This window comes from Bufo bufo, chromosome 2 (genome assembly GCF_905171765.1).
Source record: "Bufo bufo chromosome 2, aBufBuf1.1, whole genome shotgun sequence".
Taxonomy (NCBI): Eukaryota; Metazoa; Chordata; class Amphibia; order Anura; family Bufonidae; genus Bufo; species Bufo bufo.
In genome coordinates this window covers 619,329,386-619,401,474 of record NC_053390.1, presented here as the reverse complement: position 1 = coordinate 619,401,474, position 72,089 = coordinate 619,329,386, and positions in this window count along the sequence as shown.

Here is a 72,089-nt window from a genome sequence, read left to right as displayed (position 1 = left end):
CTGAGTATTTCACAATCTGCTCAGTTACTGGGATTTTCACGCACAACCATTTCTAGGGTTTACAAAGAATGGTGTGAAAAGGGAAAAACATCCAGTATGCGGCAGTCCTGTGGGCAAAAATGCCTTGTGGATGCTAGAGGTCAGAGGAGAATGGACCGACGGATTCAAGCTGATAGAAGAGCAACGTTGACTGAAATAACCACTCGTTACAACCGAGGTATGCAGCAAAGCATTTGTGAAGCCACAACACGCACAACCTTGAGGCGGATGGGCTACAACAGCAGAAGACCCCACCGGGTACCACTCATCTCCACTACAAATAGGAAAAAGAGGCTACAATTTGCACGAGCTCACCAAAATTGGACTGTTGAAGACTGGAAAAATGTTGCCTGGTCTGATGAGTCTCGATTTCTGTTGAGACATTCAAATGGTAGAGTCCGAATTTGGCGTAAACAGAATGAGAACATGTATCCATCATGCCTTGTTACCACTGTGCAGGCTGGTGGTGGTGGTGTAATGGTGTGGGGGATGTTTTCTGGGCACACTTTAGGCCCCTTAGTGCCAATTGGGCATCGTTTAAATGCCACGGGCTACCTGAGCATTGTTTCTGACCATGTCCATCCCTTCATGACCACCATGTACCCATCCTCTGTTGGCTACTTCCAGCAGGATAATGCACCATGTCACAAAGCTCGAATCATTTCAAATTGGTTTATTGAACATGACAATGAGTTCACTGTACTAAAATGGCCCCCACAGTCACCAGATCTCAACCCAATAGAGCATCTTTGGGATGTGGTGGAACGGGAGCTTCGTGCCCTGGATGTGCATCCCTCAAATCTCCATCAACTGCAAGATGCTATCCTATCAATATGGGCCAACATTTCTAAAGAATGCTATCAGCACCTTGTTGAATCAATGCCACGTAGAATTAAGGCAGTTCTGAAGGCAAAAGGGGGTCCAACACTGTATTAGTATGGTGTTCCTAATAATTCTTTAGGTGAGTATAGAATAAAGGAAGGATAATCCAGCTTCATCTTAAACGTGGCAGCTTTATTGATCAACGTAGTGCATTAAAATCCATACAGACAGTTCATGTCAACGCGTTTCGAATCCTCTTAATACTGATCCTTAATCATGACCACAAGAAGACTGTGTTCACACAGGATTTTTATACATAGTGGATAGCTGTAGGCATAGTCAGGTGGCTGGAATTACCCTGGCCACACCCTTCTCTGGTCATCAAAACATTACATTTTATAAAAATAGCTAAAAAATAACAGCTAAAGATTAAACAAATATATATACACTCACTTAATGAATTATTAGGAACACCTGTTCTATTTCTCATTAATGCAGTTATCTAGTCAACCAATCACATGGCAGTTGCTTCAATGCATTTAGGGGTGTGGTCCTGGTCAAGACAATCTCTGAACTCCAAACTGAATGTCAGAATGGGAAAGAAAGGTGATTTAAGCAATTTTGAGCGTGGCATGGTTGTTGGTGCCAGACGGGCCAGTCTGAGTATTTCACAATCTGCTCAGTTACTGGGATTTTCACGCACAACCATTTCTAGGGTTTACAAAGAATGGTGTGAAAAGGGAAAAACATCCAGTATGCGGCAATCCTGTGGGCAAAAATGCCTTGTGGATGCTAGAGGTCAGAGGAGAATGCGGCGACTGATTAAAGCTGATAGAAGAGCAACGTTGACTGATATAACCACTCGTTACAACCGAGGTATGCAGCAAAGCATTTGTGAAGCCACAACACGCACAACCTTGAGGCGGATGGGCTACAACAGCAGAAGACCCCACCGGGTACCACTCATCTCCACTAAAAATAGGAAAAAGAGGCTTCAATTTGCACGACTTACCAAAATTGGACTGTTGAAGACTGGAAAAACGTTGCCTGGTCTGATGAGTCTCGATTTCTGTTGAGACATTCAAATGGTAGAGTCCGAATTTGGCGTAAACAGAATGAGAACATGTATCCATCCTCTGATGGCTACTTCCAGCAGGATAATGCACCATGTCACAAAGCTCGAATCATTTCAAATTGGTTTCTTGAACATGACAATGAGTTCACTGAACTCTACTAAAATGGCCCCCACAGTCACCAGATCTCAACCCAATAGAGCATCTTTGGGATGTGGTGGAATGGGAGCTTGGTGCCCTGGATGTGCATCCCTCAAATCTCCATCAACTGCAAGATGCTATCCTATCAATATGGGCCAACATTTCTAAAAAATGCTATCAGCACCTTGTTGAATCAATGCCATGTAGAATTAAGGCAGTTCTGAAGGCAAAAGGGGGTCCAACACCGTATTAGTATGGTGTTCCTAATAATTCTTTAGGTGAGTGTATATGCTAGGTCAATAATGAAGAATCAAGTTATGTCTTCGATTTAGACATTTTGGCATACTAGATTACATACAAAAGATCCAGTATGATTCCCAATTTAGAAGCTTTCTTCTGTAGTCTTCACCCCGCTTGGGGGAATTAACCCTCTCTAATCCCTGAATTTGCATGCCTGCGATGTCGCCTCCATGTATTGCCACATAATGTGCACTGACTGCAGAGACATTTCTAGTTCTAACATAGGGAATGTCCAAAATATGTCTGCAGATCCTGGTTTTTAACCTGTTGGTGGTACATCCAACATATTGGAGGCGGCATAGCGAACATGTGATGCAATATACAACAAACGTATTGCAGTTGATGTATTGTTTTAGATTGTATAATCTTTGATTGGCATGTGAAAAAATGTGGCTACCTGTTGACTTTACAACATGTACAAATCTTATGTCCACATTTAAAGTTTCCTCTATATGTTAACCAAGTAGGTGGACTTTGTTTAATGTCCAGAAAAAGTGAGGGACTGACTTTTTGAGCTATTGTTGGTGCTCTACGTGCTATACACTTAATGCCAGAACATACTATATCTTTTCACTGATCATCATATTCTAAAATAGAGAGATGTTTTTTGACAATTTGGCATATTTTTGAATATTCCAGGCTGTAGCCTGTCACAAAAGCCGGGGCAGAAGAATAACTCGATCTATGAGTTTTTCTATTTTTATTTTAATTTTTACTCAAATAAATCAATTCTGCTTTGGTTTTTGTAAGGGCTGCCTCCTTAGCCATGTTCAAAGAATGTTCTTGATATCCCCTATTTGATAGTCTACTTGCAACACTATGCATTTCCCTGCCACATGTCACTTCATCAGAACAATTGCGACAAACACGTATAAATTCCCCTTTGGGTATATTTTTTATAACGTGTTGAGTATGGCAAGATGTGGCAAGGAGGGTAGTGTTACCTGATGTTTCCTTCCGGTAAGTGCATGTATCAACCGTGGAGCTCTCAGTTTTACCCACAAGTACAAGATCCAGGAAGCGGATACTGTAGTTACTGTGATTTAAAACAACATTAAGGTTGCAAACATTGCAATTGAGTTAATCCCCAAAAAGCGGTACGGCCGCCACATCGCCCGGCCACACAAATAGTAGGTCGTCAATGTAACGGCCGTACCACCGGATCGAGGAGCCCCATACATTACCATCAGAAAATAAATATTGGTGCTCACACCAGGCCATATATACATTTGCTATTGATGGGGAAAATTTTGCACCCATTGACACTCCAGTGCGTTGGAGATATACCATATTTTTCGCCCTATAAGACGCACCGGTCCATAAGACACACCTAGATTTTTGAGGAGGAAAATAAGAAAAAAAATATTTTTAACCGAAAGGTGTGCTTTTGGTGGGTTTTGAACTAATGGTGGTCTGTGCATGACACTATTATGGGGGATCTGTGGATGATGCACTGTTATGGATGGGATCTGTGGATAACGCACTGTTATGGAGGGGATCTGTGGATGAATCACTGTTATGGAGGGGATCTGTGGATAATGCACTGTTATGGGGGATCTGTGGATGGCACACTGTTATGGAGGGGATCTGTGGATGGCACTGTTATGGAGGGATCTGTGGATGGCACTGTAAAGGGGGGATCTGTGGATGGCACTGTTATGGGGGGGTGATCTATGGATGGCACTGTTATGGAGGGGGATCTGTGGATGGCATTGTTATGGGGTGGATATGTGGATAGCACTGTTATGGGGGTGGATCTGTGGATGGCACTGTTATGGGGGGTGGATCTGTGGATGGCACTGCTATATATGTGTCACCCACAGATCCCCCACCCCATAACAGTGCCATCCACATATCCCCCACCCCATAATAGTGGCATCCACAGATGCCCTAATATACCATAACTAAGCCTGTGGGGGCGGTGCTGTCACTGTACTCCGGCCCCGCCGCTCACTCACTGCTTTATTGCTTAAACCTTTTATAATAATAACTTTAATTGACGTTCCAATCCCCAGCCCCATATGTACTACCGTACTTACTAAATATCCTGTAGCAGGCAGAGCAGGGCAGCCGGCCGGAACTCACTGATGTCACGTGACGTGCCAAGGCCGTCTACTTTATGAAAGGCATGTCTGCAATGTAAAATAGCAGCATTCGCCCCATAAGACGCAGGGGCATTTCCCCCCCACTTTTGGGGGGAAAAAGTGCGTCTTATGGGGCGAAAAATACGGTATATATAAAATTTCATCGCATTATCTTGAGACAAAAGCCATTGAATAGCAATTGAAGGTGTTTGCTTAGATTAGATAACACAACTCAGAAATCTCAGAAAACAGGAGTGTTAACTCTACTCTATCCGTATATATATATATATATATTGACAATATACAGTCCTGATCAAAAGTTTAAGACCGCTTGAAAAATGGCAAAAAAATCATATTTTATGTTGTTGGATCTTAACAAGGTTCCAAGTAGAGCTTCAACATGCAACAAGAAGAAATGAGAGTGAGACAAAACATTTTTTGAGCATTCAATTAATTGAAAATAACGATTAAACTGAAACAGGCTGTTTTTCAGCTGATCCAAATTTTAGGACCACATGCCTTTAAAAGGCCAAATCTGTGCAAAGATGTGGATTCATTGTCATTTTCTGTCAGGTAGTCACACGTTGTGATGGCAAAGGCAAAAAAACTCTCCCTTTTTGAACGTGGTCGGGTTGTTGAACTGCATAAGCAGGGTCTCTCACAGTGCGCCATCGCTGCTGAGGTGGGACGCAGTAAGACAGTCATTGGAATTTCTTAAATGGTCCTAAAGGGATATGGAACAAAAAAATCAAGTGGAAGACCCCAAAAAATTTCACCAGCACTGAGCCGGAGGATCCAATTGGCTGTCCGTCAAGACACTGGACGATCCTCGACCCAAATTAAGGCCCTTACTGGTGCTGACTGCAGCCCCATAACCATCAGACGGCATTTTAGACTGAAGGGCTTCAAAAACAAAAAACGTCTTCAAAGACCAAGTGACTTGCAGGTCCGAGTACTGGGTCATTTTTCAAGATGGACCTCTTACAGGAGAATAACTTTACTCTTTTAGCCCATCCTGCGTGTTCCCCTGATCTAAATATAATTGAGAACCTTTGGGGATGGATGGCAAGGGAAGTTTACATAAATGGACAACAGTTCCAGACAGTAGATGGCCTTCGTGCGGCCGTCTTCACCACTTATAGAAATGTTCCCACTCACCTCATGGAAACGCTTGCAGCAAGCATGCTGAAACAAATTTTTGAAGTGATAAACAATAACAGCGGAGATACTCATTACTGAGTTCATGTTTGGAAGTTGGATTTCTGTTTTGGGGGGGTTTCATTTTTTTTTGGAGGTGTGGTCCTAAACTTTTGATCAGCTGAAAAACAGCCTGTTTCAGTTTATTCGTTGTTTTCATTAAATTGAATGCTCAAAATGTTTTGTCTCACTCCCATTTCTTCTTGTTGCATGTTGAAGCTCTACTTGGAACCTTGTTAAGATCTAGCCATGCTAAATAGGATTTTTTGTCATTTTTCAAGTGGTCTTAAATTTTGATCAGGACTGTATGAGGAACAAAGCACATGCACAAAGAATGAAGCATGCACACCAGTTTAAGACAATTCTAATATTCGATAGTTGATAAAGTCAAAGGGTGAATAAGTGTTCCTTTATGGTAGTCCTCAGCAGGATCAGGACAGACGGCAGCAGCAGGTAATTGTTAAGGATATAGTATAAGGCCTACACCTAGCTAGAACAAACGTAGCAGGAGCAGGACAGACTGCAGCAGGTAAATGGTAATGCTGTAGTGTAAAGCATACACATAGCTGGGCCTTACTCAGCAGGAACAGAACAGACAGCAGCAGGAAAATAGTAACACTGTAATATAGGGCATATACATAGTTGTGCATAACTCATTAATATCAGGACAGAGAGCAGCAGCTTGAAAATGGTAATGCTGCACTGTCAGGCCTACACATATTTGGGTGTAAATCAGCAGGAACAGCACAGACAGCAGCAGGGAAATGGTAGTGCTATAGTATAAGACTTACACATAGCTGGCCCTAACTCAGTAAAATCAGGACAGGCAGCAGCAGATTGAAAATGGTAACGCTGTATTGTCAGGCATACACATATTTCGGCGTAGATCAGCAGGAACAGAACAGAAAGCAGCAGGGAAATGGTAACGCTATAGTATAAGGCATACACATAGCAGGCCCTAACTCAGCAGGAACAGAACATACAGCAGCAGGGAAATGGTAAGACTGTAGGACAAGGCAGACCCATAACTCATCACGTTAAGGACAGACAACAGCAGCAGATAAAAGTAACGGTGCAGTATAAGGCCCCTACACATAACTTAACATGATCAAGAAAGCAGCAGGTACATGTTAATGGTCGAGTAAAAAAGAAAGATATCTAATCACCAGTCCGCAAAAATGTTGCGCTGCAGGTCCGAAGAGTGTTGTGGGGTCAATCAAACTTTCATGGAGTATATATATATATATATATATATATATATATATAAGGTTCGGACCACGCGTGTCATAAACAGATCACGGAATATATAGATAAGTTCTTACAAAAATATGTACCACTAGCGCCGTCATTCCTGAAGGATAGTGGTAGGGTGGTTAAAATGATAAAAGAACTACAAGGGGTTGGGGAGAATACGTGGATGGCTACCATCGACGTATCCTCCCTGTACACCATTATACCAAAAAAATTAGGACTACAAGCAATACAAGAAACTCTGTATAATGACCCTGACATGACCAATATACAAGCGGACTTTATAGTACGCTGTGTGGAATTCTGCCTACAGCACAACTATTTTTGGTTCAAGGGCGAATATTATTTGCAGAAGGTCGGAACGGCGATGGGGGCGAAATTCGCCCCCAGTTTTGCAAATATTTTTATGTCCATGTGGGAAAAACAATATATTGCCCCCGAGGTGAACCGACCTAAAAAAAGTGGGACATTAAAAACCTGGAAAAGGTATATAGACGACTGCCTGGTGATATGGGAAGGAGAAAAAAATCAGCTGGAAGCCTTTATTATAGGATTAGAAAATAAGGAATGGAACTTAAGTTTCACCAGTACTGTCAGTGCGGTTTCGGTTGACTTTTTGGACCTGACCATATATGTGGAAGAGAGACAGCACAAAACTAAGACCTTTTTTAAACCCACAGATGTCAATGGGTATATAGATCTAACCAGCTGCCATTATGCCCCCTGGCTTCAAAATATACCCAAGGGACAGGTCCAGAGAATCCACCGCAACTGCACTGACACAGCTATTTTTAAAGAGCAAAGTAAAATAATAAAAGAACGCTTCCTAGAAAAAGGATATGAGAATGAGAATCTGGAGAGATGTATAAAAGATACAATAAAACAACGAGAGGAGACCCCAATTAACCCAAAAATACCCAGAAAAGACAACCGACTTTCGTTTTTCGTTCATAACCCAGTTCACACAATGTTCTGGGGAACTAAAAAACGCAATTAAAAAAAAATGGTCCATCTTGAAAAATGACCCAGTACTCGGACCTGCAATTCCTGAACAACCACTTGTCATCTATAAAAGAGCACCCAATTTGCAAAACAAACTAGTACATAGTGCCAACCGACCAGAAGATAAAAATAAAAAGAAAAAGAAAAAAAAGAAAAAACTGTTTCAATTGGTGTGGTTTTTGCATTGCCTTTAAAAATAGAAAAAAAAACAGAAAGATCACAAAATAGTACCACAGTAAATAGCACTGCAAAAGGCAAACAATTGGAAGTAGTGGGAGAGATGACATGCCACAGCAAAGGGGTCGTATATGTACTGGAGTGCCCCTGTGGCCTCCAGTATGTAGGACGGACCATTAGACCCCTCAAGGTCCGAGTGCGGGAGCATAGAAGAAATATCAAAAAGGGGCTTGAAATTCATGGTGTTTCGGCTCATTATAAAAAATGTCACCAAAAAAACCCAGAGGGATTAAAGTTCATGGGGGTTGAATTAGTACAAAACCACTGGAGGGGAGGAAGTTTTCTAGAGAAAATTAATAAAAAAGAAAGTAGGTGGATATATGAATTACGCACGCTACAACCAGGGGGTCTGAATGTAGATTTTGACCTGCAAGCCGTTCTAAATTAGACTAATAAATTGATAGAACATTTATCCCCATGTGAATTGGGACCTAAAGATCTGCGTTTTTTTCCCTTGAGAACTAGGAGATACAAGTATAGGGTTAAAGTGAAGGAAAAAGAGAAGGTGTCTGGAGTAGCACATCAGGTGCTTGATTAACTCTAGCCTACCAAATAAAAAGAAGGGGGAGGGAGAGATGAATTGTGCCCCTGACGAAGCTTTAGGAGCGAAACCTGGGTCGGGCAAAGACTAAGACGCTGGGATTTTTAATGCGAATTTTAAAGTGCATGTTTGTAAGTATGTACTAATAAACATTTTAAAAACAGTCACCGGAGCTTCACTATGGTAGGAGCCACTTGTATCCACAGAAACTTTTAGGAAAAGAAATTGGGAATATTAGCAGACTCATCTGGTGTGTACTGGAACCAAGTCCGTGGTTGAACCCTGTTTTGGCCGTGTATGAACGTGGATCTTCGCCGCAAAAAATCTAATTAGCCACGGAGGATATTGCATGCACGCTTTTTGTTGGTGGAGTGCCGTGTAAGTACAACCTGTGCACTGCAGGGCAAAACAACCATACGGATTTACACTATTTTAGTTTTTTCAGTTGCAGGATATCCACAAATAGGACATTTGCAGCCCTCGGTTTTTTTCTAAAAGGAGAAGGAGAAAAGAAAAAAACTGTTTGTATACCGTCTGTTTATGACATGCGCGGTCCGAACCTTATATATATATATGTTAATGGTCGAGTCTAAGGCCTACACATAGCTCGGCCTAACTCAGCAGGAACAGACAGAAGCAGGTTCTTTATTTGCAGCAGGAATGTGTTCCCAGGAATGGGCCCCCACCAGACCTGGGCAACAACAAAAATAAACTTAGACACATCATACAACAGCAGGTTCGTCATCTAGAGCAGGAATATGCTCCCATAAATACAAAAAGCAATATTTTCCTTTGACAAAATTGTTTATTGATTGTATTTTAAGTTTGTACAGCCCTTAATAAATTAGTACGACATTAGCTCCACATGCTGCCGGCACCGATCTGGTCTTAGTTTCCATACCGTAACATCGAGTCTAGTAAAGAACACTGAGGTAACGCAGCCTGCCTTCCCGTGTGCTGATTTATCCAAGCCAGAGGTCAGCAGGACTGGTGTGGTTTAGCAGCGGCTCTGTCATCCTCCTTTTGTCTGTGAAGAGGCATGGTTACAGCTGATCGCATGACCCATACATGTTCAACGCCACACACACGCCGTGCTCCAGCCATTGGCAGCACCCAGCTGTCCTCTGCCTGTCATAGCACAGAAGCTAGTGAGGAAACAGCTTGCCTCGGCCTGCCGCCGGGATCAGTTCCCCTCCCCTCAGTGATGACTGGCGGGGTCCTCAGCCACTGCCTCCAGTGCGCAGCCCGAATCATCGATCACAGGTCATGCTGCAGAATTTGCCTTTAGCTGTGAGGCTTGGCAACACACAGGAGGTAGTGTCACACAGCCCAGGGCAGACTTCACCAGGAAGGGGCTGACAGGCAACGGGGAGCACCTACACTGTCATCCAGCAAAGTGGAGTTTGGAGTCTGTTTTAAAGGCACCATGTGTTCTCGAGTTACATCGAACAGCCGGTAAACTCACCCCACAAAATGAATGCAGCTTTGCCTCATCTTTCCTCACTGGTTTCTGTGCTCTGATGGGTAGAGCACCGCTGGGTGCTGCCGATGGCTGGAGCCTGGCGTGTGTGTAGCGCTGATCATGTATAGGTCGTGCGAGCGTCGGTAACCATGACTCTTCACAGATAAACGGAGGATGAGAGAACCCCTGCTAAACCCCACCAGTCCTGCTGCCCTCTGGCTTGAAGGAATCAGCATACGGCGTGGCAGGCTGCGTTACTGCAGTGTTCTTCTCCAGACTCAATGTGCCGATATGGAAACTGAGAGCAGATCGGTGTGGGCAGCGTGTGGAGCACCGTGTGCCAATTTGTATCTGAAAGGTCTATTTTCCAGGATGATTTATGTATGGAGGGCATTGTCCAGAGATCACACAGAGGACTAAGGGTTACACTATACTAGTGCTGAAAAGTTATTCGACACAAAAAGCCAATGTGGTCAAGTTCCCTTGACATTTAAGATCTACTGTTCCTACTAATGTTTATGCACTACTGTTCTAGTGCCTGTTATTCTAACGGGCTTAATGTGTAGTATATATATAAATTTCAGAAAATTGTTAAATGAATGAATACATCAATAAGAGGTTTAATAAATTAATGAAAAAAAATATAAATAAAATCATTGATTGGAAAAAATAAAAATTGTTTGCCAAAAAAATACGTAAAGAAATTCTATAATAGAGAAATATATAAAGTCATCAATAAATAAATAAACAAATATATTAAAAAAGCATCCATAAATAAATAAATAAATACATAAATAAATTTATCAATACAGAAATATATAAATACATTTATAAATAAATAAATATATTTAAAAATTCATCCATAAATAAATAAATATATAAATAAATTCATCAAGAAAAATATATATATAAGTTAAAAAACAACAAAGTTTGGAAGGGAGAGCCAAAGAGAGGGATTGACAAAGGACCCTTCAGAGCCCAGCACCAAAGGCGATTGCCAAGAAGTCGCTGCCGATCCATGACTCGCTCACTTTGATAAATGTCAGCCTGTCCACGGAGTCAGTGGACAGACTGGTCCGCTTGTCGGTGACCGGCCAACCTGCTGCGCTAAATGTCCGCTCAGACAGTACGCTGGAGGTGGGGCAAGACAGTACTTCTAGTGGATTAATAAGCGAGCTCACGGCAGGTGTCCAGCCTGGCAACTCCATGGGGTCGTCGGTGCTCATGCTGTCGGAAGCACCGACGGATCCCATGTAGTCTGCCACCATGGGGTCCAGCTGCTGGTGGTGACTGCTGCTGCAGCTGCTGCCGCCACTGGATTGCACAGACTAGTAGAACAACCTCATCTCACCCATAAGATCACCTACTCAGCTGGAGCTGCTTGGGCCAGCCACCTGCTGGGTGAGATGGGTGGGGAGAACTGGCTGCCTGGGACAATCACATCTTGGTCCTCCTGCTGCTGCTGCTCCCTGTTGGAGCCGCCCCACCCCCAGACTAACGGTTGCCCTAGCACCGGCTCTTCTCCTGACCAGGCCCAGACTCCTGGACGTCAGCAAACTCCTCAACAAATTCTTCCTCCTCCTCGTCCTGGGCCTCGTGGAGCATTGTTGCCTATTCTTGCTCCACCAAGGCACTCTTCCCAGCATTGAGCAGGCAATCTAGTGTCCTGTCCAGCAGGAACACTATGGGGAGCACGTCATTGAGACCGACATGCTCCCTGCTGACCATCTTGGTTGCCTGCTCGAATGGGGCCAACACGTGACAGACCTGGTGTAACTGCCCCAACTCCGCATTGGTGATGTAGGGGAGTGAGATGTGATGGCTGGGATGTGCCTTGGTCGAGGCATTCTTTCACCGCCCATCGCTGCTCCCACAACCTCTCCAGCATGTGGAGGGTGGAGTTCCACCGCGTCACGCTGTCAACAATCAGCCTGTGAGGTGGCTGTTGTCCTGCTGCAGTTTGGACAGGTACTCTGTGGTGGTTAGGGAACGTTGGAAGTGGCTGGCAATCCTACGTACACGTTGCACAATGTCGCTCAACCTTGGGTATGTGCGTAGGAACTTCTGTACCACAAGGTTGAGGACATGTGCCATGCAGGGCATGTGTGTTAGACTGCCAGCTTTGAGGGCGGCGAGAAGGTTGCTGTCATTGTCATAGACAACCATGCCTGCCTGGAGCCTCTGGGGTGTCAGCCACTTGTGGACCTGAGCCTGGAGGGCAGCCAGAACATCAGGTCCAGTGTGTCTACGTCCCCTAAGCTCACAAGCTGGAGCACGGCCTGGCAGCAGACGTGCCCCACACTTGCGTAGCTACGGAGATGCTTGCTGGGGGGCTCAGCAGCAGTTCTCCCCCGTACACCCCGGGGCGGCACCACAAACTGAGATGCCGCCACATCTGATGATCCCTCCCCGGCGCCTCGTAGGGACACCCATTGGGCTGTAAAACTGATGTATTGTCCCTGCCCATGTCTGCTGGTCCAGGCATCCATTGTCAGATACACCCTGTCGCTGACAATGTGCTGGTGTAGGGCAAGGACATTGGTCTTGGCAAAGAAATGGCGGCTGGGGACATGCCATCTGGGTTGGGCCTGCTCCAACATCTGCCGGAATGGATTGCAGTCCACAATATTGAAGTGCAGCAGATGTTGGGCGATAACCCTTGCCAGGAGCCTATTGAGTGAACGCACGCATCGGTCCCCAGGGGCGAAGGGCGCGGTGCGTTCAAATGCATTGGCAACCGACGGCTGAAGTCGGATGGCAGTGGAGGCGATAGAGGAGGGTGCAGAGGAGGCAGAGGTCTGGCTGCTGGTACCAGTATCTCTAGGAGAGGGAGTAGGGGAGTGGGAATGCATTGTTGGGAGGGGGTGGGGTGGCTGCAGGACAGTGGCAGAAGCTGCTGTCCCCTTCGGACTGCTGCTGGAGCTGCTGTGACCACCCTGCATCTGTTCACACTCCCGCCAGTGGTTGACTCTCAGGTGCTGGGTAAGGTCAGTGGTACCCAGTCGAGCAACAGACCTCCCTCTCCTCACCCTGGCATAGCACAGCTGACAGATGGCAATTGTCCCATCGTCTGCTGCCAGGGTGAAGCAAGCTCAAACAGGCAACTTATGCACCGACCTCCTGTCAGATGGGGTGGTGCTGGCATGCGCCTGTTCGGGCTCGGTGTGCACAGGCGGAGGCAGCACCTGCTGCTGCTGCGCCGCCTCCTGCCGCCATTACCAGTGGAGCCCCTGCCACTGGGCTCTCTGGTGACCTGGCACACCATTTGCCTTAGGTGCCTACCTTCCTCATCAGTGCTGCTGTCACCTGACAAGTGAGATGGCACCCATTCCAGGTCACCCTCCTCTTCATCCCCTCTAATGTCAGACTAAAGGTCGACCAGTGGTTGACTGAGGGTAACAGCAGACATGGAGCCCCTGAGCTGGCTCCGCTGTCCCCTCGCTGATAACTGGGTCTGACTTCCAAAAGGTACTGAGCATCCAGACCAAGCTCTAGCTCACTCTCCTGCATTACCACCCCCAAGATGTCCCTCTCACTGTCACTGTCAAACAGCATCAGGGTTGATTCTTGTGGGCTGGGGGCTGGTCCTGCAGGGGGGGGAGAGCTGCTGCTGCTCAGAGCCGGGGCGGAGGACTCCGTGCCACTAGCTTGTGTCATGAATGACAACACTGTCCCGGCGTCTTGAGATAAAATGGCTGCCACGCCAAAATATATCACGGATTAGGCAGACGCCCCTGCCACCTGTGACTGCCCTTCCGTGGGAAAAGGAGCGGCCCCGTGCTGGCAGCGGTCCAGCACTGGAACCAACTCCCCTACCGCGGCTGCCGGCACGCCCACGTGCACTCATGATGTGTTTTTATATACAAAAAATATATATAAGGAAAATAATGAGTGAATTTGGGCAAACTTTATTGGGTTGGGGATAATGGGGCAAAAAGGGTAAAATAAAATATTCACAAAAACCTGAAACACAGAAAAATATTTATTTATTTTTATTTTTTTTAAAGACAAAGGACGCTAACTCTAATCACTACCCACACGAAACCCTAAAACCCTAAAACACAGAAACAAACTTTTTTTTTTTTTTACAGACGTAACAGACAGCAAAAGCCTACACTATACTATATCTCTATCTAACCTACACTACACCCTGCACTGGACCCTATCAGCTACACTATTCACTCACTAACCTACACTGACTATCTAACACTAACTATCTGGATTATATATATGAGCTACCTAACTAATGTACCTAACATCCTACACTGGAACCTATTAGCTACACTATTCACTCACTAACCTACACTGACTATCTACCACTAACTATCTGGATTATATATACGAGCTAACTATATAATGTCCCTAACACCCTACACTGGAAACTATCAGCTACACTATTCACTCATTAACCAACACTATCTTACACTATCTGGATTATATATATGAGGTATCAGAAGTCACAGGAATTCAGCACAGCACAAAGATCACACTCCTCTCTCTCACAACTGCATTAAACATCACAAAATGGCTGTGGGGATGTTATCTTATATAGTAAGGGGGTAGACAACTTTCCTATTGGTTGCTAGGGAAATTGGTAATCTCTTGCAGCCTTCTCATTGGCCCACAAGCTAGAAGCAGAGAGGGATCATGTGTACTGTGGAAAAAAACAACGAATATTCGAATTTACGAATATATAGCGCTATATTCTAAATATTCGAGAATTCTCGAAATGCTGATATTCGTGATTAAAATTCACTATTCGAATATTCACGCTCAACACTACTGACTTTATGTTATGCTGCCTTTCCCGTGACCCTCGCGTTATTTGCGTTTTGGCCAACACTGATTGCTGGTTGTTCACCCTTCTCGACCCCCGCTACAAAGAGAACTTCTCATCTCTCAGTCCTTGTGAAAAAATTGCTCCAAAAATTTTCAGCTGATAACGCTGGCGGCAGAGTACGTAGTTCCTTGGGCTACCAAGGAGGGGAGACGAGGGGAAAACACAGCAGTTCCAACAGAGGCAGGGCAACACTCTCCAAGGCCTGGGACAGTTTTATGACACCCTCGCACCCTCACCCTCGCAGCCTAGTGTCACAAGGAGGAAAAAGTTTCGGAAGATGGTGAAGGAGTACGTAGCAGACCGTGTTAGCGTCCTCAGTGATCCCTCTGTGCCTTACAAGCTGGACACGTGGCACGAACTGGCGCTCTATGCCTTGGAGGTGCTGGCCTGACCTGACGCCAGCATTTTGTCAGAGCGGGCATTTAGTGCTGCTGGGGGCATAATAACTGATAAGCACATCCGCCTGTCAACTGAAAATGCTGACAGGTTGACTCTTAGCAAAATTAACAAGGCCTGGATTGCCCCTGACTTCTCTACTCCACCAGAGGAAAGTGGCTGAACATAAAGGCACTTTAAATGTGGCTTTTATGGTGTATTGAATACACTGTATTCCCATGCACCCCTTCCACCACAAAAAAGGGTATACGGTTCAATCTTCCTTTTTCATCCTCCTCCATCTTATCAACATGCTTATTAGGCTGCCCTCGCTCCTAATGTTTTAGAGGGTCAGATCAGCAGCAGACCCTCACCCCTAATATTTTAGAGGGTCACTAGCAGGCCCTCGCCCATAATGTTTTAGATAGTCAGATCAGCAGCAGGCCCTTGCCCCTAATGTTTTAGAGGTTGAGCTCAGCAGCACACCCTCACCCCTAATGTTTTAGATGGTCCCCAGCAGGCCTTTGCTCCTAATAGTTTTGAGGGTCACCAGCAGGCCATCAATCATACATTTTTAAGGGTGTGTATGACGCCCTCCTTATGTGTAACAAAGAGTGTATTGGAGTGCTGGTTCCTTGTTATTTTTGGCAGCCCTTTCTCTTAGTGCATAGGCTTTATGAGTATAGGAGTCCCACTACCTGAACAATTGTACCACAATGTAAATGAGGCCCTTCTTTATGTGATATACAGGTTGTATCGGAGTGCTTCTTCCATTTTTGGCAGCACTTAACTTTATATACAAGTAAATATACAGAAAAGAATGTTTCCTAACAATTTTTCCTCTAAAATCAATTTTATCTTCGGTTTTGTGCCTATTATTGTCAGTCTGTAAATGTGGCGTACTACTCGGAAAACATCGTTCCCAGCAGCAACCTGGTAGTCCAAGATGCATCCAGACATCCTCCCCATGCTGTTTCCGAACCATTTCAGTGTTGTTTCCATCAATTTCTGACCTTTTCTTGTGAACCAGACACCCTCCCCTCTTCAGAACAGGGGGTACCTGGTTTAATGCTCGGGTTCTCCCATTGACTTTTATTGTGCTCGGGTGCTCTGCAGAGCACCCGGGCATCCTAAAGTGTTCTACATGAGCACCCGAGCACTTTGGTGCTTGATCAACACTAGTAGAAACAAAAAATAATAATAAACACCCAGCTGGGATGGCTGTTGGAATTGGTTCTGCAATTACAGTATATAGCTTACTTTTAAATTCTGCACTTTAGAGTCTATTCTATTCTAGCTAGAACTAAATTATTTATTCACTCACTATTGGAGAATTCACCTGTTATAATACTTAAAGGGGTTATCCCACGAGTAATGTAAAAAATGAAAATCAGACAACCTCTTTCTAACAAAGCTAAAACCAGCCCTGTATCTCACATGGATCCAGAGATTTTCACATTCATTGCTCTGCTAGATTTATATCAAGCTAAAAGCTCAAGGGGAGTGTATTTTCTGCCGCAGCTAATAGGATGTGTCCATGCTCTCCCTATCACAGCTCAGGAAGCAGTTAAAGGAATGAACTGAGCATGTGGGCCATCACAGTGATCAGTTCAAAGAAATAAGAAAAAAATATAACTGCAGGTGGCGCTATACAGATACATTTTAGTGAATAACTCAGTGGTTATGCTAAATTTTTTATTACATGCAATTACAAAAGGATTCAGACCCTGGGGCTTGCTTTAAAACTGTAAAATATGGTTCTCACTCTCACTCACTCTATTGCTCTGCTCTTTATCTGTTACTGTACCCTTTAACATTATCTTTATGAACTAAATTGGAATAAAATACGACAACCTTGGTTTGACACTGACGTCAGGAGAGATGTTTCTCAGTTGCTAATAACACACACACACACAGGCAATCACTGAGAAACACTCTAATTTTATTATGCTATAGCTTGGCCTCATATAGGCAGTAGAAAAGTTTAACAACAACAGTGTTAAACCAATCATAAAAGATAAACATTGGTGCTCATACAGATACTACCGGAACATCCTTTTATGGGTATGTAATACGTCACATATAAGAATGTACGCAGTTGTGCCAAATGACCCTGAATGAGACAGAACATTTGTTCTAGTTCTGGGAGATTCCCAGAATCTGTCCTGAGTAGAGTTGAGCGAACACCTGGATGTTCGGGTTTGAGAAGTTCGGCCGAACTTCCCGGAAATGTTCGGGTTCGGGATCCGAACTCGACCCGAACTTCGCCCCGAACCGGAACCCCATTGAAGTCAAGGGGGACCCGAACTTTTCGGCACTAAAAAGGCTGTAAAATAGCCAGGGAAAGGGCTAGAGGGCTGCAAAAGGCAGCAAAATGTAGGTAAATCCCCAGCAAACAAATGTGGATAGGGAAATGAATTAAAATAAAAATAAAATAAATTTTAATTAACCAATATCAATTGGAGAGAGGTCTCATGGCAGAGAATCAGGCTTCATGTCATAGCAGAGAATCAGGCTTCACGTCACCCACCACTGGAACAGGCCATTGTCAGATATTTAGGCCCCGGAACCCAGACAGAGGAGAGAGGTCCCATAGCAGAGAATCAGGCTTCATGTCATAGCAGAGAATCAGGCTTCAAGTCATAGCAGAGAATCAGGCTTCATGTCATAGCAGAGAATCAGGCTTCACGTCACCCACCACTGGAACAGGCCATTGTCAGATATTTAGGCCCCGGCACCCAGACAGAGGAGAGAGGTCCCATAGCAGAGAATCAGGCTTCATGGCATAGCAGAGAATCAGGCTTCACGTCACCCACCACTGGAACAGGCCACTGTCAGATATTTTTAGGCCCCGGCACCCAGACAGAGGAGAGAGGTCCCATAGCAGAGAATCAGGCTTCAAGTCATAGCAGAGAATCAGGCTTCATGTCACCCACCACTGGAACAGGCCATTGTCAGATATTTAGGCCCCGGCACCCAGACAGAGGAGAGAGGTCCCATAGCAGAGAATCAGGCTTCATGGCATAGCAGAGAATCAGGCTTCAAGTCATAGCAGAGAATCAGGTTTCATGTCACCCAACACTGGAACAGGCCATTGTCAGATATTTTTAGGCCCCGGCACCCAGACAGAGGAGAGAGGTCCCATAGCAGAGAATCAGGCTTCATGTCATAGCAGAGAATCAGGCTTCATGTCACCCAACACTGGAACAGGCCACTGTCAGATATTTTTAGGCCCCGGCACCCAGACAGAGGAGAGAGGTCCCATAGCAGAGATTTAGGCTTCATGTCATAGCAGAGAATCAGGCTTCATGTCACCCAACACTGGAACAGGCCACTGTCAGATATTTTTAGGCCCCGGCACCCAGACAGAGGAGAGGTTCATTCAACTTTGGGTTGCCCCGCAATATAATGGTAAAATGAAAATAAAAAAAAGGATTGAATGAGGAAATGCCCTGGAGTACAATAATTTATGGTTAAGGGAAGGTAGTTATAAATGTCTAATCTGCACAAGGGATGGACAGGTCCTGTGGGATCCATGCTTGGTTCATTTTTATGAACGTCAGCTTGTCCACATTGGCTGTAGACAGGCGGCTGTGTTTGTCTGTAATGACGCCCCCTGCCGTGCTGAATACACGTTCAGACAAAACGCTGGCCGCCGGTCAGGCCAGCACCTCCAAGGCATAAACGGCTAGCTCTGGCCACGTGGACAATTTGGAGACCCAGAAGTTGAATGGGGCCGAACCATCAGTCAGTACGTGGAGGGGTGTGCACACGTACTGTTCCACCATGTTAGTGAAATGTTGCCTCCTGCTAACACGTTCCGTATCAGGTGGTGGTGCAGTTAGCTGTGGTGTGGTGACAAAACTTTTCCACATCTCTGCCATGCTAACCCTGCCCTCAGAGGAGCTGGCCGTGACACAGCTGCATTGGCGACCTCTTGCTCCTCCTCTGCCTTCGCCTTGGGCTTCCACTTGTTCCCCTGTGACATTTGGGAATGCGCTCAGTAGCGCGTCTACCAACGTGCGCTTGTACTCGCGCATCTTCCTATCACGCTCCTGTGCAGGAAGTAGTTGTGCGTCAGTGCATTCTATGTCTTCCACCGCTAGGGAAGGGCTAGGTTGATGCCCTTGGGAAACCCTGCCAGCAGAGTTTTCAAACAGCATAAGAGACTGCTGCATAACTTGAGGCTCAGACAGTTTCCCTGATATGCATGGGGGTGATGTGACAGACTGATGGGCTTGGTTTTCAGGCGCCATCTGTGCGCTTTCTGCAGAAGACTGGGTGGGAGATAATGTGAACGTGCTGGATCCACTGTCGGCCACCCAATTGACTAATGCCTGTACCTGCTCAGGCCTTACCATCCTTAGAACGGCATTGGGCCCCACCAAATATCGCTGTAAATTCTGGCGGCTACTGGGACCTGAGGTAGTTGGTTCACTAGGACGTGTGGCTGTGGCAGAACGGCCACGTCCTCTCCCAGCACCAGAGGGTCCACTAACACCACCACGACCATGTCCGCGTCCGCGTCCCTTACTAGATGTTTTCCTCATTGTTACCGTTCACCACAATAAGAAAAAAAAATTTGGGCCCAATGTATTGAATTCAAATTCAGGCCTTTTTTACAGGCACCTAACACTATCTAGCTATCTACTTAGGTACTGTATTACACTAATACAGGCACAGCAGTAACCACAGATTTAGCTGAATATAAATTGTAGGCCTATTATTTAGGCGGTGGATGACAGGTATACGTTTACGGACAGAATTAGACTTGGTGAGTACGGTAGCGTTTGAAGTTATTATTGAGAATTACCCTATCCGCACCTTCAATCTAATATACCCTTTTATGGAAAGAATTAAACTTGGCCTGATACAGCAGAAAACAATTATTTAGGGAATTGCTAAGTTGGGAATTTTATTCAACCCAGAACAAAAACTGTGCTTTGGCAGACACTAAATAACTTTGCCAGGCACAGCAGTAACCACAGATTTAGCTGAGTATAAATTGGAGGCCTAGTATTTTGGCGGTGGATGAGAGGTATACGTTTACGGACAGAATTAGACTTGGTGATGCACGGTAGCGTGTGAAGTTATTGAGGATGACCCTATCAGCACCTTCAATCTAATATACCCTTTTATGGATAGATTTAAACTTGGCCTGATACAGCAGAAAACAATTATTTAGGGAATTACTAAGTTGGGAATTGTATTCAACCCAGAACAAAAACTGTGCTTTGGCAGACACTAAATAACTTTGCCAGGCACAGCAGTAACCACAGATTTAGATGAGTATAAATTGGAGGCCTAGTATTTTGGCGGTGGATGACAGGTATACGTTTACGGACAGAATTAGACTTGGTGATGCATGGAAGCGTTTGAAGTTATTGAGAATGACCCTATCCGCACCTTCAATCTAATATACCCTTTTATGGATAGATTTAAACTTGGTCTGATACAGCAGAAACCACTGATTTAGGGAATTGCTAAGTTGGGAATTGTATTCAACCCGGAACAAAAACTGTGCTTCGGCAGACAGCAGACAGTATTACAATTGGCTAGCCACAGCTGAAACACCAGATTTAGGGTACTGCTATTTTGGCAATTGTATTTTACCCCTCAATAAAATAGCAAGCACAGCCAAGCCCCTGCTGTAGGATATAGCAAAAATAAAAACACACACTATTGATGGTTAAAAATGGACTTGGTGGCAGCTTGTGCTGGCGCACCACAAGACACAAAATGGCCGCCGATCACCCCAGAAATAAGTGACTGAAAAACGCTCTGGGCAGCTTTAAAACAGTGAGCAATTGAATATCAGAGGTTGTATGATACACAGCTGTACATCGATCACTTCAGTAAGTAAATCCCTGCCTAATCTGGCCCTAACAGCAGCAGCTGCATCCTATCCCTACACTGATCAGAGCAGAGTGACGTGTGGCGCTACGTGACTCCAGCTTAAATAGACGCTGGGTCACATGCTGCACTGGCCAATCACAGCCATGCCAATAGTAGGCATGGCTGTGATGTCCTCTTGGGGCAAGTAGTATGACGCTTGTTGATTGGCTGCTTTGCAGCCTTTCAAAAAGCGCCAAGAAAGCGCCGAACACCGAACCCGAACCGGGACTTTTACGAAAATATTCGGGTTCGGGTCCGTGTCACGAACACCCCAAAATTCGGTACGAACCCGAACTATACAGTTCGGGTTCGCTCATCTCTAGTCCTGAGACAGATAAGTGAACCTAACTCACAGCGGGGGGATGTGAAACAGTGCGTGGGTGAGATATTATAACAATTTTGTACATGTAAGAGAAGACAAGATGGAGTCACATTTCCCTTCAGTTCCTTTTGCCTCTGTCCCAGTGATTATATCAATTATCCTACTGAAATTTTCTGAATGTATTCTGCTGTAAATTGTCTTTGTACTTGTTCCTTTTTTTTGTATAAATCATGTTTCAAAATTGGTACTTTTCATGTGTTACCTGTCCTTATTCTAGCACTGTCCTACTTTTTCTACTTCAGAGATACTTCATTAGTTGACCTTATTATAAAGATGTAAAATCTTACGTTAGTGAGGTATAACATGATTAGTTAAGAATGTATATTCTTTTAGATAAGAGTCTGTGTTCATATGCAAAATCCCTCTTTTCCCTTTATTTTTCAATATTTACTTATTAATTATGCAGTAGTACTGAAGGTTCCCATATCTGAATACGGCATCTTCAGTAACTAGCACATTGTGCTCGCCATAAAGATCTGTTTGTAGGAAGCTGATTTGTAATTTCCACAGCTACCAAAACTCTGCTGTCTTTCATCTTCTCTCTTTTCATAAAAGCCAGAGGATGAAGCCTATAGCATTTTACAGAGAAAAATTACTTTAGTTGCTCTAGTTTCTAACATCAAACCGGGGTTTTCAGAATTATGGATCGAGGCTTCTTTCCACTCTGCTTATGAAATATCATTAATTTTTCAGCTTTAAATCTCAGGAACGTGAGTCTGCTTCTTCTAGTTGTTATGATGCTCCAAACCTTTCAGCTGAAGATGCACATTAGATGCATTTACTGTTATTTTCTCCTGTTGGGGGCCTGCTATAGTAAAGCTTAGTGCTATAACATGAGATCAGGTGCATATCATTTCCTAGCATTCTCTACCAATAAAATATCACATTATTCCTAATAAATAAAAATGGAAAATGTATGTTGCTTTGACCTTTTGATATTTTGAAAATGCATGATCCATCAAGAGTTTTTATCAGTAAACACTGGCAACTTTATTTCTCAGAAAATAATTATATTGCTTTTCTGATTTACAGTATGTAATGATTCAACACACATTAAAGAACTCGATAGGATAATTATGGTTGACCAGCTGCCTGTATACCTAATATAAGATATGCATGTTGTGTAAATGTGATATAAAATGATTAGATGAAATTATCTGCTACTATAAACAAGCACAGCGGTAATTCACCAACTTGGGGTCATTATTTTACAATAATTTACAAAGAATGGTGCACTACAATGGTAAAGGCAATTGACAATATATGGCTAAACACTCACACTGATATTAAAATGAGACTTTCCCCAATATATTCTTATATCAAGAACATACCGGAGCCCGCGCATCCCGTCAAGGTATCTCAAAGGGGCACGGGACCTAACGCTAACCTACCTGTGCCGTGTGGGCAATTAAAGTCTGACACACAGCAAACTACTCCCAGTTACCTCCAGCGTGAAATCACACATACAATGGGAGGAGGAAAGAGTCTGTGAGTCCCACCTATCACTGACTCATGTGACGCAGGCCGCACAGGTGCACCTGAATGTCACCCATAGATCGAAATCAAGGCACATTCAAACCTGGAGTTGCCACACCTCCAGGTATGCATGTACGAACAGAATAACAGAATAAAGTGGTCTTAAAAGACAGAAAAATGCTCAAAACCCCATATGCTGTTGCGCATTTCTAACCGCATTTATTTTACAATGCTACATTTTTCCCCATGAGGCATCATTACACAACTGACTGAGGAACAGTCAGTCTGTGTGTCCAGTGGCAAATGATGATTGATTTAATACATTTCAGCATTTTGCTGCACCAACTCCTTGTAAATATGCATAGTGTGTATTATACATTATAATGCAATCAACTTGATGTAATAAGTGGAGATAATTTACTGTCAATATACATTTAAATATTAGTGCATGATAACATTTTCAGTATATTTAATACATGATGTCTTTGGATTTCACAAATAACTTCTGTTCATCAAGAAACCAGACAACATTAGTAGACTAGCTTATGTTAGTTAATGTACTGTATATTTGGAAATAAAGTTGTTATCTCATGTAAAGATATTTCCCCAAATCCCCAAATCAGCGTCAGATGATATAGAGTATCAGTGCCCATGGAATGACCATGTACTGTAATATATACTACTATTTTTCGTTAGCAAATATTAACACTAGAAATGAGCGAATCGAAGCTGTGAATTTCCTCGCACTTCGTGGTAACGAATCACAATTTTCCTAAAATGGTGGCTACACGTGTAAGGACTGAGGACATGGGGCAAGGAACTCTGGGAAGGCGGGATCACCCAGATTGACATGCCTGCATGCAGACCATCAGCAGCCAGCCATCCCTGTGATGTCACAGCCCTATAAATATGGCAGCCATTTTAGATTATGCCATTTTCCAGCGTTCAAAGTACAGGGACAGACAGGTGAAGGAGCTAGAGACAGCTATTGGAAAAACATCTATGTTTAAAAAAAATAAAGAAAAAAGGATTTATAAGTGCAGGGAAAGGATAGGGAGGAATCATTTCACAGCATCTTAGTGCAGGGAAAGATGTCAGAAGGCGCTAGGGACATTAATAGGAAAGTGATTTACAAGTGCAGGGAAAGATTATTTGGGGATCTAAATAGTCATTAGAAAGCTCTGTAATTCCAGCTTTTTGTTATTGGGCTGCAAGTCTTATGTTGGAAAACCTTTAGTTGCTTATATCTTAGTATCTTATTCAGTACAACAAGAAAAATATATACGTATTTCACTTCTGCAGTTATTTCTGTTGAAAGCGTATAGGGGCGTATTACAGTACATCAAGAAAAATATATACGCACTGAACTGTTGCAATTATTTCTTGTGAAAGCGTATAGGGGCGAATTTTTAGTAAAATATATGCACACTGCACAGTTGCAGTTATTTCTGGTGAAAGCGTAAAGGGGCGTATTACAGTAAAAAAAAGAAAAATATATTCTCAGTGCATTTCTGCAGTTAATTCTGGTGAAAGCGTATAGGGGCGTATTTCAGTAAAATAAGAAAAATATATACGCACTGCACTGTTGCAGTTATTTCTGTTGAAAGTGTATAGGGACGTATATCAGTAAAAAAAAGACAAATATGTGCACACTGCACTGTTGCAGTTATTTCTGGTGAAAGCGTAAAGGGGCATATTTCAGTAAAATAAGAAAAATATATATGCACTGCACTAGTTAATTGTTTTCTGGTTAAAGCGTATGGTGGCCTATTTCATTCCAACAAGAAATATATATTCTCAGGTCACTTCTGCAGTTATTTCCATGCAGCAATCCTCATCCGGGCCTGCGTCTTGGACAGGGGATTGGCCAGCACCTAACACAGGGGAAGAGGAGGCAGTGGTGTGACCCGCAGAAACAGATTATGGACCCAGGCGTTCAGCCCACCTATTAGGGTGCTTTGATGCCATGTGGCAGGTCATGCTGGTGGTGGTGAGGTTGCTAGTGTTCATGCCCCGGCTCATTTTGGTGTGGCGCAGGTTGCAAACTTCTATTCTTTTATCGTCTGCACTTTCCTCAAAAAAGTGCCATACTGCCGAACACCTACCCCTTGGCAAGGGAGATTTAAGCAAGAGGGGGATTCGTGGAACAGTTGCAGGCCTGTTCGATGGTGCCTGCCTTCTACCTTTTGCCACCCCACTGTCTCTTCCAGCCTGTTGCAGTGCTGCAGATCCCTCCCCCTCTGTACTGCTCTCCTCGCTCGGCTTGTTGCCACCTTCCCAGGTTGGGTCAGTGACCTCATCGTCCAGCACCTCCTCTTCCACTTCCTCACTCTGATCCTTCTCTTGATTTGCTGACCTAATCACAACCTCAGTGATTGACAACTGTGTGTCATCCTAAACCTCTTGAGACAGTAATTGCGGTTGAGTCATTGGCAACTTTGTATCATCATTATCCACCTCATTAAACACTAATTGCCGTTCCCCAGCGTCATGTTCTTGCGACTCTGGATGCTTAAGAGGTTGGGAATCGGGGCATCTTCAATCGTGCTTGGCGAGAGGGCCAAATCAATTAATGGCTATGAAAAGAGGTCCTCGGAATATCCAAGTGTGGGATCACTTGTTTGGCCAGATGTAAATGGTGGGTGGAAAGAGGATCAGGGTGAGGAATGTGTGAACCAGACTCCTGGTTACTGAGACTGGACTTGGTGGAAGAAATGGTGGTGCTTAACCGACTGGAAGCACTATCTGCTGCAATCCAACCAACGACCTGCTCGCACTGGGCTGACTTCAAGAGTGGTGTCCTGCGCTACCCTGCAAACTGGGACATGAAGCTAGGTATCTTGGATGATTGTGTTTCTTGTGCTCTGGCAGCAGGCACAGTTTCAATGCGCCCAGGGCCACGGACTCTGCGTGCACCATCAGCATCACGGCCACTTCCCCATCATCCCTTAATGCTCGCCTTCCTAATATTAAATGTTATATGCAAGCTTGACACACAAGATGTGGCACAGATGTTACAGTTCACAGCAAGCACAGTATATGGAAAAAGTATGGAAAAGTATGGAAAAAGGAAAATAGATTTCACTTATATTTTTACTATCTCTTGTCGTGACACACACATGCTATTGCAGCACCGATGTGACAATTCACTCCAGGGACCGTTTATAGGAAAATTATGGATAAATTATGGAAAAAATATATTTGTTGTCACTAATATTTTTCCCAATATCTGGCCCTGACACACAGAAGCTATTGCAGCACAGATGTGACAATTCACTGCAGGGACTGTTTATAGGAAAATTATGGATAAATTATGGAAAAAAAATATTTGTTTTCACTATTTTTTTTCGCAATATCTGGCTCTGACACACAGAAGCTATTGCAGCACAGATGTGACAATTCACTGCAGGGACTGTTTATAGGAAAATTATGGATAAATTATGGAAAAAAAATATTTGTTGTCACTAATATTTTTCGCAATATCTGGGCCTGAAACACAGACGCTATTGCAGCACAGATGTCAAAATTCAGAGCAGCCAATCAACAAGCGTTTAACTCTGTGCCCTTAGAAGCCATCACAGCCATGCCTACTAATGGCATGGCTGTGATTGGCCAGTGAAGCATGTGACCCAGCCTCTATATAAGCTGGAGTCACGTAGCGCTGCACATCACTCTGCTGTTACTAGTGTAAGGAAAGAATGCTGCTGGTGATTTCAGGGAGAGAATAGGAGGGAATCTTTGTTCAGAACGTGAATCTAACTCAATGATCGACATACATTTAGTTGTGTGGGTGCAGGGCACAATCTTTTTTCCCTGCCCTAAGCCCAGTGACCGAAAAAAACAAAAACTTTTAGCCGTCTGTTAGTTAGGTGGGCGGCGGTGGCGGCGGCCATTTTATGTAAGCTCAGTGCACCAGCACTGAATCTGAGCTTTTGTGACATTGAAATCCAATCTTGGAAAACTGCACTAATAATCTGGTTGTAAAAAAAATCCCCCTTTTTTGGCAATATTCATCTGGTGCATTTGCAGAATTAGGCTACATGCACACAACGGTGCTGTTTTTTGCGGACCGCAAACCGCGGATCCGCAAAAAAACTGAAGCCATTGATATAACTGCCTATTCTTGTCCGTTTTGCCGACAAGAATAGGACGTTATATTTTTTTTGCTGGGCCGCGGAACGGAGCAACGGAAGCGGACAGCACACGGAGTGCTGTCCGCATCTTTTGCGGCCCCATTGAAGTAAAAAAAACAACGGCCGTGTGCATGAGGCCTTAGTCAATGTGCAATTTAAGCTAGAAATACAGCCATAATTTTTGTGCAAAATACAACCTTTTTGTGCAAAATACACTTTTACATCCCTAGCTGCATCTGGACGTGTGAAATTCAAATGTTATATACAGCTTTGATATTCTGTTAGTAAAAAAAAAAACTGTTTGGGCAATATACAACATCTGAATTAGTCAGTGTGCAATTTAAGCTAGAAATACAGCCATAATTTTCAGGGTTTTTAAAAACACACTTTTTTTGCCAAAATCCACTATTTTACAGGTCTGCAAGTGTGAAATTCAAGTTTAACCCCTTCACGACCACAATCCATATATACGTGATAGCTGCACATACCCCGTGCAGCTAACACGTGTATAGACGTCATGGCAGCTCTTTAATCCAAGCGCTGCAAAGCGCTTGGATTAAAGCTTCTGCCCCTACCCTGCTGCTGTCACGGACAGCATACAGTTCAGTAATGCCGGCAAGGGACCAATCAGAGTGGCCCCTTGCCGGCAATCAATCCGATTGGTTAGTCTGTGCAGACTAACCAATCGGATCGCGGCAGTGAAAAAATGCCGGTTTCAGGCTCTGATCTGCGCTCTGCAAGGCTGCCCCCATGCCGTGCGGTCCACCTGCTGTGTGTGATGGCGGCGGCTCCATTCCTGAGCCGCCGCCATCAGCAGAGAGTGCCCGATGGTTGCCATGGCAACCGGACGCTTTGAAAAAGCGTCCGCTGTTGCCACCTACAGGGCATCTGATTGTATTTTACTTTGCAATGCAAGAGCATTGCAAAGTATAGTACAGCCATCAGCCCCACTGGATCTTCAAGATCCAAGAGGGACTTGATTAAAAAAAAAGTGAAAATAATAAAAGTAAAAATAAATAAATAACTAAAAATGTAAAATAAAAAAAATAAATTGCCTTTTCCCATAAAAAAAAAATAAAAAAAAATACACATATTAGGTATCACCGCGTCCATAACGACCGTCTCTATAAATATATCACATGATAGACCCCATCCGATAAACACCATAAAAAAAAAAAATGTGTAAAAAAAGCCATTTTTGTCACCTTACATCACAAAAAGTGCAACAGCAAGCGATCAAAAATGCTTATGACCCCCAAAATAGTACCAATCAAACCGTCACCTCATCCTGCAAAAAATTATACCCTATTTAAGACAATCTCCCAAAAAATGAAAAAAGCTATGGCTCTCAGACTATGGAGACACTAAAACATCATTTTTTTGGTTTCAGAAATGCTATTATTGTGTAAAACTTAAATAAATAAGAAAAAGTATACATATTAGGTATTGCCACGTCCGTAACGATCTTCTCTATAAAACTGTGACATGACTTAACCCCTCAGATAAACGCTGTAAAAATAAATAAATAAAAACTATTCCAAAACAGCTAATTTTTGGGTCACCTTGCCCCATAAAGTGTAATAATGAATGATCAAAAAATCCTATGTACCCAAAAATGGTACCAATAAAAACCTCAACTCTTTCTGCAAAAAACGAGCCCCTGCACATGACGATCGGCAGAAAAAGAAAAAACATATGGCGTTCAGAAAATGGACACACAAAAACATAATTTCTTTTTTAAAATTGCTTTATTATATAAAACTGAAACAAACAAAGTAGACATATTTGATATCATTGTGTCCGTAACAACCTGCTCTATAAAAATAGCACATGATCTACCCTGTCAGATGAATTTTGTAAAAAAAAATATAAAAACACTGTGCCAAAACCTTGCCTCACAAAAAACTTAATATAGAGCAATTAAAAATCATATGTACCCCAAAATAGTACCAATAAAACTGGCACCTTATCCCCTAGTTTCCAAAATAGGGTCACTTTTTGGGAGTTTCTACTCTAAGGGTGCATCTGGGGGGCTTTAAATGGGACATGGCATCTAAAACCAGTTTAGCAAAATCTGCCTTCCAAAAACCATACGGCGTTCCTTTCCTTCTGCGCCCTGCCGTGCGCCTTTACATCAGTTTACGACCACATGTGGGGTGTTTCTGTAAACCGCAGAATCAGGGTAATAAATGTTGTGTTTTGTTTGGCTGTTAACCCTCAATGTGTTAAAGAAAAAAATTTAATAAAATGGAAAATCTGCCAAAAAAGTGAAATTTAGAAATTTAATCTCCATTTTCCTTTAATTCTTGTAGAACACCTAAAGCGTTAACAAAGTTTGTAAAATCAGTTTTGAGTAACTTGAGGGGTGTAGTTTCTACAATGGGGTCATTTATGGTCACAATGTGTGGCTCGGACGTGGACCAAATAACGGCCGTGTGCATGAGGCCTTAGTCAATGTGCAATTTAAGCTAAAAATACAGCCATAATTTTCTGGGATTTTTAAAACACCCTTTTTGTGCAAAATACACTTTTACATCCCTAGCTGCATCTGGACGTGTGAAATTCAAATGTTATATACAGCTTTGATATTCTGTTAGTAAAAAAAAAACACTTTTTTGGCAATATATAACATCTGAATTAGGCCTCATGCACACGACCGTTGTGTGCATCCGTGGCCGTTTTCCATTTTTTTTCGCGGACCCATTGACTTTCAATGGGTCCGTGGAAAGATCTAAAAATGCACCGTTTTGCAGCCGAGACCGTGATCCGTGTATCCTGTCCGTCAAAAAAATAAGACCTGTCCTATTTTTTTGACGGACAACGGTTCACGGACCCATTCAAGTCAATGGGTCCGTGAAAGAACACGGATGCACACAAGATTGGCATCCGTGTCCGTGATCCGTGGCCGTAGGTTACTTTTATACAGACGGATCCGAAGATCCGTCTGCATAAAAGCTTTTTCAGAGCTGAGTTTTCACTTCGTGAAAACTCAGAACCGACAGTATATTCTAACACAGAGGCGTTCCCATGGTGATGGGGACGCTTCAGGTTAGAATATACTAAAATAACTGTGTACATGACTGCCCCCTGCTACCTGGCAGGTGCTGCCAGGCAGCAGGGGGCAGCCCCCCCCCGTAGTTAACACATTGGTGGCCAGTGTGGCCGCCCCCCCCTCCCACCCCTGTAGTTAACTCATTGGTGGCCAGTGCGGCCGGCCCCCCGTCCTCCCCTGTAGTTAACTCATTGGTGGCCAGTGGGCCCCCCCCTCCCCTGTAGTTAACTCATTGGTGGCCTGTGCGGCCGGCCCCCCTCCCTCCCCTGTAGTTAACTCGTTGGTGGCCAGTGGGCCCCCCCCTCCATCCCCTGTAGTTAACTCGTTGGTGGACAGTGGGCCCCCCTCCCTCCCCTGTAGTTAACTCGTTGGTGGCCAGTGCGGCCGGCCCCCCTCCCTCCCCTGTAGTTAACTCGTTGGTGGCCAGTGGGCCCCCCCTCCCTCTCCTGTAGTTAACTCGTTGGTGGCCAGTGGACCCTCTCCCTCCTAATTAAAATCTCCCCCCCTATCATTGGTGGTAGCGGAGAGTACCGATCGGAGTGCCAGTTTAATCGCTGGGGCTCCGATCGGTAACCATGGCAACCAGGACGCTACTGCAGTCCCGGTTGCCATGGTTACTTAGCAATTTGTAGAACCATTATACTTACCTGCGAGCTGCGATGTCTGCGTCCGGCCGGGAGCTCCTCCTACTGGTAAGTGACAGGTCATGTCACTTACCAGTAGGAGGAGCTCCCAGCGATGGTTACCGATCGGAGCCCCAGCGATTAAACTGGGACTCCGATCGGTACTCTTAGCTGCCACCAATGATAGGGGGGGAGATTTTAATTAGGAGGGGGAGGGAGGGGAGAGGGCCCACTGGCCACCAACGAGTTAACTACAGGGGAGGGAGGGGGGCCCACTGGCCACCAACGAGTTAACTACAGGGGAGGGAGGGGGGCCCACTGGCCACCAATGAGTTAACTACAGGGGAGGGAGGGGGGCCCACTGGCCACCAATGAGTTAAATACTGGGGAGGGAGGGGGGCCCACTGGCCACCAACGAGTTAACTACAGGGGAGGGAGGGGGGCCCACTGGCCACCAATGAGTTAACTACAGGGGAGGGAGGGGGGGCCCACTGGCCACCAACGAGTTAACTACAGGGGAGGGAGGGGGGCCCACTGGCCACCAATGAGTTAACTACAGGGGAGGGGGGGCGGCCGCACTGGCCACCAATGTGTTAACTACAGGGGGGGTGCCCCCTGCTGCCTGGCAGCACCTGCCAGGCAGCAGGGGGCAGTCATGTACACAGTTCTTTTAGTATATTCTAACCTGAAGCGTCCCCATCACCATTGGAACGCCTCTGTGTTAGAACTCAAATCCGACGGTATATTCTAACATAGAGGCGTTCCCATGGTGATGGGGACGCTTCAAGTTAAAATATACCATCGGATTGGAGAAAACTTAGATCCGATGGTATATTAACTCCTGACTTTAAATTGAAAGTCAATGGGAAACGGATCCGTTTGAAATTGCACCATATTGTGTCAACGTCAAACGGATCCGTCCCCATTGACTTGCATTGTAATTCAGGACAGATCCGTTTGGCTCCGCACGGCCAGGCAGACACCAAAACGACTTTTTTTTCATGTCCGTGGATCCTCCAAAAATCAAGGAAGACCCACGGACGAAAAAATGGTCACGGATCACGGAAAAACGGAACCCCGTTTTGCGGACCGCAAAAAAATACGGTCGTGTGCATGAGGCCTTTAAAAACACACTTTTTTTTGCCAAAATCCACTATTTTACAGATCTGCAAGTGTGAAATTCAAGTTTAACCCCTTCACGACCGCAATCCGTATATATACAGTACAGAGCAAAAGTTTGGACACACCTTCTCATTCAAAGAGTTTTATTTATTTTCATGACTATGAAGGCATCAAAACTATGAATTAACACATGTATATATTATATACATAACAAACAAGTGTGAAACAACTGAAAATATGTCATATTTTAGGTTCTTCAAAGTTGCCACCTTTTGCTTTGATTACTGCTTTGCACACTCTTGGCATTCTCTTGATGAGCTTCAAGAGGTAGTCCCCTGAAATGGTCTTCCAACAGTCTTGAAGGAGTTCCCAGAGATGCTTAGCACTTGTTGGCCCTTTTGCCTTCACTTTGCGGTCCAGCTCACCCCAGACTATCTCGATTGGGTTCAGGTCCGGTGACTGTGGAGGCCAGGTCATCTGGCGCAGCACCCCATCACTCTCCTTCATGGTCAAATAACCCTTACTTTCAAAGTTTTCCAAAATTTTTCGGCTGACTGACTGACCTTCATTTCTTAAAGTAATGATGGCCACTAGTTTTTCTTTACTTAGCTGCTTTTTTCTTGCAATAATACAAATTCTAACAGTCTATTTAGTAGGACTATCAGCTGTGTATCCACCTGACTTCTCCTCAACGCAACTGATGGTCCCAACCCCATTTATAAGGCAAGAAATCCCACTTATTAAACGTGACAGGGCACACCTGTGAAGTGAAACCCATTTTAGGGGACTACCTCTTGAAGCTCATCAAGAGAATGCTAAGAGTGTGCAAAGCAGTAATCAAAGCAAAAGGTGGCTACTTTGAAGAACCTAGAATATGACATATTTTTAGTTGTTTCACACTTGTTTGTTATGTATATAATTCCACATGTGTTAATTCATAGTTTTGATGCCTTCAGTGTGAATCTACAATTTTCATAGTCATGAAAATAAAGAAAACTCTTTAAATGAGAAGGTGTGTCCAAACTTTTGGTCTGTACTGTATGTGGTAGCTGCACATACCCCGTGCAGCTACCACGTGTATAGACGTCATGGCAGCTCTTTAATCCAAGCGCTGCAAAGCGTTTGGATTAAAGCTTTTGCCCCTGCCCTGCTGCTGTCACGGACAGCATACAGTTCAATAATGCCGGCAAGGGACCAATCAGAGTGGCCCCTTGCCGGCAATCAATCCGATTGGTTAGTCTGTGCAGACTAACCAATCGGATCGCGGCAGTGAAAAAATGCCGGTTTCAGGCTCTGATCTGCGCTCTGCAGATCAGAGCCTGAAATCAGATAGTGTCCTCGTGCCCCCCCCCTCGATCTGTGCCCCCGATCTGTGCGCCAAGCCCCCCTTGTCCCCGCCTGCCCCTTAGGAAGTCCCCCCCGCTCCCATCCACATTCCTGCAGACTGCCCAGTGCCCTGATGCAGTCCGCCTCCTGCCCCCATTTGCGCTGCCCCTCAATGCTGGCCGTACCCCCCCAACCCCCCGCCCCCCTTTTCAAGGCTGCCCCATGCCGTGCGGTCCCCCTGCTGTGTGTGATGGCGGCGGCTCCATTCCTGAGCCGCTGCCATCAGCAGAGAGTGCCCGATGGTTGCCATGAAATAAAAATAGCCTTTTCCTATAAAAAATGAAAAAAAAATACACCTATTATGTATCACCGCGTCCATAACGACCGTCTCTATAAATATATCACATGATAGACCCCGTCCGATAAACACCATAAAAAAAATATAAAAACTGTGTAAAAAAAGCCATTTTTGTCACCTTACATCACAAAAAGTGCAACAGCAAGCGATCAAAAAGGCTTATGACCCCCAAAATAGTACCAATCAAACTGTCACCTCATCCCGCAAAAAATTATACCCTATTTAAGACAATCGCACAAAAAATAAAAAAAGCTATGGCTCTCAGACTATGGAGACACTAAAACATCATTTTTTTGGTTTCAGAAATGCTATTATTGCGTAAAACTTAAATAAATAAGAAAAAGTATACATATTAGGTATTGCCACGTCCAAAACAATCTGCTCTATAAAACTGTGACATGACTTAACCCCTCAGACAAACGCTGTAAAAATAAATAAATAGAAACTGTTCCAAAACAGCAAATTTTTTGGTCACCTTGCCCCATAAAGTGTAATAATTAATGATCAAAAAATCCTATGTACCCAAAAATGGTACCAATAAAAACCTCAACTCTTTCTGCAAAAAACGAGCCCCTGCACAAGACGATCGGCAGAAAAATAAAAAACATATGGCGTTCAGAAAATGGACACACAAAAACATAATTTCTTTTTTAAAATTGCTTTATTATATAAAACTGAAACAAACAAACAAAGAAAGTAGACATATCTGATATCATTGTGTCCGTAACAACCTGCTCTATAAAAATATCACATGATCTACCCTGTCAGATGAATCTTGTAAAAAAAAAGAAAAACACTGTGCCAAAACAGCCATTTTTAAGTTACCTTGCCTCACAAAAAACTTAATATAGAGCAATTAAAAATCATATGTACCCCAAAATAGTACCAATAAAACTGGCACCTTATCCCCTAGTTTTCAAAATAGGGTCACTTTTTGGGAGTTTCTACTCTAAGGCTGTATCTGGGGGGCTTTAAATGGGACATGGCATCTAAAACCAGTTTAGCAAAATCTGCCTTCCAAAAACCATACGGCATTCCTTTCCTTCTGCGCCCTGCCGTGCGCCCTTACATCAGTTTACGACCACATGTGGGGTGTTTCTGTAAACCGCAGAATCAGGGTAATAAATGTTGTGTTTTGTTTGGCTGTTAACCCTCAATGTGTTAAAGAAAAAAATGTAATAAAATGGAAAATCTGCCAAAAAAGTGAAATTTAGAAATTAAAAAATCATGTCAGATTTGTAAATTTTGACCTGGACACTGGGGCATCAATGACCCTTGGTCATGAAAGGGTTAATAAATACAGCTCTAATATTCTGTTAGTAAAAAAAACACACACTTTTTTGGCAATATACAACATCTGGATTAGTCAGTGTGCAATTTAAGCTAGAAATATAGCCATAATTATCTGGGGGTTTTAAAACACCCTTTTTGTGCATAATAAACTATTTTACAGATCTGCAAGTGTGAAATTCAAGTTTAATATATACAGCTTTCATATTCTGTTAGTAAAATACACACTTTTTTGGCAATATACAACATCTGGATTAGTCAGTGTGCAATTTAAGCTAGAAATACAGTAAAAAAAAAATTGGTTTTTAAAAACACACTTTTTTTGCCAAAATACACCATTTTACAGCCCTTGCAGCATCAGCACATGTGAAATTCAAGGGTTATATACTGCTGTCATATTCAGTTATTAAACAAACACATGTTTTGGGGAAAAAAAAGTTTATTTGGCAGCCTTTGCTGCATATGTCATTGTGAGATAAACACTGTAGATGCTGTAGTTCTATTCAGGTATTTGAAATACAGCCATTTTGGGCACAAATCTTTAATTGCGGCCTAGTGTGGGTCAGGGCGTGTGAGATACACCCTTAATATACAGGTGTTATCTTTTTCTATTAATAAAACACCCTTTTTTGGGCAAAATACTAAATTTTTCTGCCCTTGCAGCATCAAGACGTTTAAAATTCAAGGGTTATATAATGCTGTCATATTCAGTTATTAAACAAACACCAGTTTGGGCAAAAAAAGATCATTTGGCAGCCTTTGCTGCATATGTCATTGTGAGATACACAGTTTATATATAGGGGTTCTATTCAGGTATTTGAAATGCAGCCATTTTGGGAAAACAAATTTAATTGAGGTCTAGTCTGGATCAAGGCGTGTGAGATACACCCTTTATATACAGGGGTTCTATTAAGGTATTTGAAATACAGCCATTTTGGGAAAACAAATTTAATTGAGGCCTAGTCTGGATCAGGGCGTGTGAGATACACCCTTTATATACAGAGGTAATATTTAGTTATTTTAAATACAGCCATTTTGAGCACAAATCTTTAATTGAGGCCTAGTGTGGGTCAGGACGTGTGAGATATACCCTTTATATACAGGGGTTATATACAGTTATTTGAAATATAGCCATTTTGGGCACAAATCTTTAATTGCGGCCTAGTGTGGGTCAGGGTGTGTGAGATACACCCTTTATATACAGGGGTTATATTCTTCTATTAATAAAACACCCTTTCTTGGGCAAAATACACAATTTTTCTGCCCTTGCAGAATCAAAACGTTTGAAATTCCAGGGTTATATACTGCTTTCATATTCAGTTATTAAACAAACGCCCGATTGGGTAAAAAAAGTTTGTTTGGCAGCCTTTGTTGCATATGTCATTGTGAGATACACCCTTTATATACAGGGGTTCTATTCAGGCATTTGAAATACAGCCATTCTGGGCAAACAAATTTAATTGAGGCCTAGTCTGGATCAGGGCGTGTGAGATACACCCTTTATATACAGGTGTTATATTCAGTTATTTGAAATACAGCAATTTTGGGCACAAATCTTTAATTGCGGCCTAGTGTGGGTCATGGCGTGTGAGATACATCCTTTATATACAGGGGTTATATTCTTCTATTAATAAAACACGCTTTCTTGGGCAAAATACACAATTTTTCTGCCCTTGCAACATCAAGACGTTTGAAATTCCAGGGTCATATACTGCTGTCATATTCAGTTATTAAATAAATACCCGTTTGGGCAAAAGAAGTTTATTTGCCAGCCTTTGCTGCATATGTCATTGTGAGATACACCCTTTATATACAGGTGTTCTATTCAGGTATTTAAAATACAGCCATTTTGGGCAAACAAATTTAATTGAGGCCTAGTCTGGATCAGGGCGTGTGAGATACACCCTTTATATACAGGTGTTATATTCAGTTATTTGAAATACAGCAATTTTGGGCACAAATCTTTAATTGCGGCCTAGTGTGGGTCAGGGTGTGTGAGATGCACCCTTTATATACAGGGGTTATATTTAGTTATTTGAAATACAGCCATTTTGGGCACAAATCTTTAATTGCAGCCAAGTGTGGGTCAGGGCGTGTGAGATACACCCTTTATATACACGGGTTATATTCAGTTATTTGAAATACAGCCATTTTGGGCACAAATCTTTAATTGCGGCCTATTGTGGGTAGGGCGTGTGAGATACACCCTTTATATACAGGGGTTATATTCTTCTATTAATAAAACACCCTTTTTTGGGCAAAATACACAATTTTTCTGCCTTGCAGCATCAAGACGTTTAAAATTCAAGGGTGGCAAGGTGCACCTCACTGTGGCAAGGTGCACCTCACTACGGATACGTGGACCAGTAAGCACGGTCAGGGACATTATATCTCCATAACAGCACACTGGGTAAATGCAGTTGCAGCTGGGCCTGAGGCGGATAGCAGTTTGGCGCATATCCTTCCACCACCGAGGATTGCAGGGCACTTCAATTTGCCTCCTGTTGCTTCCTACGCTTCCTCATCCTCTACCGACTCCTCATCCGGTCAGCGTAACACCTTCACCACCAACTTCAGCACAGCCAGGGGTAAACAACAGCAGGCAGTTTTAAAACGTATCTGTTTGGGGGACAAACCCCACACTGCGCAGGAGCTGTGGACGGGCCTGGAATAACAGACCAATCAGTGGTTTGTGCCAGTGAGCCTCAAGCACGGCCTGGTAGTGTGCGATAATGGGCGAAATCTCGTAGCAGCTCTGGGACTGGCCGGTTTGACGCACATCCCTTGCCTGGCGCATGTGCTGAATTTGGTGGTGCAGAGATTCCTTAAAAATTACCCCGATATGTCAGAGCTGCTGCATAAAGTGCGGGCCCTTGCGTGCTTTCGGCGTTCTCACCCTGCTGCTGCTCGCCTGTCAGCGCTGCAGCGTAACTTCGGCCTTCCCGCTCACCACCTCATATGCGACATGCCCACAAGGTGGAACTCCACCTTGCACATGCTGGCCAGACTGTGCGAGCAGCAGCAGGTGATGGTGGAGTTTCAGCTGCAGCACGCACGGGTGAGTGTGTTGGGCATCGGTGCGAGACCTGTGTTCCTTGTTGCGCTCTTTCGAGTACTCCACCAACATGGCCAGTGCCGATAACACAGTTCTCAGCGTAACTATCCCACTTCTATGCCTCCTTGAAAAAACGCTGCTGACGATGATGGAAGGGGATGTGGCACAGGAGGAGGAGGAGAAAGAGGGATCATTTTGTAGGGTTTCCGGCCAGTCATTCACAAGTGGCTACGAGGGTGGATTCCTGCACCCACAAACGCCAAGTACACAATTGTCCAGCCAGGGCACAGTTCTGGAGGATGACGAGGTGGAGGATGAGGAGGAGATGGAGGAGGAGGAACCATGTTCACAGCAGGGTGGCACCCAGACCAGCTCATGGCCATCACTGGTGCGTGGCTGGGGGGATACAGAGGACACAGACGATACACCTCCCACAGAGGACAGCTTTTCGTTGCCTCTGTGCAGCCTGGCACACATGAGCGATTACATGCTGCAGTGTCTCCGCAAAGACCGCCGAGTTGCCCACATTTTAACTTGTGCTGATTACTGGGTGGCCACGCTGCTGGATTCCCGTTACAAGGACAATGTATCATCCTTAATTCCATAACTGGAGCGTGATTGTAAGATGCGCGAGTACAAGCGCACGCTTGGTAGACGCACTGCTGGTGGCATTCCCACCTGACAGCGGGGGCACAGTGGAAGCACAAGGCGAAGGCAGAGGACGAGGAAGAGGTTGCCAATGCAGCTGGGGCACCGCCAGCACCTCAGAAGGCAGGGTTAGCATGACCGAAATGTGGAAAAGCTTTGTCAGCACGCCACAACAACCAGCACCACCATATAATATGGAACGTCTTAGCAGGAGGCAGCATTTCACCAACATGGTGGAGCAGTACGTATGCACACGTCTACATGTACTGAATGACGGGTCTTCATCCTTCAACTTCTGGGTCTCCAAATTGGACATATGGCCTGAGCTTGCCCTTTACGCCTTGAAGATCCTGACATGCCCTTCAGCCAGTGTATTATCTGAACGTGTGTTTAGCATGGCAGGGGGCGTTATCACAGACAAGCACAGCCGCCTGTCCACAGCCAATGTGGACAAGCTCACGTTTATTAAAATGAACCAGGCTTGGATCCCACGGGACTTGTCCGTACCTTGTGCAGAATAGACATATACCGGCACTAACCAGCCATTGTTAAACTGCAGCGCAAATGCTCATTCTTGTATTTTGGATATTTCACACTCTTTTGGAATGTACCCTAATTTAAAAAAATAAAATTAAAACCAAAAACCTGTGTTGGCTACCTCGTCCTCCTCCTCCGCCGCTTCCACCTAAATCGCTACTGCCACCGCCTCCTCAAACTCCCACTCTATATGGAACTCCACCTCATAAATCAAATTTAAATTTTTTATTTGTACGTATTTTATTTTACTACTTTTTTCGGGTGAAATTCACGAATTTTTGGGTGTGATGTACCACTGCTATACCTAGTAGAAAGGTTAAAAAAAAAAATTGTCTGTTACATTTTCGGGTGAAATTCACAAATTTTTGGGTGTAATATACTCCTCTACATAGTTGACAGCTTAATAAATTTTAATAATTATTCTTTTACATTTTTGGGTGACAATAAGGCTACATTCACGCGTCAGTATTTTTCTATAATCCGATTTTCTGTCCGTTTTTTGCGGATCCGTTGTTCCTGAAAATGTTTCCGTATGTCATCCGTATGTCATCCGTTTTTTGCGGATCCGCAAAAAACGGAAACATGTATAAATTTCAATAAGCAAATAAAGTTGTTTGGATCCGTTTTTTGCGGATCCATTGACTTTGTATTGTACCAGGATCCGATTTTTCAGGAAAAGAATAGGACATGTTTTATATTTAAACGGACATGCGGAACGGAACAACGGAAACGGACAGCACACATTGTTCTGTCCGTTTTTTTCCAGGACCCATTGAAAATGAATGGGTCCAGATCTGGTCCAGATCTGTTCCAGAAAAAACGGAACAGATCAGGAAAGAAAAAACCGACGTGTGAATGGACCCTAAACAATTTTTTTCTGTCATAGACTAGTAGACAGGTTAATAAATTTATGTAATTTTTCTCTTACATTCTTGTGTTGACATTTTACAATTTTGGACGTGAATAAACCCCTGCTCTGCATAGGTGACAGGGAATAAAATTTCAGAAATTCTTCTTTAATTCATGCGCGTCACCTCCTTTCATTCAATGCTTAAACTTTAACAAGTTGTACTACATTTGCGCTTCAATAACTTTCCCCACATTTGCGCTTCAGTAATTTGTTCTACATTTGCGCCTCAATAACTTTTCCGACATTTGCGCTTCAGTAATTTGTCACACATTTGCGCTTCAATAGCTTCTCCCACATTTGCGCTTTAGTAATTTGTCCCACATTTGCGCCTCAATAGCTTCTCCCACATTTCTGCTTCATCCCATTGCAGCCATTGACCTTCCTTTGATGAGGTCTCCCTCTCCGGCGTGGAACCCAGTGCAGTTTCTAGGTAAAATTTCTCTCAGGGCGAGTGTCAAAAACACTCCCCCCCCCCAAAAACTGCTCGATAAAATCATATCAGAAGAGTACTTGCAACCGTCTCACCATATATATATTTATTTTTTTATGCAAATTGCGGGTCCACAACACACCCGCCCGGCACCCCTATAGAAATGCCTATTCTTGTCCGCAGCTGCGGACAAGAATAGGACATGTTCTATCTTTTGCGGAGCTGCGGACCCGAAGATCGGGGCCGCGTTCCGCAATTGCGGATGCAGACAGCACACTATGTGCTGTCCGCATCCATTTCGTCCCCATAGAGATTGAATGGGTCCGCACCCGTTCCGCAAAATTGCGGAACGGATGCGGACCCATTTTGCGGACGTGTGAATGCAGCCTAACCCCTACACAGTGTAGAGGTATACTGTATATTGTGTGGCACAGTGTATGTTATGTATGCTATGTGTGTATAACAAACATATTTCACATGAAAACTTACAATTACTTGGCTTGGCCCTTGGGGATCTCGGACACCACTTCACCACTTGGCCGGCGGCTCGGCAGAGCTGATGTTGTGTTTTATCCTAATGAGAAAGATTTCATAATAAGGATTTGGACAAGGGGCAGAGGAATAGCAGAGCAGGGGGAGTAATAAAGCCCACCATAATGCCCCCCCCTAGTAGAAATAATTCTCCTTTTAATGTGACAGTGCAAAAAATACCCCCTTGTAATGCCCCCAGTTGAGCTAATGTCCCCATAGTGCCCCCATAATGTCCCCGTATAAAATACCCCTATATAGTGCCCCCAGTAAATTCCCCCATAGTGCTCCTCTCCCCCCTTCCTGCTAGTGCCCCCCATAATGTACCAGTATAAAATGCCCCATATATAGTGCCCCAGTAGATGCCCTCAGTGTCCGGCCTCTGATAGGCTGCCGGTATAGTGTCCCCCATAATGACCCCCAATAATGTGCCAGTAAGTGTCCCCATAGATGCCCCCCCCATCTTGTGCCAGTATCAAGTGCCTCTCTCTTCCCCCCCACATGTCCCAGTATCATAGTGCCATCTCCCCCCCCAATGTGCCAGTATCAAGTGCCTCTCTCCTTCCCACCCCCCATGTGCCAGTATCATATTCCCAACCCCCCCCATGTGCCAGTATCAAGTGCCTCTCTCTTCCCCCATCTCCCAGTATCATAGTGCCATCTCCCCCCCCCCAAAAAAGTGCCAGTATCAAGTGCCTCTCTCCCCCCATGTGCCAGTATCATAGTGCCAAACCCACCCATGTGCCAGTATCAAGTGCCAACCCCCCCACATGCCAGTATCAAGTGCCTCTCTCCTCCCCCCATGTCCCAGTATCATAGTGCCATCTCCCCCCCACATGCCAGTATCAAGTGCCTCTCTCCTCCCCCCTATGTCCCAGTATCATAGTGCCTCTCTCCTTCCCCCCATGTGCCAGTATCATAGTGCCAACCCCCCCACCCATGTGCCAGTATCAGGTGCCAACCCCCCCCCCCATGTGCCAGTATCAGGTGCCTCTCTCCTTCCCCCCCATGTGCCAGTATCATAGTGCCAACCCCCCCCCCCATGTGCCAGTATCAGGTGCCTACCCCCCTCCCCCCATGTGCCAGTATCAAGTGCCTCCCGCTCCCCCCATGGCAGTAACAGTCGGGTATTAAAAAAAAAACACTTATACTTACCTCCATGTCAGCCTCTTCCTGTATGTCCATATATGGAGTCAGTGCTTGTGTATTCTAATTTAGCCTGTATTTCAGAAAAGTTTCTGCTGGGATTCGAACCCACGACCTTCTGTATCAGAGGCAAAGCACCTAACCACACGGCCATAAGAGCTGCCTTGCTACTGACTGAAAAAATATGAGACTTCTACTGTTATAGCTGGCTAAGTGTACATCTATACACATGACAGCTGCCCTAACACACCCAGCACTGCTATATCTCTATATGATAGCTGTTCCAGCACACTCAGCTCTGCTATATCTCTATATATGATAGCTGCCCCAGCACACCCAGCTCTGCTACATCTAATTTACATGACAGCTGCACCAGCACACTCAGCTCTATTATATCTCTATATATGACAGCTGCCCCAGCAAACCCAGCTCTGCTACATCTATACACATGACAGCTGCCCAAACACACCCAGCACTGCTACATCTAGTACACATGACAGCTGCACCAGCACACTCTGCTCTACTATATCTCTATATATGACAGCTGCCCCAGCAAACCCAGCTCTGCTACATCTACACACATGACAGCTGCCCAAACACACCCAGCACTGCTATATCTCTATATGCCAGCTGTCCCAGCACACTCAGCACTGCTATATCTCTATATATGATAGCTGCCCCAGCACACCCAGCTCTGCTACATTTAGTACACATGGCAGCTGCACCAGCACACTCAGCTCTACTATATCTCTATATATGACTGCTGCCCCAGCACACCCAGCTCTGCTACATTTATATATCTCTAAGTATTGCTATACAGTAGATAGATATATAGAGATATAGCAGAGCTGAGTGTGCTGGGGCAGCTGTCATGTGTATAGATGTAGCAGAGCTGGGTGTGTTTGGGCAACTGTCATGTGTATAGATGTAGCAGAGCTGGGTTTGCTGGGGCAGCTGTCATGTATAGAGATATAGTAGAGCTGAGTGTGCTGGTGCAGCTGTCATGTGTATTAGATGTAGCAGAGCTGGGTGTGCTGGGGAAGCTATCATATATAGAGATATAGCAGTGCTGAGTGTGCTGGGACAGCTGGCATATAGAGATATAGCAGTGCTGGGTGTGTTTGGGCAGCTGTCATGTGTATAGATGTAGCAGAGCTGGGTTTGCTGGGGCAGCTGTCATATATAGAGATATAGTAGAGCAGAGTGTGCTGGTGCAGCTGTCATGTGTACTAGATGTAGCAGAGCTGGGTGTGCTGGGGCAGCTATCATATATTAGATCGTGAACATCACGGGGATGTGCGACATGGTGGGGTAGTAAGTGTGCACACGCCTACACAAACTGACTGACAGGGGTCAGCCCCTAAAACTTCTGGGTCTTTAAATTGGGCACATGGCCTGAGCTTGCCCTTTGCCCTTTACCCCTTGGAGGTGCTGGCCTGCCCTGCAGCCAGTGTATTGTCTGAACGTGTGTTTAGCACGACTGGAGGGGGTTATCACAGGTTATATTTCCCAATGTTTTGGGGTGTACCCTAATTTAAAAAAATAAAAATAAATTAAAAACCAAAAGGCAGTGTAGGCTACCTCCTTCTCCTCCACCGCCGCTTCCACTTACACCGCCACATCCACCACCTCTTCAACCTCCTACTCCATATGGACCTCGTCCTCCTAGATCAAGACTATTATTTATTATTTTTACGTATTTTATGTTATTTAAAGTCATTTCCCTATCCACATGTGTTTGCAGAGCACTTGCCATGCTCTTAACCACATTTTGATGTCATTTGATGCCATTTGCAGACATTTTTACAGCCATTTTAGTGCTCAAAAGTTTGGGTCCACATTGACTTCAAGTTCGGGCCCAGTTCGGGTCCTGAACTCGAACTTTTTTTGTGAAGTTCGGCCCGAACCCGTCGAACCCGAACATCCAACTCTAATCCGGAGTGCAGTGGGGCAACCAAGGTAAATGGTCAGGCTTTCACTGGTTTTGTTGAAAATCTTTTTTTAAGTTGGCCTGGCAGCTCAGTATAAAAAAGACAGCCTGAGGGTGTTGAAACATGTAGAGAAAAAGGGGGGATAAAGTCTGACTGTGTGGCCGTTAAATGGATGGAAAAGTGAGAGGAGACATAGTAACATAGTAACATAGTTTACTATCTGTTATCCTGCAAGACTGGAGGTATAATTCAAAAAAAAAAATATTGGGGAAGAGTACACCTATGCCACCATCCTGCCTATTGCTCTGTCTGAGAGGTTGACGAATAGTGTTGATCGGGAGGTGCCATATTCGATTTTGCGATATTCTATTTATCGCAAATAATATGTGATTTAATTATTCACATATTGCGATTTTCTTTTAACTGTATAAGGCAACTTTCCTATTGGTTGGCTATTTAGAATATTCACTTTTTTTTTTTTCAATCTGTACAGTTGTTCGCATACTCCTCCCCATCACCATGGGAACGCCTGTGGGTTCGAAAATACCATCGGATCTGAGTTTTCCCTGAGATCGTGGAAACTCAAATCCGATGGTATATTCTAACCCACAGGCATTCCCATGGTGACGAGGATGCTTGTCTGGGAGGAGTATGCCAAAGTGGAATAACAGTAGCAATATGGTGAATATATTCGTTATTTAGAATATTCGTCTTTTTTTTTTTTCAATCTGTACTGTTATTCCACTTTGGCATACTCCTCCCAGACAAGCGTCCCCATCACCATGGGTACGCCTGTAGGTTAGAATATACCAACCGGATCTGAGTTTTTACAATCTCAGGGAAAACTCAGATCCGATGGTATTTTCTAACCCACAGGCGTTCCCATCGTGACGGGGACGATTGTTGGGGAGGAGTATGTGAACGACCATACAGATTGAAAAAAAAATGAATATTCTAAATAACGAATATATTCCCTATATTGCTATATATTTGTTTTTTAGAATATTCGTCATTTTATTTTCCATATGAAAACATGATTCCTTCCTGCTTAAGTTGCTTGTGGGCCAATGACTCATTGACCCACAAGAAATAAGCAGGGAGGAATCATGTGTTCAGATGTAAAAAAAATGACAAATATTCGATATAGCGAATATATAGCACTATATTCATAATATTTGCGAATTTGCGAAATTGCGATATTCGCGATTAATATTCGCTATTGACAAATAGTGTTGGTATGCGAATATTCGAATCTCGAATATTAATCGTGAATATCGGCACTTCGACAATTCGCAAATATTTTGAATATAGTGACATATATTCGTATTTTCGAAATATTCTAGATTTTTTTTTTTCATCAGTAACCTCCCTTCTTGCTTGTGGGCCAATGAGAAGGCTGCAATGTCTTTGTCTGAGCTTAGCAACATCCCTAGCAACCAATAGGAAACTTGCCTACCGCTTACTATATAAGAACCTCCCCAGCAGCCATTTTCTGTCGTTTTATGGAATTCTGAGAGAGACAGCAGTGTCATTGCTGTGCTCTGTGCTTTCCACTCATTACATTAAATAAATAGTTTATATATAATACAGATAGTTAGTGGGAGATAGTTAGTGCAGGTTTTATCCTGATATAGTGTAGCTGTTGCAGTGCAGTGTGTTAGGTAGTGTGATAGGTTCTGCTGTCCATGTCCATGCATACATGCTACAGACATAGGGCCAGATTTATCATTACACTTACATCTTACTCCACTTTTCCATATGTCCAAAGTCACTTTTGGCTAAGTCAGATTTATTAATGGTCCTTAAAGGGAACCTGTCACCAGTTTTATGGTGTCCTAACTAAGGGCAACATAAATAAGTGACTGATTCTCTTAGCACAATGCTGGGTCACTTTCTTTAATTGACCCAGTCAATCTGCCAACATCTTGTATTGAAAAGCTCCAGCTGATAATGATGAGTCATGAATATTCATGAGCTCCTGACTCTCCCCACCCACCTGCTGCTGAATGACAGTTTGTTTCCATATGAACCAGCAGCAGGTGGGCAGGGGAGTGGCTATATCTCTGAATTAAATATACACTGGACTCAATGACATCACGCCGGACTCCAATCAGCTCATTAGCATGCGGCATGCGGCATCTTTGTGTGTATATTATGAGGTAACCATCTGTCACACCAGTAAGTGAATACATCTAAGGTACTTTTTAGTAGTTAATGATTGTATATAATTAGTTAGATTATAATCAAATATCCACATGACAGGTTACCTTTAAATACTGTGATAAATGTGGTTTCAAGGTAGCAGTTCATCCTTCGGTAAGCGGCTTTACAAAAGTCACACGTCTTTATGAAAAAGTTGGATGTTCTATTAAAAAGTCGCATAAGATAATCATGGTCCTCACTAGAGTAAAATTGCGCAATTTTTTGCAACTTTTTTTAAATTTTCGCAATCGTAAATCTGTATATAGCTTAATTTACATAAGAAAACACAGCCACTTTCAAAAAACTGGCGAGCATAGCGATTGTTTTAGCGATTGCGCAAAAATTTGTGACTTTTTCACTCCATTATTTTGACTTGAGCTAATGATAAATCTGGCCCATAGTGCTGTGATGTCACAACAATACATAGAGCAATAATCAGTAATATGTAGTCAGACCTGCTAAAATGTGAAGTTTCACGCATTGCGCCAAAATATTTGCATCATTAGTGCTGATTAGCGCAATTGAGAATATATTGAAGCACTCTATCTGCATATAAAGCCATTTTAAAGTTCTGCCATGCCAACTATTTTCTCCAGTCTCAGGAAACTTCTAGCAGCTTGGAAAAATTAGAAAAAGTGACCCATGCCTGTATTGCGCGCGCATAAGGGAATATTACATTGCCAATTTTCGCAATCAAGAAAATAATCGCGAATTCTCGAATATATGACGAATATTCTACTAAATATTTGCAAAATTGATTCAGATTTGTTCTGCTTTGGATAAATCCATATTATTTTTTTTTATTGTTTTACTTAACAGTATGGCGAAGATTTATTAAACTGGTGTAAAGTAGAACTGGCTTAGTTGCCCATCATTCTGGAGAAATTTATGGAAAATGTAAAACGTTCATGCTACAGATATACACTCACCTAAATAATTATTAGGAACACCATACTAATACGGTGTTGGACCCCCTTTGCCTTCAGAACTGCCTTAATTCTACGTGGCATTGATTCAACAAGGTGCTGATAGCATTCTTTAGAAATGTTGGCCCATATTGATAGGATAGCATCTTGCAGTTGATGGAGATTTGAGGGATGCACATCCAGGGCACGAAGCTCCCGTTCCACCACATCCCAAAGATGCTCTATTGGGTTGAGATCTGGTGACTGTGGGGGCCATTTTAGTACAGTGAACTCATTGTCATGTTCAAGAAACCAATTTGGAATGATTCGAGCTTTGTGACATGGTGCATTATCCTGCTGGAAGTAGCCAGCAGAGGATGGATACATGTTCTCATTCTGTTTACGCCAAATTCGGACTCTACCATTTAAATGTCTCAACAGAAATCGAGACTCATCAGACCAGGCAACATTTTTCCAGTCTTCAACAGTCCAATTATGGTGAGCTTGTGCAAATTGTAGCCTCTTTTTCCTATTTGTAGTGGAGATGAGTGGTACCCGGTGGGGTCTTCTGCTGTTGTAGCCCATCCGCCTCAAGGTTGTGCGCGTTGTGGCTTCACAAATGCTTTGCTGCATACCTCGGTTGTAACGAGTGGTTATTTCAGTCAACGTTGCTCTTCTATCAGCTTGAATCAGTCGGCCCATTCTCCTCTGACCTCTAGCATCCACAAGGCATTTTTGCCCACAGGACTGCCGCATACTGGATGTTTTTCCCTTTTCACACCATTCTTTGTAAACCCTAGAAATGGTTGTGCGTGAAAATCCCAGTAACTGAGCAGATTGTGAAATACTCAGACCGGCCAATCTGGCACCAACAACCATGCCACGCTCAAAATTGCTTAAATCATCTTTCTTTCCCATTCTGACATTCAGTTTGGAGTTCAGGAGATTGTTTTGACCAGGACCACCCCCCTAAATGCATTGAAGCAACTGCCATGTGATTGGTTGACTAGATAATTGCATTAATGAGAAATAGAACAGGTGTTCCTAATAATTCTTTAGGTGAGTGTATTATATCATGAAAGTAGGGCATTTAAGGGTACTTTCACACTTATGTTTTTCTTTTCCGGCATAGAGTTTCGTCACAGGGGCTCTATACCGGAAAAGAACTGATCAGGTATATCCTCATGCATTCTGAATGGAGAGTAATCCGTTCAGGATGCATCAGGATATCTTCAGTTCAGTTGTTTTAACTGATCAGGCAAAAGATTAAACCGTAGCATGCTACGGTTTTATCTCCGGCCAAAAATACCAAAGACATGCCTGAATGCCGGATCCGGCATTTTTTCCCATAGGAATGTATTAGTGCCGGATCCGGCATTCAAAATACCGGAATGCCGGATCCGTCCTTCCGGCCTGCGCATGCGCAGACCGGTAAAAATGTGAAAAAAAGATACAAGACGGATCCGTCTGTCTGCATGACAAGCGGAAAGACGGATCCGTCCTTGCAATACATTTGTGAGACGGATCCGTATCCGGATCCGTCTCACAAATGCTTTCAGTCAACGGCAGATCGGCGGATCCGGCGGGCAGTTCTAACTACGAAACTGCCCGCCAGATCACACTGCCGCAAGTGTGAAAGTAGCCTAAGTAGAAAAATGCAATGGTGATTTCCTCATCTCAAACAATTTATTGAAACAAAAGCCAACAACAGTGGTGGTTATAGTGTAACATCCTGAAGTATGTCACTACACTTCTTTCACCCTGCTTCATAATGTTAAGTGTACATGTGTTTTTCCACCTTGTGTGATATAACTGTGCATTGCCAAAATATGTATTTCTATGCCTGTTTTATATATATGCTGTAATTCCCAATGTATACCAGCAGGTGGCAGCAATATGTAAGCAGACCATGGTTAGTTAATAGACCTAGACTGGAACAGTCCATTCCAGTCTAGTCTCCCCTACATGAGCAGAAGTAGGATGTCCCATGCCATGCTTTATGAGGAGGAGAAGGAAGTTAGGCAGAGTGTAGCCACCCCCCTGCTGGGGTAGGCTGTGTTAGTAGGAGCTCCCAGAAACAGGGACCCCAACCAAGGATCCAAGCATCGGCTGAGGCCCAAGATCAACCTTCCCAGCCTGGGTCCCTTACCTCAGCTGGTGGACAAAGAAAGCAGCCTTTCACAGAACTATCAGATCTCCAGGAGACCACCATCATTCCCTGCGAGCAGTCCTGTAAGTAAAGATCCCAAGACAAAGAGAAGATAAGTACCTCACCAGCTAGTCAGACCCAAACTAAGCAGACTAAAGACAGAGCAGAAGATAGATACCTGTCAGATTCTAATAGGCATATGATCAGATGCAGAATACATATAAATTCCTGCCACATATTGCCAAAACTTGCTGGGACTCTAGACTAAAGCTGTAACTTGTATGGATCAAAGCTGCATATCATAACATCAAGTAAAGACAAGTTGGACCCTATTATCTGTGTGGAATCCCCTTATTCCTCAGTTACTCCTATTAACCACACTCAATTTGTTGCATGTGAGCCGGGATACAGGAGTCCAGCCGTACTACAGGTAGGAGACACCGTTGACACTACACAGAGACATTATCCCCCTCTGGCATTCCTCACCTGGTACGTGAGCTCATACCATCTTAAAGGGCCCTGCTACAGTACCTGCGCAAGCTGCAACTGGCGTCACGAACTTATACACATATAAACTGACCCACTGCATAGCATTCCCACTGACCCAGTGTCCTGCTCATTGCAATAGCCCCACAAAAATATCAGTATCTCAATAACTTGTCATGTGGCCTTGAGCTTCAATTACAGCTTGTCAACAACATCTCATGATGTTCACAAGTCGACTTATTGTCTGCTGAGGCATGGCATCCCACTCTTCTTTAAGGTTTTCCCTCAGATCATTGAGGTTCTGGGGTACAGAGTTACGAACCTCTACATGGCGACTCAGCTGATCCCATAGGTTTTCAATGAGATTCAGGTCTGGAGAGAGTGCGGGCCACTCCATTTGAGGTACCCCAGTCTCCACAGCCATTGATGCGATTTTGATGATCTGGCGCAATGCTATCCATGAAGAAGAAATTAGGCCTGTGTTGTTCACGCAGAGGCTCAATGACTGGATTAATGATGTTATTCAAATAGTATAGGCTTATCACTGTACCATTCACAAAAGTGTAGGGCAGTTCTGTATTGACTAGATACACCTGCACACACTGTAACACCATCACCACCAAAGGCTCGCATGGTGACAACAGTGGCTGATGCACAGCTTTCTCCTAACATCTCCAACATCATTGGTGGCCATCATTTCTGCTCAGTGTGAATCAACTTTCATCAGTGAACAGCACTAAAGCCCACTGGTCCCTCATCCAGCATAGATGCTCCCTGGCCCATGCAAGACGATGACACTTCTGCCCAGTGTTGTCGTCAGGTACCCTTGCAGGCCGTCTAGCACACAGACCACAATGATGAAAATGGTTTTGAATGGTCTGACGTGACACTTTGGTGCCTCTCACCTCCCTTGAGTTGTGTGGCATTTATCATCCTGTTCTGCAAGGCATTGTTCACAATCAAGCGATCATCAGTATGGGATGTGGCCAGAGGACTTCCACTTCTATACCTTTCTGTAACTCTTCCAGTCTCTCTGTATCTCTGTTGAAACCTGCTGGTGGCACTCTGCCACACATTTAAGCTTATTAGCCACTCATGTCTGAGAACATCCTGCTTGAAGCCTTGCAATGGCGAGGAACTGTTGATCAATTGTTAGATGTCATCTTGGTCTCATGATGTCAAAATGTAAAAAGCATGATAAAGAGAACTGTTTAAATAACAATTCTAAACCAGGAAATATATTGGGTGATTCATGGATCAAACACCTGTTGTAAATTTTGCTGTTAAGCTCCTTGTTATAAAACAGCAAGTTGTACAAAAAGAAATGAAACACTGAACAATTGGACATATGCAATAAAAAGTTTAGAGAAGGGCACATTTCAGTTCACCTGTAAAGTTTAGAGTGCATTTTAGGTTCATCCTGAAATTTCACCCACAAGCCAATAACTTTTTGTGAGTAGTGTTGAGCGCGAATATTTGAAAAACAAATTTTTATCTTGAATATTGCAGCTTCGAGAATTCACGAATATTTAGAATATAGTGCTATATATTGGTTTTTCGAATATTCGTCATTTTTTCCATCTGAACACATGATTCCTCCCTGCTGCTTGCTTGTGGGCCAATGAGTCATTGGCCCAAAAGCAATATAAGGGAGGAATCATGACTTCAGATGGAAAAAATGATGAATGTTCTAAAAAACTAATATATAGCACTATATTCTATATTCGCATATTACGTGATCATTACCTTGCCGATTTTTTTGTAAAAAAAAATTGAGAATATAATGAATATTCGAATTCGCAAATATTCAGTGAATTTTCTACAAAATATTTGCGAAATATCGCAAATTCGAATATTGCACCTGCCGCTGATCACTAGTTGTGAGTAGTGTATATATTTCTTTCAATTAGTCTTTATTAAAAAAATTATCAAGTTTTTTCGCTACAGCTTTCACTTTTAGTACATCAGCAGACCGTTGCTTTCTACTTCACCATGAATCTGTCAGGGAGCTGCTCTGATGGCTTGTAGGACAGTGCTCAACTTAATTAATGCTAATTAGTGCAAAGTTTATTTTAGCTCCAGTGATAGAAATTGACATTTCATACCTGAGAGATCCTTTGTCAAGCTGTGTGCTAATATGTGTTGGGACAGCAGTTGTTGTGGGAGTTTCCACCTCCTTTCATGTTATTTCTTATGAAGTGAACCTTTCATTCAAAAATATCAATAAGGCTACTTTCACACTCGCGTTTTGTGCGGATCCATCACGGACAGATCCGTTCAGATAATGCAACCGTCTGCATCCGTTCAGAACTGATCCATTTGTATTGTCTTTAACATAGCCAAGACGTCTTGAACACCATTGAAAGTCAATAGAGGACGGATCCGTTTTCTATGGTGCCAGATTGTGTCAGTGAAAACGGATCCATCCCCATTGACTTACATTGCGTGCCAGGACGGATCCGTTTGGCTCAGTTTCATCCGACGGACACCAAAACGCTGCAAGCAGCATTTTGGTGTCCTTCTCCAAAGCGGAATGGAGACTGAACGGAGGCAAACTGATGCCTTCTTAGCGGATCCTTTTCCATTCAGAATGCATTAGAATGCAAACTGATCCGTTTTGGACCGCTTGTGAGAGCCCTAAACGGATCTCACAAACGGAAAGCCAAAATGCGACTGTGAAAGTAGACTAACAGAGTGACTGGCTCCTGTAGCCAGTGTGTCCTTCCAATTTTATACGAATTTGAACCATAGTAAAAACTAGTGTTGATCGAGAATATTCTAATCACAGATTTTTTTCGCGAATATTGGCACTTCGAGAATTTGCGAATTTCTAGAATATAATGCTATATCTTCGTAATTGCGAATATTCTCGATTTTTTTTCATCAGTACCCATGATCCCTCACTGCTTCTTGCTTGTGGGCCAATGAGAAGGCTGCAATACCTTTGACTTTAGGAGTAGTGTTGATCGCGAATTTTCATGTCGCAAATTTTTATTGCAAATTTTCCTATTGCCGATTTTCGCATTTAAGAAAATAAACACGAGATCACTAATTCTCGAATTTGCGAATATATGACAAATATTTGCTCAAATATTCGTGAAATATCGCAAATTCGAATATTGCCCCTGCTGCTCATCACTGGTAAAAACCAAGCACCCCTTATAGCACTCTGATTTACTCATATATTGTAAAATCTTGGAAAAAGGACCCTAAATCCTTTAGTTGAAATTATTTAGTTGCCACTCTGTAGGATTTTGATTGCATGTGTACCCTCTGCATTGGTACCCTTTAATATGTTGGTGCTATTGGTTTAGTACAGTGGTCGGCAAAGTGCGGCTCGCGAGCCACAAGCGGCTCTTTAGACCCTTGAATGCGGCTCTTTGGTGCGGGCTCCCACGGCGAAACCAACCCATCCTGCACTACAGAGGAATCTTGCCTGTGGGAAGCATTTGTGTTCCACAAAGCAAGAGAGGGCGTGTTGCTCCTGCATCGGGTCCAGAGTCCTGCCCTTGCACCTTTCTCACTGACCTGACATCAGTGACATTGCTCCGCCTCTCCCTCTCCTCAGTTGGACAGTGACCAGCAACCGGACTGCCCGATGTGGGCGGAGCTATATAGCCCCGCCCCCTTTTCTACCCGTGATTCCTGCAGCCTGAACCATCCAATCTTCCATGCCCAGCAAGCTGAACATCAGTTGGATTGCCACAACTGCACCAGTGATGTGAGTAGCAGGGGAATTACTGTGGTTATATTCAGCTTTCCCAGACTGTGCATATGTGACCTGCAGTACAGTAGGAAAGCTGGGTGAATTATATCATGAAATGTCATCCAGCTTCCCTGCTATCCTGCATGGCACAAGTGCAGAGGCATGAGAGTATGGGGGAGAGGCACAGCAGGAAAGCTGGGTGTCTATATCTGTGTATTGTATATGTGTGCGTCCATGTATGTGGTAACTGTGTGTATGAGTGCGCCCCTGTATGTGAAGAGTATGTGTATGAGTGCGTCCATGTATGTGTAGAGACTGTGTGTATGAATGCATTTATGTATATGGTGAGCGCATGTATGAGTGCGTCCATGTATGTGGAGAGTGCGTGTATGACTGCATCTATGTATATGGTGAGCACATCTATGAATGCATCTATGTACAGTTGTGGCCAAAAGTTTTGAGAATTACATAAATATTGGAAATTGGAAAAGTTGCTGCTTAAATTTTTATAATAGCAATTTGCATGTACTCCAGAATGTTATGAAGAGTGATCAGATGAATTGCATAGTACTTCTTTGCCATGAAAATTTACTTAATTCAAAAAAAAACTTTTCACTGCATTTCATTGCTGTCATTAAAGGACCTGCTGAGATCATTTCAGTTATCGTCTTGTTAACTCAGGTGAGAATATTGACGAGCACAAGGCTGGAGATCATTATGTCAGGCTGATTGGGTTAAAATGGCAGACTTGACAGGTTAAAAGGAGGGTGATGCTTGAAATCATTGTTCTTCCATTGTTAACCATGGTAACCTGCAAAGAAACACGTGCAGCCATCATTGCATTGCATAAAAATGGTTTCACAGGCAAGGATATTGTGGCTACTAAGATTGCACCTTAATCAACAATTTATAGGATCATCAAGAACTTCAAGGAAAGAGGTTCAATTCTTGTTAAGAAGGCTTCAGGGCGTCCAAGAAAGTCCAGCAAGCGCCAGGATCGTCTTCTAAAGAGGATTCAGCTGCGGGATCGGAGTGACACCATTGCAGAGCTTGCTCAGGAATGGCAGCAGGCAGGTGTGAGCGCATCTGCACGCACAGTGAGGCGAAGACGTTTGGAAGATGGCCTGGTGTCAAGAAGGGCAGCAAAGAAACCACTTCTCTCCAAAAAAAACATCAGGGACAGATTGATCTTCTGCCGAAAGTTTGGTGAATGGACTGCTGAGGACTGGGGCAAAGTCATATTCTCCGATGAAGCCTCTTTCCGATTGTTTGGGGCATCTGGAAAAAGGCTTGTCTGGAGAAGAAAAGGTGAGCGCTACCATCAGTCCTGTGTCATGCCAACAGTAAAGCATCCTAAGACCATTCATGTGTGGGGTTGCTTCTCATCCAAGGGAGTGGGCTCACTCACAATTTTGCCCAAAAACACAGCCATGAATAAAGAATGGTACCAAAACACCCTCCAACAGCAACTTCTTCCAACAATCCAACAACAGTTTGGTGAAGAACAATGCATTTTCCAGCACGATGGAGCACCGAGCCATAAGGCAAAAGTGATAACTAAGTGGCTCGGGGAACAAAACGTTGACATTTTGGGTCCATGGCCTGGAAACTCCCCAGAACTTAATCCCATTGAGAACTTGTGGTCAATCCTCAAGAGGTGGGTGGACAAACAAAAACCCACTAATTCTGACAAACTCCAAGAAGTGATTATGAAAGAATGGGTTGCTATCAGTCAGGAATTGGCCCAGAAGTTGATTGAGAGCATGCCCAGTCGAATTGCAGAGGTCCTGAAAAAGAAGGGCCAACACTGCAAATACTGACTCTGCATAAATGTCATGTAATTGTCGATAAAAGCCTTTGAAACGTATGAAGTGCGTGTAATTATATCTCACTACATCACAGAAACAACTGAAACAAAGATCTAAAAGCAGTTTAGCAGCAAACTTTGTGAAAACTAATATTTGTGGCATTCTCAAAACTTTTGGCCACGACTGTACATGTTGAGTGCGTGTATGAGTGTGTCCATGTATATGTTGAGTGTGTGTATGAGTGTGTCCATGTATGTGGAGAGTGTGTGTATGAATGCATCTATGTATATGTTGAGTGTGTGTATGAGTGCATCTATGCCTGTGGAGAGTGCGTCCATATATGTGGAGAATGCGTGTATGACTGCGTCCATGTATGTGGAGACTGCGTCCATGTATGTGGAGAGTGTGTCTATCACTGCGTCCATGTATGTGGAGAGTGCATGTATGACTGCATCCATGTATGTGGAGAGTGCGTGTATGACTGCGTCCATGTATGTGGAGAGTGTGTCTATCACTGCGTCCATGTATGTGGAGAGTGCGTGTATGACTGCGTCCATGGCTGCAGTATGAAAGGTACAGAGGCTAAAATACTTGTGGATATGTAGAGGTAAATCAGACATGTCTATTGCAATTGCAGCGCATGCACTACTTTTTTGCGGTGCGGAGGCACAGCCAGAAGCACCACGGAAGCACTCTGTAGCACTCATATCCCGGATCCTGGACCCATTGAAGTGAATGGGTCCATGATGCGGGCTGCACACGGCCGTGTGCAGCCCGCATCATGGACCCATTCACTTCAGCATGCGCTTCCTTCCTATATATTTTAGGTTTTAAAAATGTGGCTCTCAAAAAAAATTTCAATCGTGGTTTTGGCGATATTTGGCTCAGTTGACAAAAAAGTTTGCCCACCACTGGTTTAGTATAATTATATATATTGATATCAAGATGTTGGATTGTTGTTGATGAAACTTATGGTAAGTCAGTTAAAGAGGTTGTCTGGGTTCAGAGCTGAACCCGGACATAACCCATTCTTCACCCCTCCAGCCCCTCTGAGTGGAGCATTGGAGTATTTTTTGCTCCGATGCTCTCCCTTGCCCTGCGCTACATAGCTTAGGGGAAGGGCATTTTCTTCATATCTGGTTATGTACTGGGCTTTCTTACAGTATGCTAGGTGAAGTTTACAGCCTAGCAGTAAGCCCTGTGACGTCACCGGCACTGATGGGCCATCTTTATACTGTAAAACAGCCAAGGGCAGCGCTAAAGACAACCCATTAGTGCCAGTGACGTCACCAGGAGCACTGCTAAGAGCCTCCGATTAGCAGTGTAAAAATTTAAACAAACCTTGCCCTGCGGGATGCAGCGCTGGGCAAGGAAGATCATTGGATCATGAAATGCTCCGATGCTCCACCCGGAGGGGCTGAAGGGGTGAAGAACGGGTTATGTCCAGGTTCAGCTCTGAACCCAGACAACCCCTATAAATAATAATTATACTGATTACTTCTTCCAGAACAGATGCAGATTTAAAACTGCTACAAACAGGAGACCTCTGAATTGTAGACACTCTAAGGTGTTTTGCATATAATGTAACTAATCTGGAATAGAAATTAAAGTCTCAGTATGTGCAGAGTCATAAAAAACACACACAGATTGAAGCTCCACGACATAAGCATTGCTTGGGGCTAATGGTAATGTTAATTTGCCATCAACTGACACATTATGAACATTTAACCATGGATAAAATTATGGTAGAAATTATTTATTCATTTATTTCATATGAACAGGATAGGATGTGAAGATTGGAACACAAATGCAGTTTTGAGATGGTGTTTTGGGATGCCACATAAAAATAAGCTGGAGGGTGGCAAGGATATAAATGAAAGCCTGCTTTCCAACGCAGATAATGAGTATCAAATACACTACCCAGTATTTAAAACATGTAATGTAACACAAAAAGAGGGCTATATTTTGTAGACCAGAGATTTTTTAAATCAGATTTTATTAGGAATCAACCAGTTATAGAAAGTGTAAGGCTAAATTAGCATAATGTCTTAATAATTTTCCACCCTTTGACTTTACAACTATTTTTGTGCCCCAAAGTTCGGGTCCCTTTGACTTCAATGGGGTTCATTTTTTGGGGTTAGGTTCGGGTCAAGTTCGGAACCCGAACCGAACTTTGAAATTAAGTTTGGCCAAAGCCATTGAACCCGGACATCCAGCAGTCCACTCATCCCTAGTAATAAGAAATGCAAAGGTAATAGAGATAAGTGAATCAATTCCAAATTAAAGGGGTTATTCGATATCTAAAATATCCCCCCCAATTCCCCTTGTATACTTACTTACTCCCCAACAGCCACGTCGCTGCGGATCCTGTACAGCCACCACTGCATTTTCCCGTTGCTCAGGGGGAGCAGCCAATACCAGGCCGTGATGGTGACCAGCCCTAAGGGGACTCATCCCCATAGCTGCCTGCTATTGGCTGCTCCCCCTGTCACCAGATGTTGATCCGAACGAAAGGGAGATGCAGCGGTGGCTGTGCAGGGATCCAGAGTGATGCAAGTGCCGGGGAGCAGGTAAGTGTAATCTATACAATGGGCCCGTGCACTGGAGGGATATTTTAGGTATCGGATAACCCCTTTAATCGAATTCATTACAAATTTCACAACAATTCTTCTGCCAGATGAGAAACCTGGAATTTGTTACTTTGCCTGCAATTTTTCAAACAAGTGAGTACTCAAGCACAGTTTATACAGGGAGTGCAGAATTATTAGGCAAATGAGTATTTTGACCACATCATCCTCTTTATGCATGTTGTCTTACTCCAAGCTGTATAGGCTCGAAAGCCTACTACCAATTAAGCATATTAGGTGATGTGCATCTCTGTAATGAGAAGGGGTGTGGTCTAATGACATCAACACCCTATATCAGGTGTGCATAATTATTAGGCAACTTCCTTTCCTTTGGCAAAATGGGTCAAAAGAAGGACTTGACAGGCTCAGAAAAGTCAAAAATAGTGAGATATCTTGCAGAGGGATGCAGCACTCTTAAAATTGCAAAGCTTCTGAAGCGTGATCATCGAACAATCAAGCGTTTCATTCAAAATAGTCAACAGGGTCGCAAGAAGCGTGTGGAAAAACCAAGGCGCAAAATAACTGCCCATGAACTGAGAAAAGTCAAGCGTGCAGCTGCCAAGATGCCACTTGCCACCAGTTTGGCCATATTTCAGAGCTGCAACATCACTGGAGTGCCCAAAAGCACAAGGTGTGCAATACTCAGAGACATGGCCAAGGTAAGAAAGGCTGAAAGACGACCACCACTGAACAAGACACACAAGCTGAAACGTCAAGACTGGGCCAAGAAATATCTCAAGACTGATTTTTCTAAGGTTTTATGGACTGATGAAATGAGAGTGAGTCTTGATGGGCCAGATGGATGGGCCCGTGGCTGGATTGGTAAAGGGCAGAGAGCTCCAGTCCGACTCAGACGCCAGCAAGGTGGAGGTGGAGTACTGGTTTGGGCTGGTATCATCAAAGATGAGCTTGTGGGGCCTTTTCGGGTTGAGGATGGAGTCAAGCTCAACTCCCAGTCCTACTGCCAGTTTCTGGAAGACACCTTCTTCAAGCAGTGGTACAGGAAGAAGTCTGCATCCTTCAAGAAAAACATGATTTTCATGCAGGACAATGCTCCATCACACGCGTCCAAGTACTCCACAGCGTGGCTGGCAAGAAAGGGTATAAAAGAAGAAAATCTAATGACATGGCCTCCTTGTTCACCTGATCTGAACCCCATTGACAACCTGTGGTCCATCATCAAATGTGAGATTTACAAGGAGGGAAAACAGCACACCTCTCTGAACAGTATCTGGGAGGCTGTGGTTGCTGCTGCACGCAATGTTGATGGTGAACAGATCAAAACACCAGACAGAATCCATGGATGGCAGGCTTTTGAGTGTCCTTGCAAAGAAAGGTGGCTATATTAATCACTGATTTGTTTTTGTTTTGTTTTTGAATGTCAGAAATGTATATTTGTGAATGTTGAGATGTTATATTGGTTTCACTGGTAAAAATAAATAATTGAAATGGGTATATATTTGTTTTTTGGTAAGTTGCCTAATAATTATGCACAGTAATAGTCACCTGCACACACAGATATCCCCCTAAAATAGCTAAAACTAAAAACAAACTAAAAACTACTTCCAAAAATATTCAGCTTTGATATTAATGAGTTTTTTGGGTTCATTGAGAACATGGTTGTTGTTCAATAATAAAATTAATCCTCAAAAATACAACTTGCCTAATAATTCTGCACTCCCTGTAGAGTTTTGAATTGCTTCCACTGTAGTGGCTGTGTTGCATGCAAACACATAACACATAAGTAGGGATGAGCGAACCCGAACTGTATACATTTTCGTAAAAGTCCGGGTTCGGGTTCGGTGTTCGGCGCTTTCTTGGCGCTTTTTTAAAGGCTGCAAAGCAGCCAATCAACAAGCGTCATACTACTTGCCCCAAGAGGCCATCACAGCCTTGCCTACTATTGGCATGGCTGTGATTGGCCAGTGCAGCATGTGACCCAGCCTCTATATAAGCTTGGGTCACGTAGCGCTGCACGTCACTCTGCTGATTCAAGCATAGGGAGAGGTTGCAGCTGCGACGTTAGGGCGAGATTAGGCAGATTAACTCCTCCAAAAGACTTCATTCTGTGATCGATCTGCAGCTGTGGATCATTGAAGTGCTATTATTGACTTGCTCACTTTTTTGAGGCTGCCCAGAGCGTTTTTAGATCACTTTTTTTCTGGGGTGATCGGCGGCCATTTTGTGACTTGTGGTGCTACATCAGCTGCAGGCTGAGCCTGTGTCACCGAAGTGCATTTAACCATCAACAGTCTGGTTATTTTTTGGCCATATACTACATCAGCTGCAGGCTGAGCCTGTTTCACCCAAGTGCATTTAACCATCAACAGTCTGATTATTTTTTGGCCATATACTACATCAGCTGCAGGCTGAGCCTGTGTCACCCAAGTGCATTTAACCATCAACAGTGTGGTTATTTTTTGGCCATATATTACATCAGGGGCAAGTTGAGCCTGTCACCCAGTGCCTAAAAAATAGACCTGACATTTCTATTCAACCAAATCTGCACAGTTTTAGCTGGTCAAGTTATTTGTAGTGACCGTCAAAGCAGACTTTTTGTTCTGGGTTGAAAAAGCATTCCCAAATTTGCCATTCTGAAAATAACTAGTTTGTGGTATTTGAGGCCTACTTGAAATCTATCCCAAAAAGAAAATCTTACATTGAAGTTATTGATAGTGTCATTCAGAAAAACCTAAGACACACGCTAGCGTGCTGATAGAAGTGTCATTCTGTGATTAAACCTATAACTGTCACACAGCGCAAAAAAAACAGGTCTCACATCTCTATTCAACCAAATCTGCACAGTTTTAGCTGGTCAAGTTATTTGTAGTGACCGTCAAAGCAGACTTTTTGTTCTGGGTTGAAAAAGCATTCCCAAATTTGCCATTCTGAAAATAACTAGTTTGTGGTATTTCAGGCCTACTTGAAATCTATCCCAAAAAGAAAATCTTACATTGAAGTTATTGATAGTGTCATTCAGAAAAACCTAAGACACACGCTAGCGTGCTGATAGAAGTGTCATTCTGTGATTAAACCTATAACTGTCACACAGCGCAAAAAAAAACAGGTCTCACATCTCTATTCAACCAAATCTGCACAGTTTTAGCTGGTCAAGTTATTTGTAGTGACCGTCAAAGCAGACTTTTTGTTCTGGGTTGAAAAAGCATTCTCAAATTTGCCATTCTGAAAATAACTAGTTTGTGGTATTTGAGGCCTACTTGAAATCTATCCCAAAAAGAAAATCTTACATTGAAGTTATTGATAGTGTCATTCAGAAAAACCTAAGACACACGCTAGCGTGCTGATAGAAGTGTCATTCTGTAATTAAACCTTTTACCTGTCACATAGCGCAAAAAAAAACAGGTCTCACATCTCTATTCAACCAAATCTGCAGTGTTTTAGCTGGTCAAGTTATTTGTAGTGACCGTAAAAGCAGACTTTTTGTTCTGGGTTGAAAAAGCATTCCCAAATTTGCCATTCTCAAAATTGTGGTGAACGGGAACAATGAGGAAAACATCTAATAAGGGACGCGGACGCGGACGTGGACATGGTCGTGGTGGTGTTAGTGGACCCTCTGGTGCTGGGAGAGGACGTGGCCGTTCTGCCACAGCCATACGTCCTAGTGAACCAACTACCTCAGGTCCCAGTAGCCAGCAGAATTTACAGCGATATTTGGTGGGGCCCAATGCCGTTCTAAGGATGGTAAGGCCTGAGCAGGTACAGGCATTAGTCAATTGGGTGGCCGACAGTGGATCCAGCACGTTCACATTATCTCCCACCCAGTCTTCTGCAGAAAGCGCACAGATGGCGCATGCAAACCAAGCCCATCGGTCTGTCACATCACCCCCATGCATATCAGGGAAACTGTCTGAGCCTCAAGTTATGCAGCAGTCTCTTATGCTGTTTGAAGACTCTGCTGCCAGGGTTTCCCAAGGGCATCCACCTAGCCCTTCCCCAGGGGTGGAAGAGATAGAATGCACTAACGCACAACCACTTATTTTTCCTGATGATGAGGACATGGGAATACCACCTCAGCACGTCTCTGATGATGACGAAACACAGGTGCCAACTGCTGCGTCTTTCTGCAGTGTGCAGACTGAACAGGAGGTCAGGGATCAAGACTGGGTGGAAGACGATGCAGGGGACGATGAGGTCATAGACCCCACATGGAATGAAGGTCGTGCCACTGACTTTCACAGTTCGGAGGAAGAGGCAGTGGTGAGACCGAGCCAACAGCGTAGCAAAAGAGGGAGCAGTGGGCAAAATCAGAACACCCGCCGCCAAGAGACTCCGCCTGCTACTGACCGCCGCCATCTGGGACCGAGGACCCCAAAGGCAGCTTCAAGGAGTTCCCTGGCATGGCACTTCTTCAAACAATGTGCTGACGACAAGACCCGAGTGGTTTGCACGCTGTGCCATCAGAGCCTGAAGCGAGGCATTAACGTTCTGAACCTTAGCACAACCTGCATGACCAGGCACCTGCATGCAAAGCATGAACTGCAGTGGAGTAAACACCTTAAAAACAAGGAAGTCACTCAGGCTCCCCCTGCTACCTCTTCTGCTGCTGCCGCCTCTGCCTCTTCTGCTGCTGCCGCCGCCTCGGCCTCTTCTGCTGCTGCTGCCACCGCCTCGGCCTCTTCCTCCGCCTCTGGAGGAACGTTGGCACCTGCCGCCCAGCAAACATGGGATGTACCACCAACACCACCACCTGCGCCACCAAGCATCTCAACCATTCCACACGGCAGCGTTCAGCTCTCCATCTCACAAACATTTGAGAGAAAGCGTAAATTCTCACCTAGCCACCCTCGATCCCTGGCCCTGAATGCCAGCATTTCTAAACTACTGGCCTATGAAATGCTGTCATTTAGGCTGGTGGACACACACAGCTTCAAACAGCTCATGTCACTTGCTGTCCCACAGTATGTTGTTCCCAGCCGCCACTACTTCTCCAAGAGAGCCGTGCCTTCCCTGCACAAACAAGTGTCCGATAAAATCAAGTGTGCACTGCGCAACGCCATCTGTGGCAAGGTCCACCTAACCACAGATACGTGGACCAGTAAGCACGGCCAGGGACGCTATATATCCCTAACTGCACACTGGGTAAATGTAGTGGCGGCTGGGCCCCAGGCGGAGAGCTATTTGGCGCACGTCCTTTCGCCGCCAAGGATCGCAGGGCAACATTCTTTGCCTCCTGTCTCCTCCTCCTCCTACTCAGCTTCCTCCTCCTCTTCTTCCACCTGCTCATCCAGTCAGCCACACACCTTCACCACCAACTTCAGCACAGCACGGGGTAAACGTCAGCAGGCCATTCTGAAACTCATATGTTTGGGGGACAGGCCCCACACCGCACAGGAGTTGTGGCGGGGTATAGAACAACAGACCGACGAGTGGTTGCTGCCGGTGAGCCTCAAGCCCGACCTGGTGGTGTGCGATAATGGGCGAAATCTCGTTGCAGCTCTGGGACTAGCCGGTTTGACGCACATCCCTTGCCTGGCGCATGTGCTGAATTTGGTGGTGCAGAAGTTCATTCGCAACTACCCCGACATGTCAGAGCTGCTGCATAAAGTGCGGGCCGTCTGTTCGCGCTTCCGGCGTTCACACCCTGCCGCTGCTCGCCTGTCTGCGCTACAGCGTAACTTCGGCCTTCCCGCTCACCGCCTCATATGCGACGTGCCCACCAGGTGGAACTCCACCTTGCATATGCTGGACAGACTGTGCGAGCAGCAGCAGGCCATAGTGGAGTTTCATCTGCAGCACGCACGGGTCAGTCGCACTGCGGATCAGACCCACTTCACCACCAATGACTGGGCCTCCATGCGAGACCTGTGTGCCCTGTTGCGCTGTTTCGAGTACTCCACCAACATGGCCAGTGGCGATGACGCCGTTATCAGCGTTACAATACCACTTCTGTGTCTCCTTGAGAAAACACTTAGGGCGATGATGGAAGAGGAGGTGGCCCAGGAGGAAGAGGAGGAAGAGGGGTCATTTTTAGCACTTTCAGGCCAGTCGCTTCGAAGTGACTCAGAGGGAGGTTTTTTGCAACACCAGAGGCCAGGTACAAATGTGGCCAGACAGGGCCCACTACTGGAGGACGAGGAGGACGAGGATGAGGAGGAGGTGGAGGATGATGAGGATGAAGCATGTTCACAGCGGGGTGGCACCCAAAGCTGCTCGGGCCCATCACTGGTGCGTGGCTGGGGGGAAACACAGGACGATGACGATACGCCTCCCACAGAGGACAGCTTGTCCTTACCTCTGGGCAGCCTGGCACACATGAGCGACTACATGCTGCAGTGCCTGCGCAACGACAGCAGAGTTGCCCACATTTTAACGTGTGCTGACTACTGGGTTACCACCCTGCTGGATCCCCGGTACAAAGACAATGTGCCCACCTTACTTCCTACACTGGAGCGTGATAGGAAGATGCGCGAGTACAAGCGCACGTTGGTAGACGCGCTACTGAGAGCATTCCCAAATGTCACAGGGGAACCAGTGGAAGCCCAAGGCGAAGGCAGAGGAGGAGCAAGAGGTCGTCAACGCAGCTGTGTCACGCCCAGCTCCTCTGAGGGCAGGGTTAGCATGGCAGAGATGTGGAAAAGTTTTTTCAACACGCCACAGCTAAGTGCACCACCACCTGATACGGAACGTGTTAGCAGGAGGCAACATTTCACTAACATGGTGGAACAGTACCTGTGCACACCCCTCCACGTACTGACTGATGGTTCGGCCCCATTCAACTTCTGGGTCTCCAAATTGTCCACGTGGCCAGAGCTAGCCTTTTATGCCTTGGAGGTGCTGGCCTGCCCGGCGGCCAGCGTTTTGTCTGAACGTGTATTCAGCACGGCAGGGGGCGTCATTACAGACAAACGCAGCCACCTGTCTACAGCCAATGTGGACAAGCTGACGTTCATAAAAATGAACCAGGCATGGATCCCACAGGACCTGTCCATCCCTTGTGCAGATTAGATATTATCTACCTCCCCTTAACAATATATTATTCTACTCCAGGGCACTTCCTCATTCAATACTATTTTTAATTTCATTTTACCATTATATTGCGGGGCAACCCAAAGTTGAATGAACCTCTCCTCTGTCTGGGTGCCGGGGCCTAAATGTGTGACAGTGGCCTGTTCCAGTGGTGGGTGACGTGAAGCCTGATTCTCTGCTATGACATGAATACAGATTCTGCGCTGACATAAGGCCAGATTCTCTGTTACGGGACCGCTCTCCTCTGCCTGGGTGCCTGGGCCTAAATGTGTGACAGTGGCCTGTTCCAGTGGTGGCTGACGTGAAGCCTGATTCTCTGCTATGACATGAAGACAGATTCTGCGCTGACATAAGGCCAGATTCTCTGTTACGGGACCGCTCTCCTCTGTCTGGGTGCCGGGGCCTAAATGTGTGACAGTGGCCTGTTCCAGTGGTGGGTGACGTGAAGCCTGATTCTCTGCTATGACATGAAGACAGCTTCTGTGCTGACATAAGGCCAGATTCTCTGTTACGGGACCTCTCTCCTCTGCCTGGGTGCCGGGGCCTAAATGTGTGACAGTGGCCTGTTCCAGTGGTGGGTGACGTGAAGCCTGATTCTCTGCTATGACATGAAGACAGATTCTGCGCTGACATAAGGCCAGATTCTCTGTTACGGGACCGCTCTCCTCTGTCTGGGTGCCGGGGCCTAAATGTGTGACAGTGGCCTGTTCCAGTGGTGGGTGACGTGAAGCCTGATTCTCTGCTATGACATGAATACAGATTCTGCGCTGACATAAGGCCAGATTCTCTGTTACGGGACCTCTCTCCTCTGCCTGGGTGCCTGGGCCTAAATGTGTGACACTGGCCTGTTCCAGTGGTGGGTGACGTGAAGCCTGATTCTCTGCTATGACATGAAGACAGATTCTGCGCTGACATAAGGCCAGATTCTCTGTAACGGGACCGCTCTCCTCTGTCTGGGTGCCGGGGCCTAAATGTGTGACAGTGGCCTGTTCCAGTGGTGGGTGACGTGAAGCCTGATTCTCTGCTATGACATGAATACAGATTCTGCGCTGACATAAGGCCAGATTCTCTGTTACGGGACCTCTCTCCTCTGCCTGGGTGCCTGGGCCTAAATGTGTGACAGTGGCCTGTTCCAGTGGTGGGTGACGTGAAGCCTGATTCTCTGCTATGACATGAAGACAGATTCTGCGCTGACATAAGGCCAGATTCTCTGTTACGGGACCGCTCTCCTCTGTCTGGGTGCCGGGGCCTAAATGTGTGACAGTGGCCTGTTCCAGTGGTGGGTGACGTGAAGCCTGATTCTCTGCTATGACATGAAGACAGATTCTGTGCTGACATCAGGCCAGATTCTCTGTTACGGGACCTCTCTCCTCTGCCTGGGTGCCGGGGCCTAAATGTGTGACAGTGGCCTGTTCCAGTGGTGGGTGACGTGAAGCCTGATTCTCTGCTATGACATGAAGACTGATTCTGCGCTGACATGAAGCCAGATTCTCTGCTATGGCATGAAGAGACTGATTCTCTGCTGACATGAAGCCAGATTCTTTGCTATGGCATGAAGAGACTGATTCTCTGCTGACGTGAAGCCAGATTCTCTGCTATGGGACCTCTGTCCAATTGATATTGGTTCATTTTATTTTATTTTTTTTATTTTAATTCATTTCCCTATCCACATTTGTTTGCAGGGGATTTACCTACATGTTGCTGCCTTTCGCAGCCCTCTAGCTCTTTCCTGGGCTGTTTTACAGCCTTTTTAGTGCCCAAAAGTTCGGGTCCCCATTGACTTCAATGGGGTTCGGGACGAAGTTCGGATCGGGTTCGGATCCCGAACCCGAACATTTCCAGGAAGTTCGGCCAAACTTCTCGAACCCGAACATCCAGGTGTTCGCTCAACTCTACACATAAGTCGTGTGTTTAACCTGTTCAGGACCCTGCCATTTTTCACCTTAAGCACAAGGCCGTTTTTTGGAAATTTGACATATGTCACTTTATGTAGTAATAACTTTGGAACGCTTTTACTTATCTAAGCCATTCTGAGAATGTTTTCTCGTGACACATTATACTTCATGATAGTGGTAAATTTCAGTCAATATTTTTTATTTTTATTTTAAAAAAATACCAAATTTACAAAAAAGTGAAAAAATTAGCAACTTTCCAAATTTCAATTTCTCTGCTTTTAAAACAGATAGTGATACCTCATATAATAGTTATTACTTTACATTTCCCATATGTCTACTTTATGTTTGGATCCTTTTGTGAATGCCATTTTATTTTTAGGGGACGTTAGAAGGCTTAGAAGTTTAGAAGCAAATCTTTAAATTTTTCCGAAAATTTCCAAAATCCACTTTTTAAGGACCAGTTAAGGTCTGAAGTCACTTTTTGGAGCTTACATAATAGAAACCACCCAAAAATGGCCCCATTTTAGAAACTACGCCCCTCAAGGCATTCAAAAATGATTTTACAAACTTTGTTAACCCTTTAGGTGTTCCACAAGAATTCAAGAAAAATGTAGATGGAATTTCAGAATTTCCCTTTTTTGGCAGATTTAACATTTAATTTTTTTTTTCCAGTAACAAAGCGGTTGACAGCCAAATAAAACTAAATATCCTGATTCTGTAGTTTACAGAAACACCCCATTGGTGATCGCAAACTGCTATACGGGCACATGGCAGGGCGCAGAAGGAAAGGAGCGCCATGTGGTTTTTGGAGGGCAGAGTTCACTGGGATAATTTTAAGTTGTCATGTCAAATTTGAAGACCCACTGATGCACCCCTAGAGTAGAAACTCCAAAGAAGTGACCTCATTTTGGAAACTTTGGGATAAGGTGGCAGTTTTGTTGGTACTATTTTAGGGTACATATGATTTTTGGTTGCTCTATATTACACTTTTTGTGAAGCAAGGTAACAAAAAATAGCTGTTTTGCACCGTTTTTATTATTTGTTATTTACAATGTTCATCTGACAGGGTAGATCATGTGCTGTTTTTATAGAGCTGTTTGCTAGGGATGCGACAATACCAAATATGACAAAAAAAATGATTTTTTTAGTGTCTCCATATTCTGAAAGCCATAGTTTTTGTATTTTTTTGTGAGATTGTCTTAGGTAGGGTCTCATTTTTGCGGGATATTTTTATATCCGTAGCGGAGGTGGCAATACCTAACATGTACACATTTATTTTTATTTTTTTACTTTTAACACAATAAAAGCATTTTTGAAACAAAAAAAAAATCATGTTTTAGTGTCTCCGTATTCTGAGAGCAATATTTTTTTATTTTTTTCCCCCAATTGTTTTATGTAAGGGCTCATTTTTTTAAGTATGAGGTGACGGTTTGATTGGTACTATTTTGGGGGGCATATGCCTTTTTGTTCGCTTGGTGTTGCACTTTTTGTGATGTAAGTTGACAAAAAAATAATTGTTTTAAAACAGTTTTTATTTAATTTTTTCTACGGTGTTCAGGTGAGGGGGTGCATCATGTGATATTTTTATAGAGGCGGTCGTTACGGATGTGGCAATACCTAATATGTTTGGTTTTCTTTTTTTTTCTTTTTTTTTTACAATTTTATGTGTTTTATTTTGTGAAAGAGGCTTTTTTTACTTGAAACTGCAATGTATTACAATTCAACCTGTATTGTAATACATTACATGTCAGCTTACATGCTGACATATGCCTGCCTAAGGGGCTGGATCTCGCAGGCTTCCGTAGACTGCAGGCATTGGGCTGCCTTCTCTGCCATCGAGTCCCCATCACTGCAGTGCGGGGACCCGATGGAGATGCGGAGGGCAACCATACCCTCCGCAAACCCTCTGCATGCTGCAGTCAGCTTTGACCGCCACATAAAAGGGGTTAATACACCAGCAAAATCTATTCCGGCGTATGAAGCCGGGGCCCGGCTGTCAGTGACGGACGGGTTTGTGCCACTGATCGGGCGGGCGCAGCTCCTGCACCCGATCAGCCCGCCTTACATGTACGGCGCTGGTCCTTATGGGGTTCAGAGCAATGTCACAGGTCGGACCTACACAATTAAAAGCTTCATTGAACTGTTGCTATCGCTCCAAAGGGGTAATCTGCAAGACCACATGCACCTGCGGCTTGGAAAGTGTGGGCAAAACCATGAGAGAGTTTCGTAGGTGGATAAGTGAAGACATGTTGGATATAGATCATAAAAAAAGACACCCCCCTGGTTAAACATGTCAAACTAATGCATGGGGGGAACCCGTCTGTTATTAATGTTATTGGGATTGAAATAATCCGGGCAAACCTGCTAATATACCTACACAGAGCCAGGATCTTTTGTATAACATGGCACAGCAGGGAGTCCTAGGAAGCATTTAGGAACACAGAGTACTATACACCAATTTTCCTGCCAATTGGAACACTTTTGATATGGGATAGAACAGCTTCAGGCTCAAATCAAATTTCTTGACCAATTTGTTAAAATCATCGAATTTCAGGAAATTCACTCATCTCCAATTTTATGCAGCTAATAGGTTGAACAACATGGGAGTTACAAGATGAATCTAAATGTAATACAAATGAGGCAATAAGAGCAGATCTAGAGCATACTTAGTGTGCAGACACACTGGAGTTCTTGGACATTATTAACTTGGTGTATGGCTGAAATCCAGAAGATAGGTTTCTGAGTGTGATCTTAGCTGATCAAAATCATAGACTTTTATTATTAGGTTATCAGGAAGGCAAAATACAACCAGACAGAAGCTGGTGAAGCCCATGCCTGTGCTGTGGACCTCAAATTGCGGTCCGCAGGGAAGCCGCATGGGGATCGTGGACCCATTCACTTGAATGGGTCCGCGATCCCTCTGTTCCGCAGATAAAGATAAAGCATATTCTATCTTTTTGCGGTGTGGAGGTAAAAACACGGCAGCCCAGCCTAAGGCCCCTTAGTGACCGCCGTAAAAACACGTATGGGTGGTGACTAAGGGGTTAAAATGTATCTGTATAACACCACCTGCAATTTGTTCTTTTTCTTATTTCTTTGTCCAGCTCACTGAGAAGGCTGCACAGTTTCATCCTTCAACTGCCTCCTTAGATGTGATAGAAACATAGAAACATGGAAACATAGAATGTGTCGGCAGATAAGAACCATTTGGCCCATCTAGTCTGCCCAATATACTAAATACTATGGATAACCCCTGGCTTTATCTTATATGAAGGATGGCCTTATGCCTATCTCATGCATGCTTAAACTCCTCCACTGTATTTGCAGCTGCCACTTCTGCAGGAAGGCTATTCCATGCATCCACTACTCTCTCAGTAAAGTAATACTTCCTGATATTACTTTTAAACCTTTGCCCCTCTAATTTAAAACTATGTCCTCTTGTAGCAGTTTTTCTTCTTTTAAATATTCTTTCCTCTTTTACCTTGTTGATTCCCTTTATGTATTTAAAAGTTTCTATCATATCCCCTCTGTCTCGTCTTTCTTCCAAGCTATACATGTTAAGGTCCTTTAATCTTTCCTGGTAAGTTTTAGGAAGATGGCTTCAGCAGAAAGACACTCCCCTTGAGCCACCAGCTTGATATAAATCTAAAAAACACACACCAGTTCTGGGTTTGCTTTTCACAAGAAGCATTGCCTGATGTGAATGATGCAAGGCACAAAAGAGCTCTCAGAAGACCTACAATTAAGAATTGTTGACTTGCATAAAGCTGGAAAGGGTTATAAAAGTGTCTCCAAAAGCTGTTGCTGTTCATCAGTCCACGGTAAAACAAATTGTCTATAAATGGAGAGAGTTCAGCACTGCTGCTACTCTCCCTAGGAGTGGCCATCCTGTAAAGATGACTGCAAGAGCACATCACAGACTGCTCAATGAGGTGAAGAAGAATCCTAGAGGGCCAGCTAAAGACTTACAAAAATCTCTGGCATATGCTAACATCCCTGTTAGCGAATCACGATATGTAAAACATTAAACAAGAATGGATTTCATGGGAGGATACCACGGAGGAAGCCACTGCTGTCCAAAAAAAAAACATTGCTGCACGCTTACAGTTTGCACAAGAGAACCTGGATGTTCCACAGCAGTACTGGCAAAATATTCTGTGGACAGATGGAACCAAAGTTGAGTTGTTTGGAAGAAACACACAACACTATGTGTGGAGAAAAAGAGGCACAGCACACCAACATCAAAACATCATCCCAACTGTGAAGTATGGTGGTGGGGGCATCATGGTTTGGGGCTGCTTTGCTGCGTCAGGACCTGGACGGATTGCTATCATCGAAGGAAAAATGAATTCCCAAGTTTATCAAGACATTTTGCAGGAGAACTTAAGGCCATCTGTTCACCAGCTGAAGCTCAACAGAAGATAGGTCTAACGGGGTGCCAAAGGCGCACTCGGTCTCCCATCAGCCGCAGAGCTGCTGCTTAGCTTCAGGAGCGAGAATCTGTGTTTGACCTCGTTCCCAGAGCGGCTTTGTTAGCTGGGAGGCTCCCTGCTCCTAGGTCTTCCTTGAGTGCCGAGCTGATCACTCGGTGCTCGACTGGTCGGTCTGTCGGTCATGTGACGCTGGCCATGTCACATGAACCTCACTCCCCACTATAAATACAGGCAGCCTGCTGGCCACAGGTTGCCTGTTAATTTAGGTTCCTGGCAGTTGTCGGATACCTGTGTACTTACCTGATCCTGTTCCCTGACGATCCTTTGCCTGCTCCTCCTGTACTGCGCATCCTTCCTGGTATATTGACCTTGGCTTCCACCTGACTATTCTTTGCGGACTCCTTTGGTACTTCTCGACTCTCCTGGTATTTATGACTCTGGCTTCTCCTGACCTTTCTTTGCTTATCCCTCTGTACTGCTTTGTCCTCTTGGTTTTTACCTGGTCCTTTCACTATCCGTTATTTGTCTTGTCTGTCCTTCCCGCACGTATCCTAAGTTAGGGACTGCCGTCCAGTTGTCCCCTGTCATCAGGACTCGTGAGGCAAGTAGGCAGGGCCAGGGGTGAGGGTTGAGCGCAGTGGTCACTATCCTCCCCCCTGTGTGTGTGTGTGTACGTGACCGTTAC